General features: G+C 38.7%; 1 protein-coding gene, 1 non-coding gene and 2 pseudogenes across 2 annotated transcripts; 2 read left to right on the forward strand and 2 right to left on the reverse strand.

The window, feature by feature from the left end:
- Positions 1-12,837: 12,837 nt before the first annotated feature.
- Positions 12,838-40,603, reverse strand: LOC148915056 (TMV resistance protein N-like; annotated as a pseudogene).
- Positions 22,213-26,640, reverse strand: LOC103336949 (uncharacterized). Its single transcript, XM_089042635.1, has 5 exons — positions 26,632-26,640; positions 25,276-26,427; positions 25,011-25,203; positions 23,336-23,471; positions 22,213-22,723 (listed from the first exon to the last, which is right to left on the reverse strand). The coding sequence occupies exons 1-5, from the start codon at positions 26,638-26,640 to the stop codon at positions 22,213-22,215; spliced, it is 2,001 nt and encodes a 666-aa protein (XP_088898761.1).
- Positions 27,011-27,119, forward strand: LOC148915057 (small nucleolar RNA R71). The gene has a single exon (XR_016123042.1). It is a non-coding gene; the product is annotated as a small nucleolar RNA R71 (small nucleolar RNA).
- Positions 40,604-43,953: 3,350 nt separating the features above from the next.
- Positions 43,954-48,463, forward strand: LOC148915058 (uncharacterized; annotated as a pseudogene).
- The last annotated feature ends 23,626 nt before the right edge of the window (positions 48,464-72,089 follow it).

Here is a 72,089-nt window from a genome sequence, read left to right on the forward strand (position 1 = left end):
ATCGACGTCTGAAATGTGAAAAACAAATAAAAAGGGAAAGTTATGAGAATATACCTCTTCGTCATGCTTTTCTTCATCTTGTTTTTCTTCTTTCTTCTCTTCATCATTTTTGTCTTCCTTTTTGCCTTCATCTTTTTTCTCTTTTTTTTCTTCCTTCTTCCCTTCATCTTTTTCTTCTCCCTTCTTCTCTTCAACTTTTTTTTCTTCTTTCTTCTCTTCATCTTGATTTTCTAAAGCCCCAGATTTCTGTTTTAAGTAATAAAGAAATATATATATATAAGACAGATTGTACAGAAAGTAAAAAAATTAAATCAAAACGTCGTGGTAAGGCATAACATAAGACGGTATGTAAGAATTATGGACGTCTTAAAATTATTAAACGATGGTAAATAATAAACGTCGTGGTAATTGTCTATTACGTCGGTAAGGACTAAAACCGTCGTCTAAAAACCACAAAGTACGACGTCTAATGGCGTGTAAAACAAGTAAACTAAATACGACGTGGTATTTAAATAAAAACGACGGTTTATTTATAAAATCGTCGTGGTATAGTTTTAAAACGACGGGTTTCTTCATAATAACGACGTCTAATGTTTTAAAAAACAGAGAATTCAAAGTTCAGATATGTTACCGCTTTCTTCCTGCTGTTCCCCATTTTTGGCAGATCATCCTCTAAATGTAGGGATCTCACATCAGCCCCAGAACAGCTTGCTTTATCAGACATTGGATTTTTGGGACTTTGCTCTAGACCTTGGTTTTGACAGGGGCTAGTTTTCGGTTTAAGCATGCTTGGATCAAAATTGGGGATGAGTTGGGAAAGCTGACTTAGTATATGTTCCCTCTCAGCCTCTACCAATTGTTTGGTTCTAGCCTCCATCCTTAAAGCCTCTTCCCTTGATCTAGCTTCCATCTTCTTAGTCTCTTCTTGAAGGACAATTCTTACACTTTCCTTCAATTGATCGGCAAACTTTACCCTCTGTTGTCTAGGTAAATTGAAGAATTGCCTAGGGGAAATCCCAGCACCTACCCCTCTTACTCTCCCTGGATGCTCGGGACCCAAAGCCAAGGTCAACACATCATTACTCGCCAGATTACACTAAGATGCCTTCAGCCACTTGTTTTTGCAATTCATCCTAAAACAAAGACATATAAAAAAGTCAGCACAAGAAAACACACGACGGTTATTTATAAACAAACGACGCATTATATAATTTCACACGACGAAACAACATAGAAATCGACGTTATAATACATTTATAACGACCTTACTTAAATAACGACGTGGTTAGTTGTTTCAAACGACGAAATAAATAAACCACCGACGTCTTATGCTATAATTACAGAAAACAGAGTTGTGATTCCAGATTTAGATCTTTCACGACGTTTTTGAAAACATTTCGACGTAGTAATATAATTCAAACGACGAAAAAATTAACCACCGACGTCTTATGCTATAATTACAGAAAACAGAGTTATGATTCCAGATTTAGATCTTTCACGATATTTTTGAAAACATTTCGACGTAGTAATATAATTCAAACGACGAAAAAATTAACCACCGACGTCTTATGCTATAATTACAGAAAACAGAGTTGTGATTCCAGATTTAGATCTTTCACGACGCTTTTTAAAACATTTCGACGTAGTAAATTCATTCACACGACGGAAAAATATAACATAAGACGTAATAAGAATTATACACAGTTTAATAAAAATTTAAAACAGAGTGTGTAGGCTTACAATTAATTTTGCTTTCTCTGCCACCTTTGGATCCGGGATGTTACCATGTTTGTCCTGTCTAGCTTTCTTCCATAAGGTAGATCGATCAGTTTCTACCCTAGGCATGGTTTCCTCCAATTGATCATCCTTTTCGAGACAATCGATGATTGTACTCAAGTTTCTCCCTAATCTGTGAATGTTGAGAATGCACAGACTCAAATTCTTTGGATAACCTTGAAGCTACAAAGGCATCCCATTCTGCTTTCTCTATGAATTTATATACTTCAGGGGGTTGGCTTAATTTCTCCATCTCCTTGATGTATGGAAGGATATAATGCCTCGCAGTGTAGACTTGAAATCCTTCCATTTCTTGGCAGCAGAAGATAACACCGAGGTCTTGCCCCCTTGACCTACCACAAAAGCCATGTCAACGGCTTCCCAAATCTGCTCCTTTATATCCTTGGGGATTTCAGCCCATTTCTTGTCCACAAGTGGGACTCGGAGCGTGCCAACACACCAATGTAGGACTCATCTCAGCATGTGCAGGCCACATCCTTTCCCCCTTTATTGTACTCAACAACTGGCTTGATTTTCTGAAATTTTCTCTTCACAACACGAGGCATTGTGCTCATACCTCGACCTGACTTTGAATCCTCAGAAATTGTTGTCGTGCTGGTTGGTTCTGTCTCAGCAGATGAAACAAACTTCATCTTCTTCAAGGGCTTGTCTTGAGGAGTTACCATTCCAAGCTCCTTACCTCCATTTTTTTTGGAGCCAGAGTCCTTACTTTGGTCTTGAGAAACCATGGTTACAGAAAAAACAAACCTGCAAGTGAAAATATTTCAGGAAAAAAATTAGAACACAAACGACGGTTATTTATAAAATACGACGTATGATAAGATTTTACACGACGTAATAACATAACATCAGACGTAATAAATGTTTAAAACGAGAGTATTCAAACAATGACGAAACAATATTAAAGAAGACGTAATAAGAACTTATTACGGCGATATTTACACGACGTCGTGATATTCAAATTCACACGACGTAAATATTAATATAACGTCGTGTTATGGATATTCACACGACGTAAATAATAAGCTACCGTCGTATTTATAAGAAACCAAAACCTTTTTCTTTCTCTGTGAATGTTTGATTGCAGGTTTAATTTCTCTGAAACATGGTTTTTGTTTTTCCTAATTTGATAAAATACAAAGAAAAAGAAAGAAAGGTTTGGCATCTTTTATAGACGACGGTATCTTAGTATAACGTCGTGGTATGAACATTCACACGGCGTCTATATAAGATACCAAACCCTATTTTCTTTGTCTTTGTATTTTATCAAATTAGAAAAAACGAAAACCATGGTTCAGAGAAATCAAACCTGCAATTAAACAAGCAAATAAAAAATTGACCGTCATTTTAAGACGACGCTAGGACGACTGACGAACCGTCATGGTCTACATATTTAACCACGTAAATAAGAAGCTACCGTCGTCTTATTTAGTTGAATTAGTTGTGTTCAAAGTTGGAAACTTTCCCTCTCTGTCTGTGTATTTTATCAAACTTGGAAAGAATAAAAATGATTTTCGCCAGAAAAAAGGTAAAAAGATTTTGAAAACAAAAACCGTATGAGCATGCAAAATAGCAACAAAATAGTGAGAAATGAAAGCTTACCTTTATGCGTGCAATGAAAGCTTTCTCTCGAGTTTGGTGTTTAAGTTCACAGACGAGAGGAAGATGATGAGATACTCGTGATTCTTCAGAGATTGAAATTTTTTCTCGGTTTGAAAGCATGTGTAAGTCGTAGACGAAAAGTTGTATATGTATACAAACCGTTTCTTAGTAATAAGACGGCGGTTTACATAGAACGACGACGTATTAATAGACAAACTACGACGATAATTTGAACTTAGGACGTGGTAAATAAATACGACAGTAGTGTTGTAAATACCACCGTAGTAAACTCCTAAATAAAAGTCGATAAATCAATATCTCGCGTCATGGTAGAATTATTTACACGACGGTTTTTTGTAATGTGACGACGTTTATTTTTATAATATACGTCGTTTTGTTGTAATATACCGACGTGGAATTTTGTAAATAGACGGCGGTTTTTGTAAGGACCGCCGTTGGTTTTAAAAATTTATTGTATAAATTTGTCGCTTTCTTTCAGTTTCAGTTTTCATTTAGGTTTCCAAGTTCTTCCTCTCTCAAAGACACTCTCTCTCACATCTCGAAGACAATAATTTGGATGTCTTTCTCAAAGAGAAATGGAGCTTACTCTCCAACAAATCTATGTCCACAAGAGGAAGCTTGTCAATCCTGATAGGAGACTTAGTGCTTCTGAATACTCCTTGCTTTCCATCAAAAGAGATGCAAGCCTGACCTCCCCTCGCTGTCGAAGGAAAGTTCGCTTCTCAGTGGAAACTCAAGATCGATGTCACCTCTGCTCGATTTTCTTGGCTAAGAAGATCCGTCAGGTTTGTGATAGAAGAAGATGGGTTATCGGCATTAGTGAAGAAGATGGGTTATCCGTAGAGCTTCTGAAGAAGAAGATGGGTTTTCAAGAATGCGATAAAGAATAGAAATGGCTTCAGAAAGAGAACGGTTAAAGAAATTGAAACAACGACGGTTTTATGTTCTACCGACGTCTTTTTGTAAACTAAGACGACGTAATAATTTTATTCGCGACGTGTATTCGTTTTAAAAACGTCTTATGTGTAATATAACCGACGTGGATTGTATTTTTATAATTATAAATAGAATTTATTTTCCCTTGTTCTTTGAGTTTATTTTTCAAAAACAGTGCCTTATAAATAGAGTTTTTTTTCCCGAGGAAATTAAAGTTATAGAATTTGTAAAGTTTCTTTTCTGGAGGACTGATTTAAATCAAATACCAACATAAAAAACAACGACTGTTTGTTGTTATACTTTCGTCTTTTTTAACTAAAACGACGCAATATTTTTTTGCGACGTGGATTCGTTTTCAAACGTCGTTATGTGTGATATAACCGACGTGGTTTGTATTTTTATAATTATAAATAGAAATTTTTTTTCCCTTGTTCTTTCAGTTTATTTTTCAAAAACAGTGCCTTATAAATAGAGTTTTTTTTCCCGAGGAAATTAAAATTCTAGAATTTGTAAAGTTTCTTTTCTGGAGGACTGATTTAAATCAAATATCAATATAAAAAACAACGATGTTTGTTGTTATACCGTCGTCTTTTTTAACTAAAACGACGCAATATTTTTTTGCGACGTGGATTCATTTTTCAAACATCGTTATGTGTGATATAACCGACGTGGATTGTATTTTTATAATTATAAATAGAATTTTTTTTCCCGAGGAAATTAATGTTCTAGAATTTGTAAAGTTTCTTTTCTGGAGGACTGATTTAAATCAAATACCAATATAAGAAAACAACGACTGTTTGTTGTTATACCATCGTCTTTTTAAACTAAAGTGACGCAATATTTTTTTCGCGACGTGGATTCGTTTTTCAAACGTCGTTATGTGTAATATAACCGACGTGGATTTTATTTTTATAATTATAAATATAATTTTTTTTCCCTTTTTCTTTCAGTTTATTTTTCAAAAACAGTGCCTTATAAAGAGAGTTTTTTTTCCCGAGGAAATTAATGTTCTAGAATTTGTAAAGTTTCTTTTCTGGGTGACTGATTTAAATTAAATACGAATATAAAAACAATGACTGTTTTTTGTTATACCGTCGTCTTTTCTTGTCGTCTTAAGTAAGACTAAAACGACGTAATGTATTGTTAACCGACGTAAATTATTTTTGTTAAACGTCGTTATGTGTAATATAACCGACGTGGATTTGGTTTTTTAATTATAAATAGGGTTTTTTTTCACGGGTTCTTTCAGTTTTAGTATTCGATTAGGGTTTCAACTTCTTCTTGCCCTTTTCTCTGTCTCACCTCATCTCTTGGGAGGCAATTGCTTGAATGTTGGTTTGTGTGTATGTTTGTGTATCTGATTCACAAACATACACACATCACCAATTTTCAAAAAATTGTCTCTCTGATTGCAAATCTGTGGCTGCCGTCGTGAAGTTTTAGGAGGCAATTGTTTGGATGTTGATGTGTGTGTGCGTTTGTGTAGATACACAAATGCACACACATCATCCACTTCCAAAAATTGTCTCTCTAATTGCAAACTGAGTCTGCCGTCATCAAATTTCAGAATCACTTGATGTTAATGTGTATGTGCGTTTGTGTATCTCAAAGACACAAATACACATACATCATTAACCTCTAAAGTATTGTCTTTCTGGTAAGGTTATGATGAGCAACAGAGTTCCATCTTGTAAGATTTCCTAACCCTGATTATGTCGGCGGTTTTCTATATAAACCGTCGTGGTTATTTCAATTCTTGTCATTAAGTAGATCTACCGACGTAGGATAACAAAATCCAAGAAATAAATTGTTAAAAAAAATTCTTATTCAGACGGCGGTTTAAATATAATGTATGACGTATAAAGTGGATAAATACGACGTTAAATTGTATAATACGTCGTTAAATGAAAACCCCAACTTGGTGAGATTTAAAGATATCGTCGTAGAAATACGAGAAAGACGTCGTTATATTTATCTTTGCCGTAGTTGTACATTAATTTAATACGGCGATATTTTGTATTTTACCGCCGTGGATTTATTTGTAATTATACGGCGCCTTATACGAAAACTTGGTCGTGTTAATGCAGGTAAAACGGCGGCTTTTTGAAATCGTCGTCTTTACTTTCTACGTCGGTCGGTTCATAACTTCCGCCGTTATTTGTTGGCTATGATTTTTCACTTGAAAATCCTATTTCAATAAGACGTCGGTTTTTTAATTAAGTACGTCGTGTTTTAGGAACAGCCATTTGAATCTCCATTTTTTAGTTGTCTAAGGTGTTATTACACGGTGGTTTTATAAAACCGTCGTTTTTAAAAACGACGGCGTTTTCACTTAGACCGCCGTGTTTTTCGGTCGCCTTTTTCACTTTTTGTAGTAGTGAACCAAATTAAAATCCGAGCATACTGTCATGCTCGGGACGATATGAGGATCATTTTAGGACCAAATGGGCCACCCAACTCTGGCCCATGCACAGCCACAAGCGCCAACAGTCGTGGTGTCTTCGAAAATTCAGCGATTTGAAAATCACCAAACTACCGGTCAAGACCTATACCTACATGATCAGAACAACGAGTGGAGCAACTTTTGTTCTTGGACCATGACCAAAAACTAGCCAAAACAACGAGTGGAGTAACTTTTGACTCCCACCAATACCTTGCATTCTTGGAAAGGAAGAATGCAGTCAAAACTACTATGTGTTCCTGCAGAATGTCCATTACATCCATGATCCTTTCCATCTTCTCAATCCACTCTTTTGCTATAGCTGGGTCACCGTCACCATTAAAATCCACTGCCCCAATTCTTCCGGCCTGCTCCTCATATGTCAAAGATAGGTCTTTGGTATGCCCGCCTGAGACAAAGCCCGGGTCAACAACTCTAAGGTCCGCTGAAAGTTAGGTCAACTGGTTGGGTGGGCATCACGATTGCCCCCGCCGGATCTCTCATAAATGGTTGCTCGGCAGTGTTCTTGTGTCGGATCTAGAATAGGATAGTTCTCCGGTCGGGAGGGGCATCCTGTCCACTAAGTCGGGACGACTAACGAGTCTCCCTGCGAGTACCACCACGTTTAGGGCCTATGATTCTGTTATAAGAAACACGAATTCATCATTACAGCAATGCACAAAATGGATATTTCCCAAAAAATTTAACCTATTAAAACACAATCATAATCATCCAAACAACAACATGTACAAGATAACAACATGTAATTTATATAATAGGTCTCCGGCCTTCAAATAATTCAAAACAAAACAAGCAGCAGTACTCTTAAGTTAAATACTGAAATTAAACAATGCAAATAAGGAACTGAAACAAATTTATGCATGCCCATCGTAATTAAGAACATTAGTTTGGTGGTCCTAGAAGACCATCCACTTCCAACACTCCTTGAAGAGACGGTGGTGGTCTTTCAGCCCAACAAATTTGCGCCACCACTCTCATGCCAATACTAGCCGTTGCGTGAGCCGCTTTGTAATTTGATTGATGGATTCCTAATAAGACTGATTTAATTGACCTTATATGAAAAGGGTTATCAATAGTACCACTTCCATTCACTATCTCCTACTTGTTTGTGTAAGAGGGGAATTCTGAATCCACCTCGAAATCTGACATTGCTCCGGGTCCGCGGCTAAATCTTGGGTCAAGCTCTTTCAAGTCTTCTGGTACACGACCGCACACTGCTGCTTCACTATTACTCCATGGCCAACTCGGCGTGAATTGAAAATGTAATCTGACCAAATATACCTTGCCACCACTCTGTGCCGAAGGCAATTTAACTGATCGATGATACCCTTCCGCAAATGAGGAAAGTGATGAGGAAAAAAGAGTACCCAAAGGTGATCACACACAGCTTGGCCCAACTCTGCATTGAGAATCACAAATGGACGCCTACGTGCCGTCATCTCCTTTCCATTGATGTCCACTTTGCAAGTAATAATATGTGTATAATTATAATAAAAACCAGGATACTTAAAAGCATGGTCGCAATTAGGTGATCGTTCCTGGATTGCAAAAGCAATGCACACTGCGTATCCCATCTAATGTTCAGTAAACCAACCTAGGCGTAGCTCTACACTTAATGGATACTCCACACTTTGAGGATTGAACCACTCTTCCTCATTGTATATATATTCAGCAGATTTATGATTAAAGCACTCAGAAATTTCATTTCCAGGAACAACAAGTTGAAATACATCTCGAGTAGTAGACTTCCTGCATCATAAAAAAAAAGGTCAAAACACTTAAGAAGCCAACATATTATTGTGTGTATGAAATACAGAGCGAGAAAGAGTTGTTCCAGTAATGTAAATACCAAACTCCTGAAATCGTGCGTCTCCGCAAATTTGAAGCAGTTGATACATTGTATCCATAACAAGAACTTGCGTTTTCGTGGAACCTCGGCAAATCTTTGTAATGAAAAGTCAAACAATATGGGTAAAATCTTTTTCAGATGTATTTCATTCTCCGAAAGGAGGTATTTATAATACAAGGTTACAAACCCTAGTAGGGTTATACTAGGAAATAAGAAAAGTCCTAATTACATAATATCTATACAAAAAGGAAACAAATAAAATCCTAATAGAATAAGAAAGAAATATCCTAATAAGACTAGGATATCTCGCCAACACTCTCCCTCAAGTTGGAGCAAAGATGTCACGCATGCCCAACTTGTCAAGCGAGTTGTGGAGATACTAGTAGAAACACCTTCGAAGGACATCTGCTAACGATACTCAGAACGATGAATGGGAAGGAAACAATCTCCGCATCCAACTTTTCTTTAATGAAATTTCGATCAAACCTCCACATGCTCTGTACGATTATGTTGTACAGGGTTATGAGCAATTGCAATCGCAGCCTTATTATCGCAATATAAATCCATAGGTTTCTTAGGCCCAAAGCCAAGATCTCTCAATAATCTCCTTAACCACAGTAACTCACATACACCATGGGCCATTCCACGATACTTGGCCTCAGCATTAGATCGAGACACCACCTTTTGTTTCTTGCTTCTCCAAGTAACAAGATTACCACCAACAAACGTAAAATACCTGACGAGAACGTCTATCGAGTGAACCTGCCCAATCAAGCATCGGTGTATTCTTCCACATCTGTATGACCATACTTGGAAAACATTAACCCTTTGCCAGGAGTTACTTTGAGATATCTCAAAATACGCGTCACAGCTACCATATGATCTTCACTAGGTGCGTGCATAAACTGACTCACCACACTTACTGCATACGCAATGTCAGGACGTGTATGAGCTAAATAAATTAATTTCCCCACAAGCCGTTGATAGCACTCCTTATCAGTAAGAATTTGATCAGGATATAACCCCAACTTGTGATTCTGTTCACTAGGAGTATCAATTGGTTTACAATCCAACATTCCAGTTTCTGCAAGTAAATCCAAAACATACTTCCTTTGGGACAAGAAAATACCATGCTTAGATCTGGCCACTTCAATCCCGAGAAAGTACTTCAAGTCACCTAATGATTTCATCTCAAATTCAGGGCGCGGATATTTCTGGAGACTCTGTATTTATGTCTGATCATCTCCATTACAATCATATCATCAACATAAATTATTAAAGCTGTCAATTTACCTTTCCGACGCTTCAGAAACAAAGTATGATCCGAATTACTTTGTACATACCTAGACTTCCTCATAGATGCAGCAAACCTCCCAAACCAAGCTCTTGGAGACTGCTTTAATCCATATAAGAATTTCTGTAGTTTGCACACCATACCCTCCTTAGAGGTTACAGGGATACCTGGCGGAGGGTCCATGTATATTTCTTCCTTAAGGTCACCATGAAGAAATGCATTTTTGACATTGAATTGTAATAAGGGCCAGTCGCGGTTAGCACCAAGGACAATAGTACACGACAGTATTGAGCTTTGCCACTGGAGCAAAGGTCTCTAAATAATCCACTCCATAGGTCTGAGTATAACCCTTTGCTACCAATCTAGCCTTATAACGGTCAATGGAACCATCAGCTTTATGCTTCAAAGTAAACACCCATCTGCATCCAACGCTTTCTTCCCTCGTGGCAAAGGAACTAAATCCCATGTTTTATTCTTGTTCAAGGCATCCATTTCAACATTCATGGCATCCATCCATTTGGGTTAGATAAAGCATCCTGCAACTTAGTTGCCACACATGCACTAGATAATTGACACAAATATGATGCATATGACTTAGACAAACGATGAGTTGACACAAAATGGCTAATGGGATACTTAGACTTGGCATGTATATAAGGAGAATATTGCACTTTAGGTTTCCCATGAGTGGTTCGTGGGGGTAACTGATAAGTTGACACAGGTAGATCATTAGAAATTACCTCACTTGATTCACTATCATGAGTATATTGGGGCAATGGCAGGGCAGAGGGGGTATTACATCGAACTCATCCATACAAGAATCACTGTCATTATTTTCAGATATAGGCAGCTGGTCACTTGCTTGATGACACCGAGAGCACTCGCTTCATCTCGGATATGGCGTGATCGAGTTCCAAAGGGCGATCGAGTAGTTTCTTCATAGGGACCACAAGTTTCATCTTCATATATGGGTGATCGGTCACTTGCTTCAGTGTGACAGGTCGTTTCCTTCCCAAGAGCAGCATCTTCAAATACATCATTATCTAATCCAACACTCTCCAATTCACTCCCCCTCTCCCCCTGAATTGGAGAGGAGGGAGATACATAATAGGACACTTCTTCATAGAAAGTCACGTCCAAAATAACATGCATCTTCTGGGTAGATGGATGATAGCACTTATAACCTTTCTAAGTAGACGAGTAACCAATAAAAACACATCGCAGAGCACAAGGATCAAGTTTACTCCGTTGATGAGAGTAAACATGAACATAGGCAACACACCCAAAGACTTTAGGAAATTTGGGACGAGGGGGAAACATGGTCACCAAACACATCATGTGGAGTCTTGAAATCAAGAACCCAATTAGGTGTACGATTAATCAAATAGGCGGCAGATAAAAGCGGCATGCCCCAAAGATGATGGGAGCGGACATGTCCAACATTAGGCGAGCAACTTCAAATGGCGGCGATTCTTGCGTTGGACACACCGTTCTGCTGAGAGTAAATGAGGTTGTCGTTTGGTGAATAATACCTTGAGCAAGAAAGAAAGATGCCAAAGTGTTATTCACATATTCGCCTCCGTTATCGATTCGAAATACTTTGACTGAGCATGGCGAGTAGACACCATAGTAGAACTCTGGAAGGATGGAAGCAACATCATGTTTATTTTTTAGCAAGAAAACCCAAGTAAGTCGGGTACAATCATCAATAAATGTGACGAACCAACGAAATCCGTTGAAATGCAAGCGGACCACACATCAGAATACACTAAATCAAAAGGCTTTGCAGCTTCTGTCACTCAAAGGAAACACAGTGCGATGACTCTTGGCCAAAATACATGTCTCACACTTAAAACTTGACTCATCACAAGAGCGGAATAAAGATGGAAACAGACGCTTAAGGTAGCTAAATGACGGGTGTCCCAAACGACGATGCCATAACCAAATTTGTTGTTTGTCTTTGACACTGCAACTTTGAGCAGATGTGCGACACGATCACGAGTGCAAGGCAATGTCAAATAATATAACCCCCCCTATCCGTTTACCAAGCCCAATCGTCTTGTGAGTCTTAAGATCCTGAAAAAGCAATGCGTAGGATAGAAAGTAGCAGAAGCATTAAGTGTATCAAGTAATCGACCAACATATAACAAGTTACAATGGATATTGGGAACTAGTAACACACGAGACAAGGACACAGTATGAGTGAGAGAGATTGTGCCTTCACCAGTAATTGGAGAGGGCAAGCCATTAGCACTAGTTATGTATGGGTCACGGGTGTTACTAGACAACTCATCAAAAAATTTAGCATCATAAGTCATATGATCAGAAGCACCAGTGTCAATTATCCAAGTATTGGAGCCAGATTACTGGAATAGAATCGAGACACACAAATTTGTAGAGCGCAAAGCAACAGCACCAACAATGGGTTATCACCCGTGATTGCAGCAGATATTCAACAGATTACGAGAGTATACGGCGAGAACACAGAGGCACAAATCGGCAGATGCACGAAGACATGCATGAACACAGAGTACACGGAACACAAAAAGGCACAAATCACGGATGCGAAGACAGAATGAACCACGAACACGGTAGATGCACGAACACTACAACACGACACGCAAACCGGGAGGGCACACACGGCACATGTAGAGAAAAAAAAAATGGGGATAGAACACAGGTGGGCACAACACACAGGTCACCAGAAAAGTAGGCTCTGATGCCAAGTCAAACAATATGGGTAGAATATTTTTCAGATGTATTTCATTCTTGAAAGGAGGTATTTATAATACAAGGTTACAAACCCTAGTAGGGTTATACTAGGAAATAAGAAAAGTCTAATTACATAATATCTATACAAAAAGGAAATAAATAAAATCATAATAGAATAAGAAAGAAATATCCTAATAAGACTAGGATATCTCGCCAACATGAAATACAGTTTTGAACAACTGCTACTACTCTTTGTGGAATCTCTGGCAATTCTTGAAGCCTCTCGCAATACTCCAAGTTAAGAAATTGAAGTCTAGAAAGCAAAGGGATGATGTTGGGTAGACTAACAAACTGGTTTCTACTGAGATATAGGTAGATTAATGAGGACAAGCAGCTAAGGTCATTAGGGACTTCCAAGAGATTGCAATCACTTAAGAGTTAGTTTTTTTAAGGAAACCAAACTGGATAGAGAAGGCAGCAACAAAGGCGTGGGAACGCGATTTCTTATTAGAAATCGCTGAAAAAGGGAGAGAACTAGCTGAACAAGGGAGAGCAAAACCCAAAATTTAGGTGATGGTCCTTTACATCTACGAAAGTTTAATACTGTGAGGCTTTTCAACCGAACAATGGAGGAAGGCAGTTCTCTTATGACAGTTCCACTCACCTCGAGCTCCTCCAAACACCCTGCATTGCCCAACTCATTTGGCAACTTGTCGAGCTTTGAGCAGCCAGAAAGATTAAGAACTTTGACATATTTTAAGCCATACGCACATCTTGGAAGATGCACAAGACTTTTGCAATCCTTCAAGTTTATCTGAGTAATTCTTTCAAGCATTCCAAGGGATGGGTCAACCTTATCCAATCGTATACAACCTTGTAGAATTAGATACTCGAGATTTGGAATGCCTCTAAAGTCCGGGGTGTTGATGAGATTCAAAGAGTGGCTGAGCTTAATGATTTTCAAATTGTATAAAAGTTGTCAAAAGAACACAGCAAAAAAATTAGCTTCAAATTCTATGAAAGGCCGTCAAGTAAGAACACATAAAAAATAAAAAATAAAGCGTCGATGTGTAAAGGTAATAGAAGATAAAGCAGCAATAACATACCTTAACACCTGTCCAAAAAGATTCAATGTGACTATGGCACATGTTAAGTTCTAGTAGGTTCTCTGGATTGAAATGTGAGAGGAAATATTTTGAAGGATACCCAACCCATTCAAGACTTCGTAAATTATCGGAGAGATATTCAATATCATTAGAGAGGTTCACATTAGCAAGATTCAGAAGTCTCAGTTTCTTCATCCTTGAAAAGCATTTAGCATCCGCGTGCACCAGCGATTTGTCCGGTAATACTTTCTCTATCTGTTCCTATCAAACATGCACGGATAAAGAATAGTGAAGCTCATATTGTTAATTCCTTAAAGCCATAACATGTTTAACACTAACTGAGTCGACATGGTGCTGGCGCAGATTGGATGATCTTTGGAGCAGATTGGCGGTGCAAGGTATAGAAGTTCTTCTCCCGAGAATCCGATCCTTATAGCTATAACTCTGATGGGTGAATTTCTGTTTAGCTGTGTTGTGTTATTCGGATCTAGGAGGGAGCCTTCTATTTATATGCATCTCTCTAAGTGTCTTGCCCATCAAGAAACACTTAGAGATATCCTTCATGCTATAGGATTAATCCATTCCAATCCTTGTAGAACTAGGAACCCTTAAGCCTTCATTATCCTTATTGAACACTTTTCAGGCTTGCCTAATCGAGATAGGTTTTGAGTTCCTAATAAACAATAAGTCTTTGTAATCCTAAGTTGATTAGAAGATCACTTTAGTAGGTTTAATGTAATAAACCTTCTTACACATATAACTAACATATGAAAAGAACTGAACTCAGTCGTAAACTGAGTCCCCTTACTGTATTTTTGCTCAAGACATGCTTGGCCTCTTCATTGCGCCACAACCTGCTGCGATTTCCCGGCTTATCAAGACATTCTCCATTGACTATTGCACGACCCATCTCTTGGAGCAACTGATGCATCCATAAAGTGCCATATGAATTAGTTAACAGAGATTTCTCAATGAGGACATCTATTCCAATACCTGCACAAAAGCCACAACTGTCTAGGATTTCTATAACTCGATCCTCTTTATCCCCGTTAAAGAAACAGGCAATGTCTAGGAAAATTTTCTTCTCCCTGTCATCTAAATCATCGTAACTTATTTGAAGTGTCCCCAAAACTGTGTTACAAAGATCTCTTAGTTTAACCAACGCACTGTTCCAAGCACTTACATGTCTTCCACGCGAAAAACTCCCTAAAACTTTAAGAGCTAGTGGAAGACCATCGGCATAACTCACAACACAGCTAGACAAATCAATATAGTTTTTTTCAGGGTGGTCTTTTCCAAAGGCTTTCCAACTAAAAAGCTTAAGAGCGTCATCATGATTTAGACGTTTGACTTGAAATCTTCTCTTCACTCCATGTTCAATTAACAAATGCTCATTTCTAGTTGCAATAAGAACTCTACTCCCAGAACCAAACCACTCTTGCTTTCCAGCCAAATAATCTAAATGGTCTGAGTCGGTCACATCATCGAGAATGAGAAGAACCTTTTTGTGACGAAGTAATCTTCTAATCATTGTGGATCCTTCATGAACATCAAATATGTCAATCGTTTTCATCGATATCCTTGAAAGAATTTCTCTTTGTTGGGATATTAGACCCACCTTTTTGAACATTATCCTTGACATTCTCAAGAAATATGCTGAATTCAAATTCAGGAGAGATTCTCTCGCGAACAACTCTGGCAATATTTGTTTTACCAATCCCACCCATACCCCATATCCCTATAAAGCGAACATCATCGACCCCTGCACCTAACAATAAATCAATTGAGTTCATACTTGAGTCTAGTCCAACTGAGTTCTCCACAGCAGTAAACGATGTAGGACGTAATCTTTTCCATATCGCATCGATTATATCTTTGATGAGCAAGGTTTCGTACCTATAACATATTAACATCAATATCAGTCATGTTAATTGTGTGGACATAAAGAATCAACATGCAGATGTGTTTTCTCTAGATTTTATACAAATACTCTTGATCACTGAAAAGAAAGGTTGTCAGACCATATACAAAAGGGTTTTTATCACAAATGGTTCATGAGGTTTGCCAAATTATCACTTTTAATCCTTTGTGTTTTTTTTTTTGTTGACATTATTTGTTCTTTATGTTTCAGATCACACATCAATTTGGTGCTGCCATTAAGTTTCGTGAAAATTTCTGTTAAATTGATGACGTGATATGTATATGGTGCTCCCATATTCAATGAGATAATGTTGTGTGAATCTAAATAAAAAATATTTAAAATAATAATAATTTCATATTTAAATATTAAATATTTTTTAAGTTGCAGAGCCCCTCGTCTCTCTCTCCCTCTCTCTCTCTCTCTCTCCACCCTCTGCCCCTTCTCTCTCCCCAGCTGTGTCTCTCTCTCCACCAAAATCCATCTCAATAAATAAAAAGCCCACATTCCCCCCTCATTCTCGCCTGAAGTAGTTTGTAATCCAACAAAACACTCCCATTCCCCATCCTCCTCTGTGTCTCTCTGTCTGCCTGAAACCATTGAAACAATCGCAACCCAAATGAGATTTAAATACAAAAAATTAAAACCCATCGAAAAACTTTATCTTTTCTTGGAAATTTTGACACTGCTAGAAGAACTCCACAGAGGAAAAAAGGAGAGGGAATGTGGGGTTGGGCGTAGGTTGCGGGTGGAGATGGGGGCGATCAGGTTGTGGGCAAGATAAAAACAGAGTTACACGGGAGCACAGCCTCCCTGGGAACCAATTTTAAATGTGAAACTACTTAAAAATAATAATTTTATATATTTAGATTCACGTGGCATTATCTTATTGGATATGTGGGCACCATATACATATCACATCATCAATTTAATAGTGAGGGAGAGAGGGGGAAACCAATTTTAAATGTGAAACTATTTAAAAATAATAATTTTATATATTTAGATTCACGTGGCATTTTCTTATTGAATATGTGGACACCATATACATACAACATCATCAATTTAATAGTGATTTTGACGGAACCTAACGGTAATGACCAAATTGATGTGTAAGGTATAACATAAAGAACCAATAATATCAGAAAAACACATAAAAAATCAAAAGTTATATTTTGCAAACTTCAATGACCATTTGTACTAAAAACTCTATATAAAAATAATCTTGGCTTAAGGTCGATAAGGCAGCAGGTATATTATTCATTGCATGTGCCCAAATCCAATTATGCAACAGCAAGTAGGCCTAACATTGGCCAAAATAAGAGCGGAAAAGAAAATCACCAAACTAGTCATACTGATTTGCATGTGATCAATTTTAGTTTTAAAAAAATCTTGTTTAAAAAGTTGTTTGGTTAATAATTTCAATTTTATGTGAAACTTAGAAATTGGAAAAAAAATAAAAAATTCAGTCAAATGGTGAATTAGATATCAAAGAATTAATGTGCAAGTTACAAAGAGTTCATAGTATTTTTGGCTGAAATTTTTGAAGTTAGGATTTTTTTTTTTCCTTAATTTTTTATTGGAGGTCCTCAAGCTTGGATGTCCTAAGCTGAATACAAGAGTCGATGGGTCGGATCCAATTCAGGAAGTCCCAAATATCAAGTATTAGTAATTGGAGTGCAATGCATATGTAAAATTGGTGAATAAAAATGAGGAAAAAAAATTGAAAATAAAAACTAAAAACTAAAAACACTTTTGAGTTATTAAAAAAAAAAAAAGGGTACATAATTCTGAAAACTAGATTCACTTTATTGAAACAGAAAATGAAATCTGTTTCAAACATATTTTCAGTTTTCAAAACTGAAAATTAAAGGGAGTTTCACTAAAACACCCAAAATGGGGGTTGAAATTATAAAAAAACCAAAGCACTATTGAAACATATAAACACACCCAAAACTCATCATTACACACACTCAAAACCCATTTATAAACACACCCAAAAAGTTGACTTTGTGGTTGATTTTGGGTGTGTTTCTATGTTTAAATAGTGCTTGAGTTTTTTTATAAATACATGTCTAGGATTGGGTTTATTTATAAATTTGTATAAAATGGGTATCACGCAACCCTTTATAGCTAATGAATCTGGCATTAAAAAAACATCCCAAATCCTAACCCTTCACTAATTTCACCCCTTGGCTGCAAACCCTAAACTTAATTTAAGGGAGCTGATTTCCCCACTACCTCTTTCTCCACTTACACTTCCTTTTGCTTTTTAATGATTTTTAATCAATTTTTTCTATTTTGTTCTTTCACTTTTCTATTCTACTCTTAGTTAACATAAAATAAAAAAGAAATCAGAGCAGCTTCTTCTTTCGATACCCCCTCTTCTTCTCCTTCATCGTGTCTTCCCCACTTCTCATACCCAGAGCTAATCAATCATTCTCCTACCCAAAGCAAATACTCTTAATTATTGGTGAAAGGTTAGCTATGGATGAAGAACAAAAATTAGAGTATGAGTTGCAGAGGATTTTAGACATGGTGGGTAGCAGTGATTTGAGTGGAATGACAGAATTTAGTAATCCTTCAAATTCTCAAGATATTATGCATGGTACGTTCTATTTCTTACTTAATCTAACTTTATCGATTATTAGTAGTGAATTAGCATATTGGTTTTATGTATGTGTGTGTATCTTTATGTTTAACCTTTTCATAAGGGATTTGTTAACCTTGTGGGGAGATGGCATTGATGGTTTACATCTGTGTCCAAAAGGAAGCTTTTTGAACTCTAGAAGATGTTTCTGTATTAAAAAGAAATTCACTTTGCTGAGTATTACCTATTATCTTATTCATAGGTTCAGTTTTACGAAATACTTGGTGCTCTGATGAATTGCAATTCAATTTTGAGGTTTTTTTGGTATGCTCTGTCTTTCTTTTGCCCTCTTATCTTCTCATGTGCACACATAGACAAGTTTAAATTAGTGCCACTGCTATCTCTTTATTTTTTCCCTTGGGTAAAGGTCATGGTGACTGCTGGTGCGACTTCTTGAGGCACCTACCAACCGCCGATGAAATGTCTCATAGCAAGTACCTCTTCTGTTATATATATATATATATATATTCATTCTTAACTAATATGTGATAGGCAGTGAAGCATAAACATTCTTCATAGCTGTAGCCAATGTGTAGTTTATGTTTTATATAAATTGGATGGTTTGTGATATAGGCAGTGAAGCATCGATTGATAAATGCGAAAAAATGCTCTCTTTGACAAACAAAAATTTTCAAAGTCGGGAAGACCTCATTGAAGTTGCTCGTAAGATTGCCTTTGTGCAAGGGTATGCACTAGTTATTAGAAGATCTAATATGTTGTCCTTGGTTGTGATAGAGGCGGTAATTATAAAAGCAGTAAAGTTCCACTAGAGGAAAGAAAAAAGAAATTAGCATCTCGCCTCATAAACTGTTCATTTGAAATTTGGGGCAAAAGGAAAAGGAAACTTCAAGGATTTTGGAAGTTGGAGATTAAAAGTTTGTTGCATAATCATGAACCTTCAACCGACATGTCTGGACATCCCTATTGCCGCCGATTTTCAAATGAGGAAATTATGCAGATTAAAGAAATGTGTATGGCTGGTATACTGTTGCGTCTACCCAAGTGCAAGTAGTCACACGTAGTAATAATCTTGGAAGTCCAAGTATCGTATCCTCAAGGAGCAGGTAGGCAAATATCTGCACACAAAGAAATAATTAAACGTACCACAATAAAAGTGACAAGCAAAATGGAAAAGTAATTTGATTTGATTGTTGTGGAAAATTGAGTTTAAAAATGTAATATCAATAATGGAAATGCTGAGGCATCAAGGTTCAATTCTTTAAACAAAATATGTTTCATGCTCTTTAATCCAAATTATAACTCGACTAAAATCATCATTGAGAACTTTAACCGGAAGATAAAGAAATTAAAACCAATTTAATTTTTCAATGTAATCTTTTATTAATGATTGTTCAGAAAATGGAGTTGCTTAATATCTACTCTTTTAATTTAAAAGCATGCCAAGTCAGTTCTTAACAATGAGAAAAATATAATTGAACTCATGAAAAGATAATAGCACTTAACATCAATCAAAATAAAAGGATATGAAAATATTGAACAACAAAAATAAAAGAATTTAGCAATTCATACCGTATATTGGATTAAAGAACAATTCACAAACTTACTCAAAGAACATTCCCTTTAGCCTTAGCTAGAGTTCTAGCAACTCATTACAAAAGAAAACATAAACTAAATGGATAAAGAAATCTGTCGAGGGGTGTCCTTGCCAAATAAGTTGATGGGTGATTTATAGTAGTCAATGAGGTGAGTGGGAAGTTAATACATTCATGGTAGGTGATGAAGGGTCTAATTGAGTGATTAATTGGATTAAACATGTGTTGATGGTGAAGAGTTAGTGGAAAAGAAATAACGGTGAGGTAAGTGGGCGTTAAATGGCTGACATAAAATAGGCTCTTTAGCTTCAACGGTTTTGTCTTCTCTTCTCCCTCTTTACTTCTCTTTATAATCACAATAATCCCACAATCAATTCTTCAATTAAATCTGCCAGCAATTCTCTTCACACCTAGCTTGAACTTGGACAAATGTATGTCTTCATCTTTTGGCTTTCCAACTTCCTACGGAAGATAAATTCACCTAATAAGTTCACCAAATTAATATAGAAAATTCATAAATCCAGTTGGTGAGAATAAAATGTAACAACAAGTGAAATTATATTCATTAAGCCAAAATTATATCATAAAGTCTCCAAAATAATAGTAAAAAGATGTAATTTGAGACTCTCATCACAACCCCCAACCAGCTTATTGCTAGTCCCTAGCTATTCAAGTGACTAAAAGAAACTCAAATTTAAGTAAAAATGACAACAACAAAAAATAATAATAAAAAACAAAAAACAAAAACAAAAAAAAAAAACAAATAAAACAGCTAAACCACTTTCGCGGGATACGATTGCATTTAGCGTATGCAACAAGCCTTTAAACCCTTAGGTTACCCCTAAAGGACGAGTTGTAGTCTCGTGAGGGTTTCAAGGGATGATACCCACAAACATCAAGTATGAGGCTAGCACAATTATTCAGAAACATGAAATAAAATAAAATTTGGAAAATAATTTCAACATCTGTCACCAACAAAAAGGACAAAGCACAAAGTCCAAATTTTCAATTCATGAACAACGTTAAAAGAGAGAACACTTATTTAACATTTCAAGTTAATCCCACCTCGAAGTCCCAAATCATTTATAATTAGCTAGCAAAATTTTCACATGTTTCCTTTGGTGTAAAGTGAACCAACACAATTGAGTGGCATTAGCTAAATTCCAATCACACCACCCTTTTGATCTCAAGAGTTGTTGAACTCCCTTGCGAGAAACAAACCAAGGTTTTTATTTTTATTTTTATTTATTTTTAATATACTATTTTTTCTTTATGTGGGCTGTGCAATGCTTAGCTCCATTAAGCTTTCTAATTAACCCATATAGCGAGTGTTAGGCTAGCGACTCTCAAACCAAAAAGGCTTTAAGGCACTAGGTGTAGAGACACCCCTAAGAGCTTACTAACTCGAGTTAAAAAGGCTACGAAACTAAACTAGCCACACAAAATTATTCACACCCAGAACTTCACCGTTTGACGCAAACACTCACTGCTGATTAGGCAAGAGGCCCGGTTACTAAGTAGAAGCTTGAGTAGAACACTATTATTTCATTAACCCTTTTTTTTTTTTTTTTTTATAAATTTAAATAAAAACCAAGATGAGTCAAAAGCAAGGTCGTCCAAGTTTACCAAAGACAAAAGATTAAGCACAATTGGTTTTTAACTTTATACCCCACAAAAGGTGTTAGTGTGCTTGTGTAAATTGTCAAAGTATAACTCATGAATCATCCACTAACTAGAAATAAATGAAAAAGACACAGAAGTGGGATAATTATCATATAATTCATATGTTCTCAATCTTAAAATCATTCATGAATATCAAATAAATCTAAGTGCAATGTAATCTTGTCATAGACAAACTGTGAAAAACAAACAACATAGTGCACTAACCTCATAAACATATATATTTTTTTCTTCACACTTTTCAGTTTTTTTTTAATATTTTCTTTTTTTACAATTTAAATAAATGACGAAAATAAACAAAAACAAAATACAAAAACAAAACCAAACCAAAAAACAAAAACAAAAACAAAAATGAAAGGAAAACTAACATGTTGCAACAAGAAAATAATACAATAAACACATCTTCTCCACCCCCAACCAAAGATTGACATTGTCCTCAATGTTTAAACATATAAGCATAATAAAAAGAAGAGGGTAGCATTACCTGAGAATTGACATCCAAAGTGAAAGCCTGCAACGTGTTAGTGTAAAAACAAAACAAAAAAACAGAAATGTCGATTTTTTTTTTTTTTTATAGCAAGTGAACAAAAATTTCTAAACTAATTATATACAACAGATGGACTAAGGGAAGTCCAATCAATCCTGGTAAACAGGTTCGTTCAAAGAAACTGTCTCATCTTCTGGAACACATCTCCCCAAGTAAGGTTTAAGTCGTTGGCCATTAACCTTAAAAATATTTCCATTCTTGGGATCCTCAACTTCAACAGTCCCATATGGGAAAACTTTTTTAACAATGAAAGGCCCTGTCCATTTAGTTCTTAATTTTCCAGGAAACAAATGAAGTCTAGAATTATACAAAAGAACAAGTTGAGAAGGCTCAAAATTTTTCCTCAAAATATTTTTATCATGAAAAACTTTAGTACGTTCTTTGTAAATTCGTGAGTTCTCATATGCATCATTCCTGATTTCCTCAAGTTCATTCAATTGGAGTTTTCTCAAGGTACCTGCATCTCCAAGACTAAAGTTAAACAATTTGATAGCCCAATATGCTTTATGTTCTAATTCAACAGGTAAATGACAAGGTTTACCATAAACTAGCCTATATGGAGACATACCAAGAGGTGATTTGTATGCAGTACGGTATGCCCACAAGGCATCAGTTAGTCTCAATGACCAATCCTTCCGGGTTGGATTCACCGTCTTTTCCAAAATTTGCTTGATTTCCCTGTTTGCAAGTTCTGCTTGGCCATTTGTCTGTGGATGGTATGGAGTGGAAATCTTATGGGTTATCCCATATTTTTTCATCAAAGCTTCAAATGGTCGGTTGCAAAAATGTGATCCTCCATCACTGATGATCGCTCTAGGAATACCAAACCTGGACAATACATTTTCTTTCAAAAATTTCAAAACAGTTTTATGATCATTCTTCCGACATGGTATGGCCTCAATCCATTTTGAAACATAATCCACAGCAACAAGGATATATAAGTAACCAAAAGATGGAGGAAAAGGACCCATAAAATCAATGCCCCAACAGTCAAAAATTTCAATAATTAAAATTGGGTTAAGAGGCATCATATTACGTCGAGTAATTTTTCCCAACTTTTGACAACTTGGACAAGTTTTGCAAAATTCATACACATCTTTAAAAAGTCTAGGCCAATAAAAACCACATTGAAGAATTTTGGCCGAAGTCTTTTTGGAAGAAAAGTGACCTCCACAAGCCTCAGAATGACAAAAAGATATGACACTAAATATTTCATCATCAGGAACACATCTACGGATTACCTGGTCGGGACAATATTTGAAGAGATACGGGTCATCCCAAAAGAATTTTCTCACCTCAACCATAAATTTCTTTTTATCTTGTGAGGTCCAATGAGGTGGAATAAGACCTGTAGCAAGAAAATTCACAATGTTAGCAAACCATGGTAATGTAGAAACACTAAACAATTGTTCATCAGGAAATGAATCTTTTATAGGCAAATATTCATAAGGCTCCTCAAAAGATATCCTAGAAAGATGGTCTGCAACAACATTCTCCACTCCTTTCTTGTCCTTGATTGTAAGATCAAATTCTTGGAGAAGCAAAATCCATCTAATCAATCGTGATTTGGCTTCCTTCTTTGTCAATAAATACTTCAAGGCCGAATGATCTGTAAAAACAACAATTTGTGAGCCCAAAATATATGACCTAAACTTTTCCAAGGCAAAAACTACAGCAAGCAATTCTTTTTCAGTTGTAGTGTAATTTTTCTGTGCACTATTCAAAGTTCTGCTTGCGTAGCAGATGACAACAGGCTTCTTGTCTTTTCTTTGGCCTAGCACTGCACCAATAGCACCATCACTAGCATCACACATTATTTCAAACGGCATGGACCAATCTGGGGGCTGCATTACAGGAGTTGATGTTAGCATTTTAATCAATTTCTCAAATGCTTCTTGACATGCATAATTCCAATCAAATTTAGCATCTTTCTCCAAGAGATTATTCAATGGCCTTGCAATTGCACTAAAATTTTGTATGAATCTCCGATAAAAACCTGCATGTCCTAAAAAAGATCTAATATCTTTAACAGTTTTAGGAATAGGCAGATTAGCAATTAAATCAATTTTTGACTTATCTACTTCAATTCCTTTGTGAGAAACAATGTGTCCAAGTACTATGCCAGATGTGACCATGAATTGGCATTTCTCCCAGTTAAGCACCAAATTTTTCTCCTTACACCTGATAAGAACATTCTCCAAGTTAGATAAACAATCAGAAAATGAATCACCAAACACAGTAATATCATCCATGAAAACTTCTAAATATTTTTCTACCATGTCACTAAATATGCTTATCATGCAACGTTGGAATGTAGCTGGTGCATTGCAAAGACCAAAAGGCATTTTTCTAAAAGCGAAAGTTCCAAATGGGCAAGTAAAAGTTGTTTTTTCTTGATCTTCTAATGAAATCTCAATTTGATAATATCCTGAATAACCATCTAAAAAACAATAATACATATGCCCTGCAACTCTTTCCAAAATTTGGTCAAGAAATGGTAAAGGAAAATGATCCTTTCTTGTGACTGAGTTCAATTTACGATAATCAATACACATTCTCCATCCAGTAGTGACCCTAGTTGGTACCATTTCTCCATTATCATTTTCAACTACTGTGACTCCTGATTTTTTTGGAACAACCTGTGTAGGACTTACCCATTTGCTATCAGAAATTGGATATATGATACCTGCATCCCAAAGTTTAAGTACTTCTTTTTGCACAACTTCTTTCATTGTTGGGTTAAGTCTACGTTGAGCCTGCCTAACTGGTTTAGCATCTTCTTCAAGAAAAATTTTGTGTGTGCAAACCAAAGGACTAATACCTTTAATATCAGATAAAGTCCATCCAATAGCAGTCCTATGATCTTTCAAAACTTTAAGTAACATACCTTCATGCAAAAGCTCTAGTTTAGAAGATATTACCACAGGATAGGTCTCATCTTCTCCCAGAAAAGCATATTTAAGTCCAGCAGGAAGAGGCTTCAATTCACACTTTGGGGCTTCTTCTCTTGATGATTTTGTCTCATCACTCACAGTTGGCAGCTCCTCATATTTTGGTATCCAACCATTATGTTCTTGTACCTGCGCAGAATCCAACAAAGAACAAAGATATTGTACTTCAAAATCTTGTGCAAAATTACAATCCCCATTTACTAAACAAATTTGCAATGGATCAGAAGGAAAAGAAGAATTAAAGCAATTTTGAACAATCGTCTCGATCATGTAAACTTCTTTGTCATCTTCATTGTTTGCTGGCTGCTTGCATATGTTGAATATGTTGAGCTCCAATGTCATGTTCCCAAATGATAGTTGCATAAGTCCATTCCTGCAATTTATATGAGCATTAGATGTAGCAAGAAATGGTCTTCCAAGAATAACAGGAATTTGAGAATTAGAATACACAACTGGTTCAGTATCCAAAACTATAAAATCAACTGGAAAATAAAATTTGTCTACCTGAACCAGCACATCTTCCACCATACCTCTTGGGATTTTGACTGAACGGTCAGCCAATTGCAATGTTATTGAGGTGGGTTTTAATTCACCAAGACCCAATTGCTTATAAACCGAGTAAGGCAACAAATTAACACTAGCACCCAAATCCAATAAAGCTTGTTCAATGATAAAATTTCCAATAATACAAGAAATTGTGGGACAACCTGGATCTTTGTACTTGGGTGGAGTATTAGTTTGAAGAATTGCACTTACATTTTCAGTTAAAAATGCGGTCTTATCAACATTGTGCTTTCTTTTGATAGTGCATAAATCCTTTAAAAATTTTGAATATGAAGGAATTTGTTTTATAGCATCCAAAAGAGGTATATTGATTTTCACTTGTTTAAAAACCTCCAAAATTTCAGGATTTTGATTTTTCTTTCCAACCTTAAGTGCTTGTGGGAATGGAGCAGGAAAAGGGCACTTAACAATTTCAGAATCATTATTTTCTTTTTCATTATTTTTGGATTTTTCTGAATTCTTTTTATTTTCAACTGTTACTAAATCATCTTTCCCAATTATTTTTCCACTACGAAGAGTAGTGACAGCCTTCACATATTCATGCTTATTTTCATTCAAAGAAGAAGAAGAAGAAGAAGGGGTATTTACCTCTAACTGTGCATGTGGATTAGGTTGGACTTGAGAAGGAAATTTACCCTTTTCCTGAATTGACAGTGAAGAAGTGAGTTTGGAAAGAGTGCTCTTAATCTCACCAATGTCTTGTGCATTCTTTTGATTTGTGGCAGTTTGGCTTTGTATGAATTGCTTCATAACATCTTCCAAATTTGATGACGATGATTGCCCTTCCACCTGTGGAGAATAATAAAAAGAATTAGATTTTTGTTGAGGCACATTATTATTAGTATTATTTCTCCAACTGAAATTTGGGTGGTTTCTCCATCCTGGATTATAAGTTTCAGAAAAAGTGGATGGTTTTTTAAATTGATTCACAAAGTTTGCTTGATCATGCAACATTTCTCTGAAAGCTGGAAGTGTTGGACACTCTTTTGTTACATGTCCCATGACCCCGCAAACTTCACAAATCTCAAAAATTTCTTGACTTGCAATTGAATTAACTTTTTGAGGCAATTTTGATTTTAGAGTTTCAACTTCCCTAGCCATTGTTGCCAATTGAGCTTTGAGACTATCTTCCTCCTTAAGGTGATAAATACCGCCGCTAGAAGGATTAATGGAAGACTTTGCCTTTTGGGAATTAGGCTCAAATGTGTTGGGAGTGCTCCAAATCTGAGATTTCTCTGCAATTTCATCAAGAAAATCAAAAGCATCTTCAGGATCTTTATACATAAAATTTCCATTGCACATCATCTCAATAAATTGTCGATCTTTAGGTGTTAAACCATCATAAAAATGACTTACCACCCTCCATCTTTCAAAACCATGGTGAGGACATAACATTAACAAATCTTTAAATCTTTCCCAAGCTTGAGGTAAAGACTCAGTATCTTTTTGAGAAAATGTGGTCATCTGTCTTTTCAAAGAATTTGTCTTTTGAATTGGGAAAAATTTCTTGAAAAATTCAGTTTGCATTTCAAGCCATGTTCCAATTGTTCTTGGCCTTAGAGAATAAAGCCAAGTTTTCGCTTTATCTTTCAGTGAAAATGGAAAAAGTTTTAGCAAAACTGTATCAAGCCTACACCCTTGTGTTGGAAAAGTTCCACAAACTTCCTCAAACTCACGCACATGTGAATATGGATTTTCAGATTCCATTCCATGAAAAGTTGGTAAAAGTTGTATCATGCCCGGTTTAAAATCAAAAGTTTGACCATTCAACGGAAAAATGATGCAAGATGGCACACTTGTACGAGCAGGATGCAAATAATCATGTAATGTCCTAACAAGTGGATTCTCATCATTATGAACACTATGATTCTCATCATTATGAACACTATGATTCTCATCATTATGAACACTATGATTATCTTCATCATTTTGGGGGCCTTCCAATGCATTATTATTATTATTATTCTCAGCCATTTGTGATGAAATTTGGTCAAATTGAGGTTTCTTTGCAAATCTACCAAACCGATCACGATATCTCATAAACAAAATAAAGAAGTAACAAATAAATAAATAAAATCTAAACTAATTTTTTTAAATTTTTTAATATTAAAAAAAAACTAAGACAAAAACAAACAAAAATAAAAACAGAAATGAAAAATTGAGTTTGATAAGCCTTACCGAATTAGCTTTGGAAACTAAAACCGCAAACCTTAACAATGAATTTCCTTGTGCTACTTTTCGCTTCACTGCTCCCCGGCAACGGCGCCAAAAACTTGTTGCGTCTACCCAAGTGCAAGTAGTCACACGTAGTAATAATCTTGGAAGTCCAAGTATCGTATCCTCAAGGAGCAGGTAGGCAAATATCTGCACACAAAGAAATAATTAAACGTACCACAATAAAAGTGACAAGCAAAATGGAAAAGTAATTTGATTTGATTGTTGTGGAAAATTGAGTTTAAAAATGTAATATCAATAATGGAAATGCTGAGGCATCAAGGTTCAATTCTTTAAACAAAATATGTTTCATGCTCTTTAATCCAAATTATAACTCGACTAAAATCATCATTGAGAACTTTAACCGGAAGATAAAGAAATTAAAACCAATTTAATTTTTCAATGTAATCTTTTATTAATGATTGTTCAGAAAATGGAGTTGCTTAATATCTACTCTTTTAATTTAAAAGCATGCCAAGTCAGTTCTTAACAATGAGAAAAATATAATTGAACTCATGAAAAGATAATAGCACTTAACATCAATCAAAATAAAAGGATATGAAAATATTGAACAACAAAAATAAAAGAATTTAGCAATTCATACCGTATATTGGATTAAAGAACAATTCACAAACTTACTCAAAGAACATTCCCTTTAGCCTTAGCTAGAGTTCTAGCAACTCATTACAAAAGAAAACATAAACTAAATGGATAAAGAAATCTGTCGTAGGGGTGTCCTTGCCAAATAAGTTGATGGGTGATTTATAGTAGTCAATGAGGTGAGTGGGAAGTTAATACATTCATGGTAGGTGATGAAGGGTCTAATTGAGTGATTAATTGGATTAAACATGTGTTGATGGTGAAGAGTTAGTGGAAAAGAAATAACGGTGAGGTAAGTGGGCGTTAAATGGCTGACATAAAATAGGCTCTTTAGCTTCAACGGTTTTGTCTTCTCTTCTCCCTCTTTACTTCTCTTTATAATCACAATAATCCCACAATCAATTCTTCAATTAAATCTGCCAGCAATTCTCTTCACACCTAGCTTGAACTTGGACAAATGTATGTCTTCATCTTTTGGCTTTCCAACTTCCTACGGAAGATAAATTCACCTAATAAGTTCACCAAATTAATATAGAAAATTCATAAATCCAGTTGGTGAGAATAAAATGTAACAACAAGTGAAATTATATTCATTAAGCCAAAATTATATCATAAAGTCTCCAAAATAATAGTAAAAAGATGTAATTTGAGGAATATGAAGAGGAGCAATGGATTATGAACCATCTACTGAGACGACTGTAATGCGCTCCTCGAATGTAAGAACTGGGAGAATGGACGGAGGAATATGATGGAGAATGATGGATTATGACGGGGAGTTGGATGCGAAACCGAGGCCTTTGGTGCGGAATTGAAGGACTTGTTACGTGCTGACCTAGGCATCCATATGGTGTTCATTCGCCAGAAAAGTTATGGGCGGTAGAGGGACAAGAGCACTCGACGGAGACGTATTTTCCCAAGAAAGTTTTGAATGCAAAGTTGGCGGCGGAAGAAATGCCGTAACAAGCAAATGACAGATCCCAGGATGAAGGAACAACCCACAAGTTGGCTACAGTCAGCTTTGCTTCTCCAAACCAACCAAAGAAATGGCAAACCACCTCGACCCTTGTTTATAACAGCAAACTTTGGGGGTGTTCCTATATCCCCAAAACTATGGTAGATGGAGGTGCAGCCATCAACCTTCGCCTCACAGAATCTTTGAGCAAAATGGGCAGAACAGAAAAGGATTTAATTCCAACCCACCTGACCGTCACCAATTTCGCAGGAGGCATCACCAAAACCCTTGGGATCCTAGATGTGGATGTTTTGGTAGGAAGCAAGAAGCTGAAGGTTGCATTCTTTGTGGTAGATACTACCTCTACCACTTACAATGCATTGCTTGGCAGAGACTGGATTCATCAGAGTCTATGTGTTCCTTCCACTCTTCATCAACAGTTAGCTTTATGGAATGAAGAAGGCTACATGGAGATAATAGAGGCCCATCCACGGCCATTTCTACCTTCTGCATGTGTTGTGAGGCAAGGTATTATCATGATGACCTTCGTCCTTTCACCTTCTTTAGAGTCAACCAGAACGGCCGCCCCCATGGTGTCACGGCCCAGAGGCTCATTGAAGAAGGTCTAACCAATTCCTTGGAGGATTGGAATAGACCTTTTGTTCTAAATTTCCAAAGCACTAATGTTTAGTCCCAATCAATAAGAAAAGGATCGAGCTGCAACAATCCGGTCCATTACAAAAAGATTGTTGATATACTGGGAGGAAAGAAAGTTTTTTGCGCAGAATCCAGCCATCAATATGGCAGAATTCACTCATGAAAGCACGGAAAGCCAGGAGGAAGAGGAACTACAGGAGGAAGTGCTAGATTTTGCACCAGCCGTCACTGGATGACTCTCTGCGAGGTAGAAGATCGCTTTGAAATAAACTTAGGGACAGGGGAGGATCCAAGGCCTCGCCTTTATCGCGCACTATTGAAAGAACCACTTAAGAATGAACTCGTTGCACTTCTACAAGAGTTCAAAGATTGTTTTGCTTGGCATTATCATGAGATGCCAGGATTAGACAGGGAATTGGTAGAACACAAGCTGCCAATCAAAGAGGGATACCTTCCAGTCAAGCAGGCCAGAAGAAGGATGTCCATGGACACAGAACTAAAAGTCAAAGAAGAAATAGAAAGGCTGCTCAAGGCAGGATTCATCAGGCCTGCCATCTATGCTGATTGGCTAGCTAATATTGTACCAGTTCTAAAAAGGAAAACTGGGGCAGTCAGAATCTGCGTGGATTACAAAACCTGAATGAAGCCTCTCCCAAGGATGAGTACCCTATGTCAATGGCAGACATGCTAGTAGATGGAGCTGCCCACAACCAGATGCTATCTTTTATGGATGGCAATGCAGGTTACAATCAGATCATGATGGCAGAAGAAGACATCCACAAGACAGCCTTCATGTGTCCAGGGCATATAGGTGCTTTTGAATACACTGTAATGCCTTTTGGCTTGAGAAATGCAGGGGCTACCTATCAAAGGGCAATGAATTCTGTTTTCCACGATATGATTGGACATTCCTGGAAGTTTATATTGATGATGTTGTGATTAAATCACCGGAGGAGGGAAACCACATGACAAATCTAAGAAGAGCATTCCTAAGAATGAGGCAACATAAACTGAAAATGAACCCAAAGAAGTGCGTTTTTGGAGTTCAAGCGGGAAATTTCCTAGGATTCTTGGTCCACCAAAGAGGCATAGAGATCGACAAAAACAAAGCAAAATCCATCATAGAAGCTTTGCCGCCTAGGAACAAGAAGGAATTACAAAGTCTCTTAGGAAAAATTAATTTTTTAAGGAGATTTATATCCAATTCTGCAGGAAAGATCCAGCCTTTCTCTTCTTTGTTAAGATTGAAACAAGAACAAACCTTTAAGTGGGAAGAACAGCACCAACAAGCTTTTGAGGAAATCAAGCATTACCTCTCAAATCCACCAGTTCTGTCCCCACCAAAGAGAGGCAGACCACTCAAGCTCTATATATCTGCATCAGAAGTATCCATTGGAAGTTTATTGGTTCAGGATAACAAGGAAGGAAAGGAACAGGCGGTTTACTACCTAAGCAGAACTCTAACAGAAGTGGAAAGAAAATATTCTGCAATTGAAAGACTTTGCCTAGCCTTGTACTTCACTGCTGTAAAGCTCAGACATTACATGCTGCCATACACCATCTATATCATTGCCAAAACAGATCTGATCAAATACATGCTAACAAGACCAATGCTAAGAGGCAGAATTGGAAAATGGACCTTGGCCTTGACAGAATTTGCCTTGGTATGTTCCTCGAAAGCCGTCAAAGGACAAGCTGTGGCAGACTTCCTAGCAGATCATCCCGGAGAGGAGATTGAAAATATGGACTCTTTAGACATAGCAAATGCAGATCTATTAACCAGAGCTCACACCTGCCTCAACAATCCTATCTACTCAGTTCATCTCGCACCTTGGAAGTTATACTTTGATGGATCAAAAACTAATATAACTTCAGGGGCAGGAATTGTCTTGGAAGAACCACTTGGAATCAGACACTGCTACTCTTTCCAATTGGATTTCCAATGCACCAACAACAGGGCAGAATATGAGGCCTTAATCATTGGCTTGGAAATACTGGTAGAACTAGGAATCCAATATGTGGAAATTCTGCAGGAGATTCCATGCTGGTTTTAAAACAAATTGCTGGGGAATACAAGTGCCTAAGCCCTTCTTTGGCTGTCTACTTGGTGGCAGCTAGGAATCTTCTGACAGAATTCAGAGAAGCCACTTGGGAACATATCCCAAGGGAAGAAAATTTTGCAGCCAATGAATTGGCCCGGTGGCAACAGCATCAGATAGGAAAGAAAAGCCTACCATCATGTTCTGGCCAGGGGGATGGAGATAGATGTCAACTCTGCCACAATCACTGAAGATGATTGGAGAAATCCTATCATGACCTATCTACGATATCCAACTTTGCCCTCTGAGAAGAGAGTCAGAATCATGGCTTTAAACTACCTTATGTGGAATGAAGATTTGGTCCGAAAGAGTAAGGATGAGGTGCTTTTAAGGTGCCTCGGAAAGAAAGAATATATGAAGGTTATGGGGGAAACCCATGAAGGAATCTGTGGAGCGCATAAAGGTGGGAGAAAAATGTCTGGTTAATCGGAGATATGGCTACTCGGCCAACCATGATGAAAGATTGCATTAACTATTCCAAGGGGTGTGAATCTTGTCAAAGACACGGCCCAGTCCAGCAGGCTCCATCAGTTCCCATGAATCCAGTGGTAAAACCATGGCCCTTTAGAGGATGGGCAATGGATCTCATTGGTAAGATCTATCCACCAGTAGAGCAAAGACTGCTTTCTCATTGGTGCCATAGACTATTTCACTAAGTGGGTAGAAGCCAAGGCTGTTAAATCCACTACATCTCAAGAGATCATCATTTTCATAGAAGAACAGATTATACAAAGATTTGGCATCCCAGAATCAATCACAACTGATAGAGGATCCTCCTTCATATCCGGAGAAATGCTGGACATGGCAGAGGCATTCAAAATCAGACTGCTCCAATCCACTCCTTATTATGCCCAAGCCAATGGACAGGCGGAATCAAGCAACAAAGTGATCATCAACATTATCAGGAAAATGCTTGAGAAGAATCCGAAACAATGGCATGAGAAGTGTCAGAAACTCTGTGGGCATATAGAACTTCAAAGAGGAGCAATCGGCATGACTCCTATGCATTAACCTACGGTCATGATGCAATTCTGCCTATGGAGATAGCTGTTCAGTCCCTCAGAATAGCTCACCAACATGACTTAGTAGGAGAAAACTACTCCCAGTGCCATGCTGCTGGAATTTGAAGGATTGGATGCAAGCAGAATTGACACTCTCAACAAACTCCTAGCAGGAAAACAGGCTGTATCAAGGGCCTATAACAAGAGAGTCAGGAACAAGAGTTTTGAAGAAGGGGAGATAGTCTGGAAAGCGATTACGCCCTTGGAACCCATATGGCTGGTTATGGAAAATGGTCGCCTACATGGGAAGGCCTTTTCATAATCAATCAGATCCTCGGAATGGGGGCATACAGGTTGCAGGATAGGGATGGAGAAATTCATACGGCCCCAATCAATGGCAAATGGTTAAAAAAGTTTTATCCAACCATGTGGGATTCGCAGGCTGTACAAACAGACCCTGGGATAGACACAAGATTACACTAAAAATCTTTTGATTCCTTTCAAAATTACCTTTGTTTTAGATTTATTTTGAGTTTGTCCCTTTGTTGTACTTCTACTTCTGTTTTCCGTTCATTCCATCAATAGAAATAAAAAAACTAGAAGTTACAACAAAATAAACTTTATTTAAAATAAATAAGCCGTAGGGCCTTCCCCATGGCAAGCTGTTCAAAAAAGCAAAAGATAACGAAATCAAAATCCTAATTTTCTGAGAGTCTCTTGCAGATTAGTCTTCTTGATAGAAAGTTCCTTTTGGAGCAGCACACCCTGATGAATTGAAGCCTCTGCAATCTCCGGGCTGGCCTAGAAGCTGCAACCATGCTCTGTGCAAGGAAGGTGGCTTTGGTCTTGGAGCTCAATCCATCCTCAGTCTGTGCTGCACTTCCTGCGTTCCGCCAAATTGCCTTTGAAGCTCCGCAACTGTTTCTCCAAATTATCCACAGTAGCTTTGGCTTCTTTGTACCCCGCAACCATCTGGTCCACTCGCTCGCTTTGCAAAGTCAGCCAAGTTGGCTTCATGAGTGGCCTTGCAGAACTCAGAGGTTTTGAAGGTGGGCCTCAAATCTTCATAACGGTCGTGAAGGTTAAGCACATCCCTTGCCAAGCCAAGGCTCATCTCAAGTATGGGTTTTGGGGCCATGTTCTGTCTGCAGCAGATCCAGATCCTTCATCAGCTGGTCAAAGGCCTCTCTGTCCTCATCCACTCCAATTGCGCAGATCTTGATCTCTCCATTGCTTCTTCCACTGCCTGGACTTTATCTTACCAACATGAGAGCTGAGCTTTTCCAACTTATCCAGGTGGGCATCTAGGTCCATGGCTTCAAATTCCGCCACCCGGATCGCAAAGAGGCCGTGGCAGATGAACCTGCAAGGGAATGTATAGGCATCTGTCGAAGGAAGCATAAGTCAAAACAAGGCAGAAACAGAAAAGAAGAAAACAAAAAGTACAAAAGCACTCACAGCAACAATTGGAGGCTGCGAGGGGATGGTCCTCACTGCCAAGATCCCAGCAGTTTTTGATGTTTCTGCCTATAAAGATTTGAGGGTCAAAGAGAGATAGAGGAACAGGACAGAACCACATAAGACAGGAAAAGACAGAGTAAGGGCAGAACTCACCATGAAGCCAGGAACGGCAGCAGCCACTTCTACTATGGTTTCAGGAGGCAGGAACCACTTGTTCTGACTGTTCCCGAGTGCTCTAATCCGAATTGCTCCCGATCCTCACTGTTGGAGCGGCAGTGGAATGTTCTGCCTCGGATCATCAAAGGGCCACCTCTGAGTTAGTTAGCCCCGCCTCTATATCTTCCTGCCGCTTCCGAGCCAAGGCAATGCTCTCCGCTATCACCTCAGCAGGAACTTCCTCCTATGGATGCACAGAAGTCGAACAGGAGAAATAAGAGTGCAGCAGAAACAAATACTGCCAAGTATATAAAACTCACATCTTCTTCCACTGTTTTGGCCTTCTCTTGAGGCTCCTCTCCTACCTCTTCTAGTTCTTCCAGCTCCCTTTCTTGCTCCACACTTCAAAGCCTCTCTCAGATCATCATCCGTGCCAGTAAGTGGTGGTAGGAACTGCCCTAGTTCCCTCCGGGGCCACATATTCTTCTACAATCTTCTTTCTAAGTCTTTTTGACTTAGTAAGAGGAGGAGAAGGACTTCCAACTGCAACAGACAGAAAATAAGTTTGACAGAACAAGATTATGAAGAACTCAAAAAGGAAACTGTCAAAGAATACCTGGAGTCATAGATGGGCAGTTTCTTTTCTTTTTCTTTAACAGGAGAAGTGGCCTCAACAGGAGTCTGTTCTACCTGATCTTCCTCCTCTTCTTCTTCTTCCTCTTCTCCATTCTCGGAGGGCAGCTCCAGATCCCCAGCAGCAATAACAGAATTAACTATGCAGAAGACAAAAGTCAAAGGTCGATCCAGTAGAAGAGTAGTAGGAGAAACTGAACAAACATCACAAACTTACCAAACACCTCTCCACTTTGGGCTGGTTGGCTGCCTATATTCTTTGTCAAAGAGGGATCTGAGTACAGACAGAAAAGATTAGCATCATCACTAAAAACAGAATGGCCAACAACAGACAGAATTGAGAGATTACCTTCTATGACTTGCATGTTGATGTCTTTGATGGTCTGCACCATGAATTTGTGAGTCTCTTCGTCTGTATGGACATTCCAATTGTCCCAGCCCTTAAAAAGGACCTGAAGTGCCGTCTGGAAGCGGCAGATCACGGAATCTGGCTTTCCACCAAGCATCAAACTCCGCAGAACTGCAGGAGTTCAATTCCCATGAAGGATAAAGGGCATCTGCACTATTGTTGATCTTATTCACCGCACACCTGGCATCTTTGTGGACCTCCAAGTCATCTGCGTCCCTCCAAGAAGACCCCGACATGCCTTCGATGACTTGAGGGTATGAGTGAGGCAGCCAAGCTGCCTTGCACAGAAGTTGGGATGGTAGACTTCCGCCCCTAAATGATAATTTGGAGGCTTTCCTCCTCCGTGAGGCAGATCTCTGGGTAAGGTCACACTCAGGAACTTCTTCCTAAAACAGGCAGATTCTTCTTCGGCTCCTTCTCAAACAGACGATGTCCGAGTTGAAACCAAGGATAGGTTCTCCGATCACCACTTGCCACCGCACCTCTTGGTACAATGCCCAAGATCATCGTGTACTCATCGATTGATCGCTGGGGACTTCGCGACAACAATGGTTGAGCCGTAACCTGATCCTCGTGCGTAACTATATATGTAAACCTTAACTCAGGAAAATAGACACGCGCGATCTGAATCATCCAAGGCACCAGGAGCGATGATTTAGCGGATACTCCAGGTGGCGGTATGCGGTTCTTGAATAGATGGGCGAATCAGAGGCCCAAGTCCAACATCGTATGATTATGCGAGCTTCGCGATGTCTATACTCAAGCAGAATCAGAAGAACGATTAGGTAACAAACTGTTTCAGCCAATACAGAGAAACAACATATGTTGCTGATCTTTGTCCTTCTCAACACTAAATTTTCGAGATAATTGGAGAAGGAGCAATTCAGTGCTGATCGTGGCGAAATATTGAATGGCTTAGCTAGCTTCGCTAGTCCTTCTTCCTGTGATAATCACCAACAGATCAACAGGTCTTCCATGAGGCCTAAAGCCAAAAATCTGAGCCATATCCAGCAGAGTTGGAGCCATGGGGCCTATACGAAAATCAAAAGTGTTCTGGCGAATTCGAAACACAGAGCGCAAGCGTGTTCTCATCCTGTTCATAGATTGCCCGGATAGGAGTATGGCGTCATAAATTCTAGCCCGCTTCAGTGAGCCCGCTCCATATCGTAATCCCCAAAATCCAGATTTAAGAAGCAAGTCATTCAAAACGAGATTTCTCTCGTTACAAATTTGGTTCAGCAAAAAACCAAAACAGGCAGGGTTTGAGTCTCCTCCAAGTATGGAAAACCTCAACAAAATTCACAGCAGTCTCTAGCCCACAAGCCCTCAAAATACACTCCCGCCTGCAGATTGAGAAAACTGCAGTTCGCCCACTCAAAAGCTTCACAAAAGCATGAGGTACATCAAAGCTCTGCCAAAATCAGCCTTTGGTATCGATTTACAAGTTGAAGCCTAGCAGTCAAGGTTGTCAACGGTCCATCCGGGCATCTTCAAATCACCTGCACAGAACCTTCTATCTCAACAAATAAAGTCCCGGCTGTCCCTTCATCTTTCTCTAGCATAAGTATTCACTGTTATATTTTTGTAAAAGGCAGTTCCGCCTAAAAAACAATTTAAATCCCATCAAACCATTCTGGCCAAGGCAACCTCTTTATACTGAGATAAATTGTTAAAGTCCTCACCAGTCTGAGGCAGGAAAAAGAACTTACTTGGGAGATATTCCTCACCCAAATTCACAATCGTTTGTTTGCAGAAATCAGTAACTTGGGACTCAAGTTATCCATTCCAAACTAAGTCTGCTAGAAATTTTGCGGGCAATGGCACGCTCGCACACCAAAGAAAGCTGACTTGTTGACCAGTTTATGGTTCTCAAGGCAGTGGGGAACTTTGCCCTTCCATCATAGGAGTAAACACAAGAACGGGTGAACAGAACAGAAGGATTATTTATCTTTGTTGTAGTTAATAGATAATAAATTTTTTCAACTAACATGTTTACAGGTAGAAGAACCAAAGAATGTTACAAACCAAACTATCATTAGGAGCTTAGATATGTAGAGAGCAAGGTACTTCTTATGCATAATAGTCTCAGATTTTTATTCTTTCATAATTTTCAAAGTAATTGTACATGTCTTCTTATTATGTGGAATTGTATCTCATCAAATTTTACAGTAGTAAATAGTATTATGAGAAATCAATTAGTTTGTTAATTAATTAGTCTTCTTTCTTGTAGGCATTTTGAAGTGGTTGGATGGATTCATCCTTGTTTCACATGTCCTTTTTTAACAAAAGGAAGAAGTGTTGTATGGAATGATACAGTTTGGTTAATGGAGCTAAATTATCTTTTTTGTGGTTATAGCTTTTCTCTGCTCTTGTATGGAATGATTTAGTTTGGTTAATGGAGCTAAATTTTTGGCAACCACGATGGTTTTGTCTGTACTTTTTGGTTGTTGCTCTTGTTGCTATCTTTGTTTAGCCATATTTTCTGGCTTTCAATGAAGTTTCAGCTATTGACCAAAAGAAGAACATGCCAATGGAGCTGAATTTTTTTATTTCTTTTATTTCCCATGTTATTTGAACAGCCCAATGAAGCATCTAAGTAAATATTTATATTTTGTTCTTGAATGGATCACTATTTTCTAGTTCAAGAATGGGAGATGCCAGATGCAAATGGATCACTAAAGAAATATTTTGCCTATTCACAAAAAAATAAAAAATAAAAATAAAAAAATCCCTATGGTTGCAAGGTTTATTCGTGGGCATGTGTTTTTGTAATAGGTGGGCCATATAATTTTGCCTTGACAAATATATAGTGTAATTATTTCTTACTTGATGAAAGGAAAAAAAAAACAAGTTGGAAAATTAAGTGCAAAGAAAAATAAATAATATAAAACTGAAGTAAAAGAAATAAGATAGGGTAAGGGTCGAATAGGAAAGAGAAAGAACAAAAAAGAAAAAAATTGATTAAAAATCATTAAAAAGAAAAAGGGAGTGTAAGTGGAGAAAATGGGAGAGGGGAAATCAGCTTCCTAATTTAATCTTGATCTTCCACTTAATTTAATTGATATCTCAACCATTTGTCTAATTAAACTCTGTGTGTATTTGAAGAACATTAAACAATTGTCCTCGAATTTAAATTTTTGCGATAAATTTATAGTAATGCTATTTGGACAATTTTTTTTTGTTTTGCCAATGTTATGAAGAGAGAGAGGGGAAACTTACACATGTAGGAACCGGCTTAATGCTATTTGGACATTTTTTATTGTTATACCAAAGTTAGGAAGGGGAAAGGGGTAAACTCACACACATGTGGTGGCTTGAACCCATAACCATTTGGAAGCACACCAAAGGCTTTGGCCAATCCAACTAACACCTCATTGGCATCTTATTTAGACACTCTAAATATTTTGACCACATTATGTGGCATCTAATGGTTTTGTGCCATGTCAATTAAAATTGACACATGTCTTAATATCTTTTAATTATGAAAAAAATAATTACTAACATTTTGTTTCTTTCTTCTAATAATAATTTCATAAAAAAAGAGTTAATTATAGTTATACTCATAGACACGGTGTCAAGTCTTTTAGAAAGGTGGAGTAACTAATGTGTATTTTTTGTTGTCTAAGACATTTTTAATAATTAATATGTATTTGTAATCTTCATGTGTTTTATATTTTTAGTTTTAATTACTAAAAAAAATTTTAAAAAAAGAAAAAAAAATGGAAAGGCAGAGGTTGAGGTAACTACCACTTCGTAAGTGGGTTTTGAATTTTGAATTTTGTTTTAATTTCTTTTGAATGTTTTACCACTATTCTATGCTTCTGCCTTTATATATACTAAGCCCCTTTGTGTATGTTTTGAATTTTTTTATTTATTTTAGAATTAAAAATAATAATAGGTAGTTGTGTTCTATAAAAATAGAACTCATTATTTGATTTGGTTTATAATTTTAAAATTTTTAAAATAGGATCCATATTATCCTTATTTTATTAATAATTTCAATTTTTAATGAATTAGCGAAAAACATTTTTTGATATTTTGAATGTTTCATCATTATCTGCCTTTTGCTTTATATATAGATATAGATATAGATAAATCATCATATAAAAACACAGTTACTCTTTTTAAACTTTTTAAGAAACTTTCCTCGGGAAAATAATAAAAGTGATTGTATACAGTCCTTAGCCTTCCACCCAGAGAAATCTGCCACTTTCGCCAACGCATCTCTCCACTCTTGCACCTTCATTTTGTCATCCGAACTAAATCTTTCTTCCAGTTGTGCAAAGGCTTTCTTAGAACACCCTGTCTGTTTTCATACATGAGATGGATCAACATAATAGAAAATTGGTAGCACTGCTGCTCTTGCTTGCATGAATTTAAGAATGTGTAGAAGTTCATCCAAGCACCATGTTGAGGATGCATAATTTTGTGAGAGGACAATAAGCGCAAACCTTGATCCTTCAATTGAAGCAATCAGTTCTCGAGAAATAGCTTTTCCCTTCGAAATTTTAGGCTCATCCCTAAAAGTTATGATTCCTTGAGCTCTCAGTGTTTCATATAAGTGGTCTCTAAAGCCCTTCTGAGTGTCATCACCTCTAAAACTAAGAAAAACATCATATTTCCATTGAGGTGTTGTAGATGAAGAATATGTAGATATTCTTTGTGTGTACATATCACCACTTGAACGAACTTAATTACTTAGCTGTGGCAATTTCATGAAGATTGTGATCAAATCCACTACGAGTAATCCCAAAAGTTTTTATCATTCAACAAGTCCTTTTTTGGACTGCATAAAATATTAGAAATATTAAAATTAATGCACACTTGTATCTTGAATAATATAGAAAAATATAGAATAATGGAGAATGAGCAAACTGACTTAGCAAAGTCCGTGAATCCAAAATATCATGACATCAAAATATGCTTTAGTTGAAGCCATTTATAAGATTGGAATTCTAATCAATGACATCAAAATTAATAAGATGAAATACCTTTATTACCCTTTTAACATAAAATTGGAATTCTAATCCATTTATCTGGAGTTGAAGCCATAGCAGAGCTCATTTCATGAGCTCTAGTCTCTCATCTTTATCTTCAGTTTTTGTTCTTCTATTTCTTGTTTTGTAATCATCTTTCTGTCTGGACTTTTCGGATTGTGCAGATGTCTGTGTATCCTCTCCATTGTTGGCTCTAACACCTTTTCAAGGTACCAAGCCTCAACTTGCTAAATTGTATCACCTCGAACTCGATCTTGATCCGTCCAAGTTCGTTCTCCTATACTATCTTCTTCATCTTTCTTTTTTTTTTTTTTTTTTTTTGCTTGTAGATTGGTGGACGAATGTATGAGATTGAGATTATGGTGAAATTGTACAATGATATCAAAGGAACCTCGATCTCGATCTCGACAAGTCGTCTCAGCAAAAACAACAGCCAATGACCTCGCTGGTTATTCCATAGTATTGCACAACGACAACGACTCGTCGTCTTCAGTTGTGGAGGAAGACAGGGCTAAGATACAATCTCACCAACCAAGATCTACCTACTACTTCCACCAATCGACGTCTACCTACTACTGTACATTGAATCTAGACATGTGGGCTAAGAGGTCTAGCATGATCAATCCAACGGGCTGGGCCTTGAACATGTGGGCCGTGACATTCTCCCCCACCCAATCTGGTGACGTCCTCATCGCCGACTTCTCATTCAAATGCTTCGATGATGTTCTTGTACCACCACAAGGACTCTTCTTTCTCCCAATTACCCTCGAACTCTGGCAGGCCCTTCCATTTGACAAAGTACTCACAGTACCTTGGTACACCTTTCCATTGCACTTCTCGCTTGGCCATGATGCACTCGATCTCCTTGTCAAATGTAGTCACCATCAAAGATGGAGCTCGTTGAGACTCTTCACAACTTGGCTCCTTAGGGTCGGCATAGTAGGGCTTGAGATTGCTCACATGCAACACCGAATGAATCTTTAATTGTTGCGATAGTTCTACATGGTAAGCAGCTATTCCCATGGTTCAGAGGATAGGAAATGGGCCCTCATATCTCTTCAGCAACGCCTTGTGTAACTTTCTAGTGGACTTGTGTTGAGAAGGGTTGAGCTTCATAAAGACCAGATCACCTGGTTGGAACACAACATCTCGCCTATAGACAATTTTTGACAGAATTTCACAGAGCTAGTTCGGACACCTCCGGCCACAATTTTCTTCAAATTTGGTATGCTTTTCTATCCTTTCAATGTGTTTTAGCTGCTGGTTATGGTATTTAGGAGAAGTTTCTGAGTTTTTGTGGGTAAACAAGCGATAAAATTTTTGGCTGGTTTCAGCCTCTGATTCCGGCCACTTCAGTTGATTTTTTGGGGTAGGTCCGAGAGCAATGTTGCTCCACTCCATGTGATGATCATGTAGGTATAAGTCTTGACCGGTGGTTTGGAGATTCTCTAATCGCCAAAATTGCTTTGGACACCCACACGATGCCGGCGCGCGGGCCATTTTTGGGCCTGTCCTTGAGTCCTAAAATCATCCTCATGTCATCCCGAGCACGAAAATATGCTCGGATATAAATTTGGATATCGTTTGATCGTTGATCAGATATCGCATATTAGGCGATATCCAGGTTTGATAGGTTTGGACAGTTGGATCATTTTGGTTTTCAAATATGTTGATCTAGGCACTTCTAGAATCTTATAAAATTCGACGGATCGTAAATCGGAGTCCCGGATACCCTGAAATAGCGAATCCTAATGCAAGATAAATTGTAGTCGTCCGATCGTGCTATCGTGATCAATCAGACCATTCGATTTGGACCAAACTTGCAAGTCAGGTTCAAAAGAGTGCCTTGAACCTATAGGGACTCCTGATTTGTGATCGAGGTCGTGGCCCCGCGGCCCGCTTGACTAAGTTTAGGCGGTTTGACCCCTTGATTGACCGTGTGTATAGATAGTTATTTATAAATAGCTAATGTACCCAGTAGCTGAAAATGATGAATCATTGCCCTTGGTTCTTATCAGATTGTGGCATATATATTTTAAGTATAGTTGAGAATCAATTTATCAAATTGTTGATATAAAGGTCGGGAAATGAATTGTGAAATAAAAGGAAAGTATTGATATAAGTTTGGGATATGGTTTTTCAAACCCACCACGAGGGTACCCTCTAATTGCTTTGAAACAGTGTCATTTATAAATAATGCCCTGTGTGTTTTGTGGACCCACAATCGTGCGGAGCAAGGAATGCGGCTCAGTTGACCAACGGTCCTCGAGGCCTCGCGAGGATTGCGGCTAGGATAGAAGTGGTATCTCCGAGGCCAGCGAGGATTGCGACTCGAGTAGACTTGAAGTCTCCGAGGCCTATGAGGATGGAATTGACGGATCAGGAATGAGGGTACACCTAGGTGGAGAGAATTTCAGTTTTCAGATGTTCTTAAACTAAAATAGAGGGAGTTCAGTGTATGGCATATTTATATTCGGTATATGACTGATACAAGTATTGGGCAGTTACAAAGTATTGCTTTAGAGTTGTGAATATGATTGAGTATAACACACACATGAGAATTCAGTTTGATGTGCAAAACACATGGCAATATGATGAATGAATAAGATATTCAATTACATTATTAAAGGGAAAGAACTACGTGTGGCCTGATCCCTCAGTAAGGGTATGTAGTGTCACGGCCCGCATGCTCAAGGACCAGCCCTTTGGATTGATCATGCTAGACCTCTTAGCCCACATGTCTAGATTCAATGTACAGTAGTAGTAGGTAGACGTCAGTTGGTGGAAGTAGTAGATAGATCTCGGTTGGTGACATTGTATCTTAGCCACCTACTGTGGGGGTAGGTGGGATAAGAACAGTATATAAAGAGGATGTCACATATTGTATCCTCACCTCACAACTTGTAAAGCATTTGAGTAGCAATACAAGCATATATTCTCCCAAACTCTCTTAAGCGTTCTTATTGTTCTTGCTCTTGTGATTGTTCTTGCTTGGTTCAATCTTGTGTTGTATGAAGGAGGATGACTTAGCTTGTTCGAGAGGCGATTAAGTCTAAGGTCGCACGGAAGGAAGACTACGAAAATTCATCCCGTGATAGTTGGTACCAGAGCAAAAGCTCGAATCATTTGAAGAAGCATGTCGAAGAAAGGATCCGATGTGGAGACAGATCTATCCAAGGTCAATATGGATTGTGGGGCCAAATCAAAGAGGCAACGATCTAGAGATGTTGTAGCCATGATGGAGAAGCGGCTTTCTAAGATGGAGAATGCGATGGTCGAGTTTGATTAGCTTCTCGAGAAGGACGTGTTTACGAAGACGGGCTTCGAAGTGAGTGGATGAGCTTGTGGCAAATTCCAGGAGCCTCAACTCCGCACAAGGCAACATCAAGCCAGATGTCCAAACCAACCTGGATCACTTCTTAGCGGAGCTTACTTCGCTTCATGATGAGGTGAAGGATGTGAAGAGAGATTGGGCCTTGTGCAAAGAAGCTGTCTTGAACAAGACCCGGACTCCAACCGAACCCAAGGTGTTAGATTCTTTCAAGCCCAAATCCTACAATAGGAAGACGGAGGCGAAGGAGCTGGACATGTTTTTGTAGAATATTGAAAGGTATTTCAAGTAACTGAAGCTCGAGGATGATGAGCCCAAGATCAATACAGCAACGTTGTTTCTCACCGACAATGCTCTCATGTGGTGGCGTCGTCGATCCATGGAGATCGAACAAGGTGCGTTTACACTTGAGACTTGGGATGAATTTAAGAAGGATATTATGTTGCATTTCTATCCAAAGAATGCTAAGTATGAGGCAAATGAGAAGCTGAGATGGCTGAAGCAAACGGGGAGCGTGAAGGACTATGTTGCCACGTTCACCAACCTGTTATTCGAGGTGCCTAGCATGACAGATGATGACAAGCTTGTGTACTTCATGAGTGGCCTACAGAATTGGGCCAAGCTGGAGTTACAAAGGAGACATATCCAAACCTTGTCAGAGGCAATTGCTGCAGTTGAGTCTTTTGTTGAGTTCAAGAGGAGTGATCAAGGCAACTCCAAAGGAAAGAAAGGTGGCAGTGGATCCGGTGGGGGAGACAACAGGCCAAAAAAGGGTAGCAAGTCAGGAGACAAGTCTGACGGTCACAACTCATCCATGAAGAAGAATGACAAAGGTGACAAGGGGAAAGACAAGTCGAAGCTAGCTTGTTACTTATGCGATGGAGCGCACATGATGCGGGATTGTCCACAAAAGAAAACCTTGAATGCTATGAACCAGGATAAGGAAGAGAAGGCCAAGAGGGAAGCGAGAATGGGGGCCATTCACCGCTTCAATGCCGTACAGGCCAAAGTCGCTCAACCACAGGTTCAAGCCAAAGGGGTCATGTTCATCGACGCCATGGTGAATGGCAAGACAACTCGTTGCCTGGTGGATACAGGTGCCTCACACAACTTTATGTCCGTGCAGGAAGCAAAGAGACTTGGGTGCCGAGTCTCAAAGGAAGCAGACAGTATGAAGACAGTGAATTCAACCGCCAAAACCAATTGATGGAGTAGCTCGTGGTGTGGAGCTACACATTGCTGCTTTGAAGGGAGTAGCTGACTTCTCCGTGATCCCGATGGATGACTACGATGTCGTGCTAGGAATGGAGTTCATGGACAAGGTAAAGGCATTTCCCATTCCATTTTACAATACTATGTGCACTGCACAGGATGGAGTAATGCCATGCATGGTGCCGGTGGTAAGGCAACAAGGCGAGTCGAAGCTCTTGTCAGCCATGCAACTTTCTAAGTCTTGGAAGAATGGCGAACCGATGTTCCTTGCAACTATGAAGATGGACACAGTTGAGAAAGAAGTCCAACTAGTCCCAAAAGCTGTGGAGCCAATCCTTAAGGAGTTTGCAGATGTCATGCCCAAGAAGCTGCCCAAAACCTTACCACCTAGGAAAGAGGTGGATCATGCCATTGAGTTGGAACGGGTGCCAAACCCCCTGCCAAAGCGCCATACACGATGACACCTCCTGAGTTGGAGGAATTGAGGAGGCAGTTGAAGCAGTTGTTGGACACTAGGTACATCCAACTGTCTAAGGCCCTTTATGATGCCCCATGATGCCCCAGTTCTTTTCCAAAAGAAGAGGGAGGGAACACTGAGGTTGTGCATCAACTACAAGGCGCTAAATAAGGTGAACAAGTATCCAATCCCTTTGATTGCAGATTTGTTTGATCAGTTGGGAGGAGCTAGGTACTTCACCAAGTTAGACCTGCGCTTGGGATACTATCAAGTGAGGATCGTACCAGGAGACGAACCAAAGACTGCATGTGTGACGAGATATGGGTCTTATGAGTTCCTTGTCATGCCGTTCGGCCTAACCAACGCCCCTGCAACCTTTTGCACTCTTATGAACAAGGTATTCCATCCTTTCTTGGACAAGTTTGTTGTGGTTTACATCGATGATATTGTGGTGTATAACAATTTCCTAGAGGAGCATCTTATGCACTTGCTGAAGGTCTTCCAAGTTTTGAGGGAGAACAAGCTATATGTGAAGAAGGAGAACCGCTCGTTTGTCCAAGAAGAGGTAGAGTTCCTTGGTCACAAGATACGGGGAGGACAATTGCTCATGGAGGAGGGCAAGGTGCAAGCCATTCAAGAGTGGGAGCTATTCAACTACTATCGCAGGTTCATCAAGGGATATTCAGCCATTGTCGCCCCCTTGACGGATTTGTTGAAGAAGAACAAGACGTGAGAGTGGACGCCCTGATGCCAGCATGCCTTCGCTAAGTTGAAGAGGGCACTTATGGAGGAACCAATGTCGAGACTTCCTGATCTCAGCAAACCTTTTGAGGTACACACAGATGCATCAAATTTTGCTATTGGTAGTGTATTCATGCAAGATGGACACCTATTGGCTTTCGAGTCGGAAGCTCAATGACACGGAGTGGAGGTATACCGTTCAAGAGAAGGAGATGACATCGTAGTGCCGCTTATGGACTTGGAGGCACTACCGCTGGTTCTCGCTCATGGTCAAGGCCGACAATATTGCCACAAGCTACTTTCAGTCCCAGAAGTTGTCACCCAAGCAGGCTAAGTGGCAAGACTTCTTGGCGGAGTTCGACTACAAACTGGAGTACAAGCAAGGGAAGATGAATGTCGCAATGCCCTAGCAGGAAGGCCACACTAGCATTGTACAACCCTAGAGTTCTCTCATGTAGAGGATACGAGAGCTTGTTGCATGATCCCAAGCCGAAAGTCCGAGAGCTCACAAATATGGGAAGACAATAAGATTTTGACTTGATGATGGTGTTTTCTACACAACAGGGAAGAGGATCTATGTTCCAAGGTGGGACAATCTGAGGCGAGAGCTACTGAAGGAGTGTCACGACTCGAAGTGGGCGGGACATCCAGGCACTCATCGAATGTTAGCCTTGATCTATTGGCCACAGACACGGGAAGATGTAGACTCATTCGTGCGGACTTGCCTTATATGCCAACAAGACAAGATATTACAGAAGCAGCCGAGTGGGTTGCTAAAGCCACTTTATGTTCCAACTAGACCATGGGAGAGTTTGTCCATGGACTTCATTATGAGTCTACCCAAGTCAGAAGGGTGTGGCTCAATTTTGGTGATGGTCAACAGGTTCACCAAGTATGCTACCTTCATCCCGCATCAGCAGATTACAATGCAGAGGAAGCTACACGCTTGTTTCTAAAGCATGTGGTGAAGTATTGGGGGATCCCCAAGAGTATTATTAGTGACCGTGACACTTGCTTCACTTGGAAACTTTGGATGGAGCTCTTCAAGATACTTGGCTCACGCTTGAACTTCTCTACCAGTTTTCACCCACAGACAGATGGCTAGACAGAACGGGTGAATGCATTATTGGAGTTATACTTGAGGCATTATGTGAGTGCCAACCAACGAGATTGGGCAAAGTTGTTAGGTGTTGCTCGGTTCTCGTACAACTTGCACTGTATCGAAGTCGTGGGTCAAGTCCTTTGAGTTGGCAACGGACAACAACCTATGACACCGAACACAAGGTGGTGTCAGGGCTACACGAGTAGCCCAACTGCGTACAAGACGACCAAGGAGTGGTAGGTGAATAATGAGCTAGCTCGGGCTCAATTGGAGAACACAACTCGGAAGATGAAGAAATGGACAAACTAGCACAGGCGAGATGTTGTGTTCCAACCAAGTGATCTGGTCTTTGTGAAGTTCAACCCCTCTCAACACAAGTCCACTAGAAAGTTACACAAGGCGTTGCTGAGGAGATATGAGGGTCCATTTCCTATCATCCGAACAGGGGAAGAGTCGCCTACCGTGTGGAACTACCACCCTGATTGAAGATCCATCCGGTGTTCCATGTGAGCAACCTCAAGCGCTACCATGCCGACCCCGAGGAGCCAAGTCATGGAGAGTCTCAATGAGCTCCACCTTTGATGGTGACTTCATTTGATAGGGAGGTTGAATACATCATGGCCAAGCGAGAGGTGCGACGCAAGGGTGTACCGAGATACTTTGAGTACTTTGTCAAATGGAAGGGTCTGCCAGAGTCCGAAGGCAATTGGGAGAAAGAAGGGTCCTTGTGGAAGTACAAGGACATCATCAAAGGATTCGAACAAGAAGGATCTACCGCGGCGAAGAGGACGTCATCGGATTAGGTGCGGGAGAATGTCAATGCCCGCATGTTTAAGGCCCAGCCCGTTGGATTGATCATGCTAGACCTTTTAGCCCACATGTCCAGATTCAATGTACAAAAGTAGCTAGACGTCGGTTGGTGGAAGCAGTAGGTAGATCTCGGTTAGTGACATTGTATCTTAGCCACTTACTGTGGGGGTAGGTGGGATAAGAACAATATATAAGGAGGATGTCACATTGTGTATCCTCACCTCACAACTTGTAAAGCATTTGAGTAGCAATACAAGCAAATATTCTCCCAAACTCTCTTAAGCGTTCTTATTATTCTTGCTTGGTTCGATCTTGTGTTGTAGGTAGGAGGCTGACTTAGCTTGTTTGAGAGGCGATCAAGTCTAAGGCCGCACAGAAGGAAGACTCCGAAAAGTCATCCTGTGTGGATGGAATTGACGTATTAATGGAATTGACTGGATCGGAATAGGGTACGCCTAGGTGGAGAGAATTTCAGTTTGATGTTCTTAAACTAAAATAGAGGAAGTTCAGTGTATGGCATATTTATATTCGGTATATGACTTATACGAGTATTGGGAAGTTACAAAGTATTGCTTTATTGTTGTGAATATGATTGAGTATAACACACACATGAGAATTTAGTTTGATTTGCAAAACACATGGCAATATGATGAATGAATAAGATATTCAATTACATTATTAAAGGGAAAGAACTATGTGTGGCCTGATCCCTCAGTAAGGGTACGTAGGCAGCCTAATGTTACAAGGTGTAGCCACGAGTTGGAGTGTTTGAGATTGCTAATGTACTATTGATGTTCTGAAAGTTGAGATGAATTTTATTAGCAGAATTATTTATTTGATTTGTTGAGGCCTAAGGCCAGAATGATATGATGCTTGATTGCTTGGATATAATTTAATGCATGCTGAACGATTGGGATATATAAAGGTTTGTTGACAGGTGGAAATTTTTGGGAAACGAGTAAATTACATGGGAGACTCTAGCAAATTTTCGATAGAAGTCTAGCTGATATAAAAATTGGTTTCTAGTTAGAAGTGCAATTTGGTCATTTGTGCTCAGCATTCGCCAGGTGTCGGACACGCATAGGGTTCGGCTCGAATTCCAAAGTGGAATTTGGGTCGGGTCTTTTCACTAAACCCCTTCCTTTTCCTTAGCATTTGCTTGGTTGTCGCCTGGTTTGTTGTTGCTGTTCATCTCCTACAACCCATCCTCATATCTAAGCTTTTGCTTTGGAGGAGTGGGCTTTGTAGTTTAATGGTCAATTTAGACTAATCTGTGGATCATTTGAGCTTGATGCGTGGTGGTGGCTTGCTTCCTCGAATCCACTCTTCAGATCTCCTTTGTCGGTTCTCATGGACCTTCCTCTATTGGCGGCGACTACAAAATAGGTTGCAGCGGCATCTGCTTAGTTCTTGGGTGTGATTTTATGGTTTTTTGTTGTGTTGGGCCTAAATTATGGTTATTATGGTTGGTTGTGCTTTTGTTTTATTGTTTTGTTTGTTGTATTGGGCTTGTGATAAGTCCATATTGTACATATATTTTATGCCTCCTTTGCTTATTTATTTCTTGATTTTCTTGGATTAAATTGTTGGGTTTAATGTATTTTGTGAGAATTGTGTACTTGGTCCCTAATTAGAGGAATTGGACGAAAAGTTGTCAAATTGGACTCAAAAACCATTAAGATGTACGACAAGGATTAATTGGAGACAAAGAAGTGGTTTCTTAGAAGGCAATCAACCGGTCAAAGCTTAAAAGAGGAAGTTTGGTCAAATCCTTGTGGAATTTGGAGAAGCAATCAAAGAGATATTGGGAAACCTATTTTTGGTAGTATTTGATTGTAACTAGGTTAAGGATTTGTGTATTATAAATAGCATAGGGCTGGCCTCATAGAGGGGATCCATACTTTTCAAATACCCAATTCTTGCAAAGAGAAGTCCTGCTGCCGCCGCCACCTTGGAGCTTTTTGGGAGTTTTCGAGTTCATCTTCATGTCTACCATCAACCACTCTGTGATTCTCAATAAGTTTATCATGTTCTAATTTCCTTTTTGCTAGGGCTACTGATGTAGCCTAGCCATGAATACCTTATTTATGTGTTTATGTTAATTTGATATTATTTTACATGTTAAGTATCTTTTACCATTCTTAATGCTTTGAGTGCTTGATCACCACTTAATTGATTTGATGCTTGAGTTGACGATAGGAATATCCAACTTAGGATTTTGCTTCTAGTAATTGGTACCACAAGTTACTTGAGTGAACTAGAAGGTTAATCAAGGCTTGTGTGGTTTCCATAAATTGCCATAGAACTTAATGGGTTTCCACTTCTTAGTTCTTCATCTAGGCATAGAGTGGGACGGTTGTAGGAATACTTTTGGTATAGACATGCATGTCATATTGAATAATTAAGGGAAATTTACCATTAACATGGATAATAATTAGGATTAACTGGCTACAGAAATAGGGTAGAATTGGCTATGGTAAAATCGGAACCCTAGTGCTCATACCATCAGTGTTTGCCGAATTTTATTATTGTTTATGTTAGTTCATTCTTGTTAGTTACTTACGTAATTCAAATCAAAGCCTCACCATTCGAACATCCAAATAAAGTTTAGGATTAATCATAATCAATACTCAGTTAATTAGTCTTAGTCTCTGCGGAACGATACTCACTTACCACTACACTATTTTGCTACGATTTTGTGTCCTACAATTTCATTAACAGCTTGTTTGTAACTTTCTAAAGATAATAAAATCTTCATTCCTTCGAACGAAAAAACAAAATTATATATAGGGATGACAATTAAGAATGTTTATAAAACAAAACCCTAACAATCTAGGCATAGCAGGAGAGATGAAAAATGGCTCACTTGACATGCATATATGTAAAAATAAGGCCACAGAGATTACCTGATTTTACGTAGCAGAGGTTAGACCGGTCGAAGGATGACTTCTGAGAAAACGGGGTTGAACAGCCCCTAGTTATCTACCTTATCCCCAGATTCAGCGAGGCTCCTAATTTTTAGAGGTTTTATTTTTATGCTTTTTCTGTGCTCCTAATTGTCTGTTTTCTTAGTGGGAAAGTGGGGAAAATGGGTCTAGCGGCCATATATATTGGATTCCTTTCAATCATGGAAAAAAAAATCTCATGTCAATGTCGCGTTTTTGGTCCAAGTCCAAGTCTCTGACAATTACTTTTGTTGCTTTGTCAAAACATTCACACCTAGCATGTATTTTGGGGATTCTTTCTCCAATCTTTCTCAAATAATTGTATATAACCAAAATCAGTGTATTTTTTAACAATAAAAAAATACATATTAACACACTATACAATATGGTTATTTGTTTTAAGTCTTGGTGACGGAGTCATTTACTTATTAAATTACTAATTAATTGGTTACAAATACAGAGAGAGATAAATCAGAAGAAAAAAAAGGAGAAGAAAAAAGAAAAATATGCTCCAAACTTTTCAACTAACCAACCCAATAACATATCAGACTTCTTAGTTGCACAAGAAAAGTCTGTAGCATATTTTGTCCTAAATTTACTTTTCTTCTTGTTCTCATTGTTTGTCGAAGACTTCTTAATACTAACCAACCAAAACAGCAGGACTTTTATAGTAACTTTCACTTCACGAAGTAGGTGAAGAATGAAGGGCTGGGCCTTGGGAAACGTTCTCATGCAAGACAAGGCCCTCGCCGATAACGGGTTGATAGAATTATCTATTGCATTAGCCATCCATCCAAAGTGTAAATTAATATTAGTAAGAAACTTTATTAGGTCGAGCTACTACAAAATATAGAAACATAGCTAGGTTATGCTAAAACAAAACATAGGACCAAGAGACTCGTAAGTCAAGTTATTAAGAGCAGATAGATACCTCTTCACTTAAGATATGTATTCAAATTTCTCTTTTCCTAATATTACTTGCATTAAAAAAAAAGGGCTTATTTACTATTGTAACATCCCACATCGACCAACGGAGAGGGAGTGATGTGTCTTATATGTACATGTCCATCTCCATCTAACACAAGGCCTTTTGGAAGGTCACTAGCTTCGGAGTCACGGGTTGTGTTCGTGTTTGACATTTTCAACCCATTTTCTTTTATAGTCGTGTCGTGTCAACCCGCTTTTCTTAAGCGGGTTGACCGAAAATGACACAAACAGTGAAAAAATGACACGAATGCCAGGTCTACTCATTATTTGTTTGTTATGTTCTCTTTTTTGTTTATTCCTATCAAGATGAATTACTTTCCCAATTAACTTTAGATTTACCGTACAAGATTACTCACTAGTAGGATTATGTTTACCATCTCGGTTTTTTTGGGTGGTCGCAATAGGTTTCGAAGCTTTTTGTTTTGGGAAATAGCATTTAATGCCACTTCTTTCCCAACTTTATCTAAAAATACCACCTTTACCCACACATTTTGCAAATATAACCTATAAATACATACTTATTGCCTACTTATCGGCCACTTAACACTTTTGGTCAGTTTTTGTTTTCTCTCCCAGCTCTCTCGTGGCTCTTTCTCTCAACTGTATTTGATAGTTCTCTCTTCCTCTCTCAACGCTCTCTCTCTCACTCTCTCTCTCTAACTACGCCTCTTCTCACAAAGAAGAAAATCAAGAACAACCTACAAAACCCACAACTTTGCCCTCAAAACCCATTTCTTCCTCTTCCTCTCTGTTTTCTTCTCTACCCAAATTCAAACCCCAACTTTGTCTCTCTTCAAATTCCTTTTGCAACCTAAACAAACCCAAACAAAACCATCTTTTGTGAATATGACAGCATGTCTTGGCATTAGGTGGCCATTGTTTGAGCATTTTGGTCCAATTTTGGGGGATTTTGAAATCAGCGTTTACATGCCCTCTTGAAGAACAGCTTCTCCAGAAAAGGAATTGTTGGGAATATGTAAGTTTTGTGTTAAATTTAATTTGATTACTGAAATTGGAATTGTGATTGATTTTGTCTGTATTTTGTGTAGAAAGTGAAGTATTGGGATTTGATTTTGTTTGTCTAAAACAACAAATGTGTTTGTTCTTCGTCGATTGATTCTTACATTGGTATTGGGATTTTCTATGAACTTGTTATGATTATATCATAGTGAGGTAGCATTGTTGATTTGCTATTGCAATTGTGTTGTGGTTGTATTGTAGTCATATTGCTTTTATATTGCTATGGTATTGCTGTTATATATATTTATATATATATATTGGTGTTATATTGACATGTTACTGTAATACAGTTCTAATAGTTGGAATGGTCTGAAAAGACTCGAGATTAAATATATGATTAAATTCTTATATTGGTCAACCGGGTCCCCCATAGGGTCCACAACCTCCGATTAATAATCCTAAAGTTCCTATCGGTTCGTAAAAATCCAATTAACCTATCCTATGAGTTTCGTCAAGACCCGACAGTCCAAATATATCAAACCCGAATTATGCCTAATAGGTAAAAATTGGTTTTATACTCAAACGATAACAAAAAGTTAATCCAAGCATACCACCATGCTCCAGATGACCTAGGGATAATTTTAGGCTAAAAATACGCAGGTGGCCCTTGCCACACTTCGCCGCCGATGGGTGAGTGCGTTGAGTAATTTCCAGTGACTGGAAAATCTCAAAATCTCCTGCCAATACCAATGCTAATTTGTTAAGCACCTTAATTGGAGTGTTTTTAACTCTTGGACCCTGGCCAAACCATCGGAGCATATGGGTGTTTAAAACAAACTTCCAGATCACGAAATCAATCGAAACTACCTACATAAACGGATAGAGCACTTCGAGAGGATGAAAAACCATACCTCACTAGTCGGAATTGGAGGTCGGAGTCACCGGAAAATGGAGGAGGAAAACCTGCGAAACTTCTCATCGTTCAACCATCAATCCTCTAGCTTTCGAAGAGGGGAAATGGGTGGAATAGAAAGAGGGCGTCGATCCGAAACTCTTGGTACTAATTTCGTGGCCTGAGATGGTCGGACAACGACCAACTACTGACGAGAAGTTGGAAGTTATTGTAGCAATCACTGGTACTTTAGCTCTCTGGTTACTATAGCACTTAAATGAAGAGAAGATAGAAAATAACGTGGAAGAATATGATATGGTATTTGAAAAAATCTTCCTTCGAAATATTTACTGGTTGTGCCACTGCATACTTCTTATCGTAACTTCTTCGTTAAAACTACGATTTGAGCCCACTATGTGTCTACAAACTCGTATTAACGCGCTCTATGCAACAGTGCTATTCAATTCTCCAAAAAGTCAATTTAAAACTCATTAAAAATACTCTCGGGGTAAAATTGTGTTTTACTTGAATAATTTAAGAATTGAATATTAATTTAGGAACAGGATATTACAATGAAAATGAATGGCATAGAAAGAGGACGTCGAGCTGAAACTTTTGGTACCAATTTCGTGGTCTAAGATGGCCGGACGACCGATGGGAAGATGGAAGTTACTGTAGCAATTAATGGGATGTAGTCTCGGTTACTGTAGCACTCAAATGAAGAGAAGAGAAAAATAACGTGGAAGAGTATGATATGGTATTTAAAAAACTCTGACTTCGAAATATTTACGGTTGTGCCACTGCACTTCCGTTGATCATAACTTCTTCGTTAAAACTCCGATTTGAGCCCACTGTGTGTCTACAAACTCGTATCAACGTGCTCTATGCAACAGTGCTGTTCAATTCTCCAAAAAGTCAATTTTAAACTCATTAAAAATACTCTCAGGATAAAATTATGTTTTACTTGAATAATTTAAGAATTGAATATTAATTTAGGAACAGGATATTACAATGAAAATGGGTGGAATAGAAAGAGGACGTCGAGCTGAAACTTTTGGTACCAATTTCGTGGTCTAAGATGGCCGTGTTAAAAGTTATTTAGTTCAGTTTAATTAGTTTTTAAATTAAATAATGCTGACATGGCCATGTAGAGACCAAGTCAAGCTAGAGTCCTAGAATGTAGAAGTTGTGGTTTTAATGTAGAACAGATGGCAGATTTTATCGCGGTTGGGCAAGAAAAGGGACGTGGTGGGAATTTGCAGAATTGTCGTCCGAGCTCCGATTAGGGAGCAAAATACCATTTCAGAAAGGGAACGATGCCACGAGTCAAACTCACAGCTTTGCTGTGATGTACGATGGATTTTGGCATTCTGGAGTCGTTTGGCCTTTCAAAACTGCATTCAAAGTTCGAAGTTAATTCCAAATAAATTCTGTTTTTCCGTTTCGGAGTTACATAGTTAATTACCAAAATAAATTCTATTTTTTTTTTAGTTTCGAGTTACGTAGTTAAGTCTCTGAATTAATTCAGTTTTTCAGTTTTAATTCTAATAACTCCCTAGCAGTTACAAGGGTTGAGTGTTGTGTATTTAGACGGGTTCGTCTAACGTTTTTTGGCAGTTCAGATTTTAATCAAATTAATCAAAGAGAGTTTCTCTTAACTTTTGGTGGATTCCAGTTTCCTTGTTACTCAAGGTTTTCTTTTGAAACCTTATTTGCTTGTGCTGCGTCAAGTGGTATCAGAGCGGGTCTCTCCCGTCTTGGTATTCTTGTCTTACCATGGGTGATCGTGAAGCTGATGTCCCAGCCCCAATTACTCGAGCGGATCTGGACGCTCAAAACCAACGGATCGACAACCTAACCACCCAATTTGGGGAGATGCGAGAATTGTTGTTGCAAGCTCTTGGTGGCAACCATAGGCGAGGAGGCGGGAGTAACGAAAGAAGAGAAGGCAGGGATGATAATCGAAGAGAAGGTAGAGATGGCGAGAGAAGAGATAATAGGAGGCAACTTATTCAGGATAGTGAGTCAGAGTCAGAAGAAGAACTTGAAGAACCACCACCACTAGCTAATAATCCTCGTAATCGTAATCGTAATTACGAGAATTTTGGCGACTATCGGATTAAAGCAGAAATTCCTAACTTTTAGGGAAATCTGAAGATTGAAGACTTCTTGGATTGGCTTGTAGAAGTGGAGAGGTTTTTCGATATTATGGAGGTTCCTGAGCATAAGATGGTGAAGATGGTAGCTTTCCGTCTTAAAGTTACAGCGGCTGTTTGGTGGGATCAATTGCAAAATTTACGGCAGAGGCAAGGAAAGCGTGGGTTCGAACATGGCGGAAGATGAAGTCGCTTATGATGGAGCGATTCTTGCCTGATTATGGCGATTCTCTACCGTATGTACCTAGGCTGTGCGCAAGGCACCCGTTCAGTTTCTGAATATACCGAAGAATTCATGCGTTTGGCAGAGCGAAACCATTTGACCGAGGCCCGACAACCAAAAGGTCGCGAGGTACAACAATGGGCTGAAGATTTCCATCCAGGAAAAAATTGGTATGCAGAATATATGGACTTTGCAGGAGGTGATTAACATGGCATTGAAGGCTAAATTGTTGGAGAAGAGAAGCGCCAGCAACTTCGCAGGAACATGACGGAAGCCTCTGAATATCTGCTGGTGCTTCTAGTAGCTCGGAGATAAGGGAAAGCACAAAGAGAATCTTGGAGGATCGACAAAACCAGCAGCTGACAGTTGGCCAAAACAAAAATTTCAACGAAGGTAGCGGCGAAATTACAACCGAGGCAGCCGAAACCAGATCCCGAATCGTATGCTATGCCGCAGCGGACATATGTTACCGTTGCAAAAACCAGGGCATCGTTCTAATGTTTGTCCAGAGGCGGAAGCAGGCCAACTTTATCGAAGATGCCGATGAAGATGAGGAAAGCGATGAAGTCGGGAAAGATGATTATGCAGGGGCTGAATTTGCAGTTGAGGAAGGAATGGAGAAGATTACCTTGGTTTTGCAGAGAGTTCTTTTGGCACCAAAGGAGGAAGGGCAGCATCATAGTATTTTTCGTTCCCTCTGCTCAATCAAAAACAAGGTGTGTGATGTGATCGTCGACAATGGAAGTTGCGAGAATTTCGTGTCAAAGAAATTGGTGGAGTATTTGCAGCTATCTACGGAGCCTCATGTCAGCCCTTACTCACTAGGTTGGGTTAAAAAAGGCCCTTCGGTTCGTGTAGCTGAGACTTGCCGAGTGCCACTGTCAATTGGTAAGCGTTACAGAGATGAAATATTATGTGATGTTATTGACATGGATGCATGCCATATTTTGTTAGGGCGACCTTGGCAATTTGATGTGGATGCAACTTTCAAGGGACGAGATAATGTAATTCTGTTCTCTTGCAAAGCAATCTGTTGAGCCCAAGACGAGGAGTTCTAGTTTCCTAACCCTAATTCGCAGCGAGCAGGAGTTGAACAAGGTTGTCAAAGAAGCGGAGTATTTTTGTCCCCTAGTGTTGAAGGGGTTGTTGAAAATTGGCGGAGGAGAAGGTGACATTCCACAAGATGTGCAGCAGATTTTGAATCAATTTCAGGAACTACTTTATGAAAATCTGCCAAACGAGCTGCCTCCTATGGGACATCTGACTAGAATTGACTTGGTGCCTGGAGCTAGCCTTCCGAATCTGCCCCATTATCGGATGAGCCCCAAGGAGAATGACATCCTGAGAGAACAGATTGAAGAATTACTGCGGAAAGGATTTATCAGGGAGAGTTTGAGTCCCTGCGCAGTTCCTGTTTTGCTGGTTCCAAAGAAAGACAAAACTTGGCGAATGTGTGTTGATAGCGGGCAATCAACAAGATAACGATCAAGTACAGGTTTCCCATTCCACGGTTAGAAGATATGCTGGATGTTCTTGGCGGCTCGAGTGTTTTCAAGATAGATTTGCGAAGTGGATACCACGGATTCGGATCGACACGGAGCGAATGGAAAACAGCGTTCAAGAGCAGGACGGATTATTTGAATGGTTGGTGATGCCATTCGGATTGTCAAATGCACCTAGCACTTTCATGCGACTCATGAATCAGGTTCTTCGACCATTTATTGGTTCTTTTGTCGTTATTTATTTACGATGACATTTTAATTTACTGATACCACAAAAGAAGAACATCTTGTGCATTTGAGACAAGTTTTAGATGTGTTGAGAGAAAATAAGCTGTATGTGAACCTTAAAATGTACTTTCTGCACAAATAAGCTCATTCTTAGGTTTTGTTGTTGGTGAGAATGGTATCGAGGTAGATGGAGAAGATCAAGGCAATCCTTGGTACTGCGCTCAAAGGCGATTTCACGAGTTGAAGCTTCCATGGCTTGCCACCTTTTCTGAAGATTTGTGAAGCATTTTAGCACCGTTGCTGCACCTATCACAGAATGTTTGAAGAAGGGCAGTTCAGGTGGGAGAGGAGCAGAGAAAGCTTTGCGAAATAAAAGAAAAGCTTTGCACGCACGGTTCTAGCTCTTCAAACTTTGAAAAGTTTTCGAAGTTGAATGTGATGCCAGGGTGTGGGAAGTTTGTGCTCTCACAAGACAAGCGGCCAATTGCGTTCTTTTCTGAAAAGTTGAGCGATGCACGTCAAAAGTGGAGTACTTATGACCAAGAGTTCTATGCGGTTGTTCGAGCTTTGAAGCAATGGGAGCACTATCTTATCCAGAAGGAATTTGTTTTGTTTACAGATCATCAAGCGTTGAAGTATATTAACAGCCAGAAAAATATTGATAAAATGCATGCTAGATGGATGACTTTTTTGCAGAAATTTTCGTTCGTTATCAAGCATACTTCCGGCAAGACCAAGCGTGTGGCGATCTGTTTGGTAGGAGAGCTTCATTATTAGTCACGCTGACTCAAGAAGTTGTGGGGTTTGAATGTCGAAGGAATTATATGCAGGTGACGATGATTTCCGGGAAATTTGGATTAAGTGCACTAATCAAGAGCCAATGGCAGATTACTTTCTCAAGAAGGTTATTTGTTCAAAGGCAACCAGTTGTGTATTCCAGTTTCTTCTTTAAGGGAGAAGCTCATTCGGGACTTGCATGATGGAGGGTTGAGTGGCCACCTAGGCCGTGACAAAACAATTGCATTGATGGAGGAGAGATTTTACTGGCCACAGCTCAAACGTGATGTTGGAACTATTGTGCGCAAGTGCTACATTTGTCAAACTTCGAAGGGGCAGGTACAAAACACTGGATTATATATGCCATTACCAGTTCCTAACGATATTTGGCAGGATCTTGCTATGGATTTTGTCCTCGGATTGCCCCGAACACAAAGGGGAGTGGACTCTGTATTTGTGGTGGTTGATCGGTTCTCAAAAATGGCGCATTTCATAGCCTGCAAAAAGAACTGCCGATGCATCAAATATAGCCAAACTGTTTTTCAGGGAGGTTGTTAAACGCTTGCATGGGGTTCCTACATCCATTACATCTGATCGTGACACCAAGTTCTTGAGTCATTTTTGGATCACTTTGTGGAGACTGTTTGGGACTACTTTGAATCGTAGCAGCACTGCCCATCCCCAAACTGATGGCGGTGAGGTTACAAACGGACATTGGGCAATATGGTGCGAAGCGTCTGTGGAGAGAAGCCGAAACAATGGGATTATGCATTACCGCAGGTGGAGTTTGCATACAACAGTGCAGTCCATAGCGCTACTGGGAAGTCTCCATTTTCCATTGTTTATACTGCTATACCTAACCATGTTGTAGATTTGGTGAAACTGCCTAGAGGCCAGCAAACCAGTATGGCAGCGAAAAATTTGGCTGAGGAAGTGGTAGCCGTTCGAGATGAGGTCAAGCAGAAACTTGAGCAAACAAATGCTAAGTACAAAGCTGCTGCGGATAGGCATCGACGTGTTAAAGTGTTTCAAGAAGGCGATTCTGTGATGATATTTCTGAGGAAGGAGAGGTTTCCAGTTGGCACTTAAGCAAGCTTAAACCAAAGAAATATGGTCCTTACAAAGTGCTTAAACGGATCAATGATAATGCCTATGTTATTGAGTTACCGGATTCCATGGGAATTTCCAATATTTTTAATGTTGCAGATTTATATGAGTTCCGTGAAGATGAGGTTCTTTATCCAGATCATAACTCGAGGGTCGAGTTCTTCAGAGGTGGAGAGGACTGATGTAGAACAGATGGCAGATTTTATCGCGGTTGAGCAAGAAAAGGGACGTGGTGGGAATTTGCAGAATTGTCGTCCGAGCTCCGATTAGGGAGCAAAATACCATTTCGGAAAGGGAACGATGCCACGAGTCAAACTCACAGCTTTGCTGTGATGTACGATGGATTTTGGCATTCTGGAGTCGTTTGGCCTTTCAAAACTGTATTCAAAGTTCGAAGTTAATTCCAAATAAATTCTGTTTTTCCGTTTCGGAGTTACATAGTTAATTCCCAAAATAAATTCTGTTTTTTCAGTTTCGGAGTTACGTAGTTAAGTCTCCGAATTAATTCTGTTTTTCAGTTTTAATTGTAATAACTCCCTTAGCAGTTACAGGGGTTGAGAGTTGTATATTTAGACGAGTTCGTCAAATTAATCAAAGAGAGTTTCTCTTAACTTCTGGTGGATTCAGTTTCCTTGTTACTCAAGGTTTTCGTTTGAAACCTTATTTGCTTGTGCTGCGTCAGGTTTAGTCTATTAACCACGTTCAAATTTGCTTCCATTGCTTAAGGTAGTTGAACTCCACAAAATCTGCACATGTTGTGTGTTAGTGGTTATTGTGGCGATTGTTATTTTATAAGCTTTGTTTTTCAGATATATATAAGAGAGGAAAATTGCAGTATTTTTATGCTGTGAAATACGTTTGCTCAAAGAATCGTTTAAGTTAATTTCTATTTCTCAACATCTGGTATCAGAGCCCCTTCTGGGCCTGAACAAACTTGAAAAAGGTGAAAGATTGTGTCTTGCAGCAGCAAGAAACAATGGCAACAGACAAAGCTACTGAGAGTTTTGTTCAACCAGCGATTCCACGTTTTGATGGTCTACGACCATTGGAGCATGCTGATGGAAAATTTTCTCAAGTCAAAGGAGTATTGGAATCTTGTGGAATCAGGAATTGACGCCCCAGCAGAGGGAGTTGTGTTGACTGAACAACAACAACAGAGGGTTGCTGAACTGAAGTTGAAGGACTTGAAGGTGAAAAACTACCTTTTTCAGGCACTTGATCGATCTATCTTGGAGACTATACTTGAGAAGGAGACCTCCAAACAAATATGGGATTCTTTGAAGAAGAAATATGCAGGGTCAGAGAGGGTGAAGCGTGCACTGCTTCAAACTCTAACAACGGACTTTGAAACTCTACAAATGAAATCAGGAGAGTCCATCACTGATTTCTTTGCTAGAACTTTGGGAATAGCAAGCAAGATGAGATCCAATGGTGGCACCATGGAAGAAGTCAAAGTTGTGGAGAAAATTATGAGATCGTTGACTCCAAAATTTGACTACATTGTCTGTTCAATTGAAGAGGCAAAGAACGTTGCTGAGTTACGTGTTGATGAACTACAAAGCTCTTTGTTAGTGCATGAACAAAGACTTAATCGCACCACTGCCAGTGAAGAACAAACAGCTCTGAAAGCTTCCATTTTTTCTGAGCCCTCAAGTTCTCGAGGAGGAAGAGGTCGTGGAAGAGGTGGACGTTGTAGAGGAAGAGCTGGTCGAGGTCATCGAAGTGGTGGACGGTCTGGACATAGAGATGACAGCAAGTCATCTCATGGTTTCAAAAGAGATGATGACTCTGAAGAGAAAGGAACGTACCACTTTGATAAGTCAAAAGTGGAGTGCTATAGATGTGGAAATTTTGGGCACTACAAGAATGAGTGCTACACAAAGCTACCAAAAGAAAAAGGAGAAAAGTCAAACTTTGTGGAGAAAAAGAAGGAGGAAGAGACACTTTTGATGGCTTTTCATGCACTGACAGAGACTGATCAAGAGACATGGTATGTGGACACAGGCTGCAGCAATCACATGAGTGGATGTAAGTCTTCCTTTATTAATTTGGATGAAAGATTTCACACGGTAGTGAGTTTTGGTGACAAATCAACAGTGAAAGTGATGGGTAAGGGAGATATTCAAATCAAAACTAAAAATGACTTTATTGAAACTATCTCAAATGTTTTTTATATTCCTGATTTGAAGACAAATTTGCTGAGTGCTGGTCAGTTGCAAGATAAAGGCTATAGGATTACAATATATAAAGGAGAGTGTGAAGTGTACGACCCAAAAAGAGGCTCCATTGCTGTTGTAAAAATGTCTTCCAACAGATTGTTTCCTTTGAAAATCAAGACTGTGCAGGCTTGCTTATTTGCCAAAGAAGATGACCCATGGAGATGGCACTATAGATATGGCCATTTGAATTTTAATGGCTTGAGAACACTTCACCAGAAAGGGATGGTCACTGGCTTACCTGAGATAACTCCTCCATCGAAGGTGTGTGAAGCATGCATCACTGGGAAGCACAAAAGAGACTCTTTTCCAAGTGGCAAGGCAGCAAGGGCTCAATCAATCCTGGAGATGGTTCACTCTGATCTATGTGGACCAATAAATCCCATCTCAAATGGTAACAAGAAATATTTCATCTCCTTTACTGATGATTTTAGTAGAAAGACATGGGTATATTTCTTGCAGGAAAAATCAGAAGCATTTGAAGCATTCAAAAGCTTTAAAACTCTAGTTGAAAATGAATCAGAAAATAAGATTAAAACACTAAGAACTGACCGTGGGGGAAAGTACTATTCAAAGGAGTTTGATGCATTTTGCAAAGAGAAAGGCATTAAGAGACAGCTGACCACTACCTATACACCACAACAAAATGGTGTAAGTGAGAGAAAAAATTGCACCATTCTCAACATGGTTCAAAGTTTGCTAGTCAAAGGAAGAATTCCCAAGAAGTTTTGGCCTGAAGCTGTGCTATGGTCAGTTCATATCTTAAACAGAAGTCCCACATTTTCTGTTAAGAATATGACTCCTCAAGAAGCTTGGAGTGGATTGAAGCCTGCGGTTGATCACTTTAGGGTGTTTGGGTGCATAGCATATGCACACATCCCTGATGAGAAAAGAAAGAAGTTGGATGACAAAAGTGAAAAATGTGTTTTTCTTGGTGTAAGTGAAGTCTCGAAAGCATACAAACTGTACAATCCAGTTACAAAGAAGATAGTGGTAAGCAGGGATGTGATATTTGATGAAGACACTATGTGGAATTGGTCTGAGAACAGATCAGTTCAACAACAAATTCCAGTTTATGATGATTTAGACAATGAAGAGGTAGCAGCTCCTGAAACTCAAGCCCAGCAACCACCTCAACCTGAAGTTCAGTCATCTCAACAGTTTGAAGAAGAGAGATACAATCTAAGAGATGAGAACTCAAGGAAGAGGCCATCATGGATGATGGACTACGATGTAAGTTATTCAAGTTCTGATGATGAAAATGCTCACTTTGCATTACTTGTAGACAGTGATCCAATCACATATACTGAGGCTATTAAAGAGGAGAAATGGAGGGAAGCAATGGACAATGAAATCAAGTCCATTGAGAAAAATCAAACCTGGGAGTTAACTGATCTTCCAAATGGAAAGAAAACCATTGGTGTTAAATGGGTGTTTAGAACAAAGTTGAAAGAAAAAGGTGAAGTTGACAAGCACAAAGCTCGTTTGGTAGCTAAGGGCTACAAGCAGAAGCATGGCATTGATTACAAAGAGGTGTTTGCCCCAGTTGCGAGGCATGACACGATCAGGTTAGTGATCTCTCTTGCAGCCCAAAATTCCTGGCAAATTTTTCAGTTAGATGTGAAGTCAGCATTCCTGCATGGCAACCTACAAGATGAGGTGTACATTGATCAACCACCTGGTTATGAGAGAAAAGGAGAAGAAGAGAAGGTATTCAAACTGAAAAAAGCACTCTATGGATTGAAACAAGCACCCCGAGCTTGGTACAGTCGCATAGATGCTCATTTTGCTAAGCTTGGATTTCACAAATGTCCTTTTGAGCACACGCTTTATGTCAAGATTGAGGAAGAAGGTAAAATACTCATGGTATGCTTGTATGTTGATGACTTGATATTTACTGGAAGTGATGCTAAAATGTTTGATGAATTCAAGAAGTCTATGATGATGGAGTTTGAAATGAGTGATCTGGGATTAATGCACTATTTTCTTGGATTGGAAGTCATTCAAACTACTGCTGGTAATTTCATCTACCAGAAAAAATATGCACAGGACATTCTTATGAGTTTTGGATGGATGATGCAAGCCATTTGGAACTCCAGCTGAATATGGCGTAAAGCTATGCAAAGACAAAGGTGGAAAGGAGGTTGACAGTACTTTCTATAAACAGATAATTGGGAGTCTCATGTACTTAACATACACGAGGCCTGACATCATGTATGCAGTGAGTCTTGTGAGCCGATATATGGAAAAACCAACTGAAATGCATCTCAATGCAGCAAAGAGAATTCTCAGGTATGTAAAGGGGACAATTGATTATGGTGTGTTTTATAAAAGGGAAGATGGTTCTGGTTTTGTTGGGTACACAGACAGTGACTATGCAGGTGATATAGATGATCGTAAGAGCACTTCCGGTCACACATTTCTGCTCAACTCTGGTGCAGATTGTGGTCCTCAAAGAAGCAACAAATTGTGACACTTTCCTCAACAGAAGCTGAATATGTAGCAGCAGCTTGCAAGCTCCTGTCAAGCTATGTGGCTCATGAAAATATTTGAAGTGCTTGGTGATGCTCAAAAGGGACCAACAACCATCTACTGTGACAACATGTCAACTATAAAGCTATCAAGAAATCCAGTCATGCACGGGAGAAGTAAACACATTGATGTACGTTTTCATTTTCTGCGTGATCTGTGCAAGTGATGGGAAGATTGTACTTGAATATTGCAAGAGTGGGGAGCAGGTTGCAGACATCTTAACTAAGCCTTTGAAGCAACCTGTGTTTGAGAAGCTGAGAAGCATGATGGGAATGTGTTCATTTCGAAGCATTGAACAGGAAGATGATTATGTGATGGTGTAGAGATCCTAAACTATTTTTCGTAAAAATTAGTTTAAGGGAGGGTGTTAAAAGTTATTTAGTTCAGTTTAATTAGTTTTTAAATTAAATAATGCTGACATGGCCATGTAGAGACCAAGTCAAGCTAGAGTCCTAGAATGTAGAAGTTGTGGTTTAGTCTATTAACCACGTTCAAATTTGCTTCCATTGCTTAAGGTAGTTGAACTCCACAAAATTTGCACATGTTGTGTGTTAGTGGTTATTGTGGAGATTGTTATTTTATAAGCTTTGTTTTTCAGATATATATAAGAGAGGAAAACTGCAGTATTTTTATGCTGTGAAATACGTTTGCTCAAAGAATCGTTTAAGTTAATTTATGTTTCTCAACAGGCGGACGACCGACGGGAAGATGGAAGTTCTTGTAGCAATTAATGGGGCTCAGTAGCTCTCGAGTTACTGTAGCACTCAAATGAAGAGAGGAGAAAAATAACGTGGAAGACTCTGATATGGTATTTGAAAAAATCTGACTTCGAAATATTTACCGTTGTACCACTGCACTTCCGTTGATTGTAACTTCTTCGTTAAAACTCCAATTTGACCTTGTCTACGAACTCGTATAAACTCTCTCTATACAACAGGGTAGCTCAATTCCCCAAATTCTTTCCCGAACAAAAAGTCAATTTTAAACCCATTAAAATACTCTCGGAATAAAATTGTCTTTTACTTGAATAATTTGAGAATTGAATATTAATTTAGGAACGGGATATCACAATTTCCCTCCACTTTGAATAGATTTAGATGAGGCTATCATTTGCCCCGGTGACTTGGAATATACAAATATTTCCTTAGAATGTTTAGGGCCCGTCTAGTAGCGTTGAGAGTGTTTTACGAGAATATTTTGAGAGAATGAAAACAAAAACAAATTTGCATTTTGGGAATGAAAATCGTCTAGTAGATTAATTAGAAAATATCTTCATAAAACAAAAACAATGAAAATGTGTCTGTAGTATAATTTGAAAATAATAATATGTGACTTATTTTCAATTGTATTTTTGCTAATTTCAGTTTTTTTTAATAAAAAAAATCTGCTATTTTTCGAAGACAAAAATTTATAAACAATAAAAAAAATGTATAATTTAACAAATAAAAAATTCTAATGTTTTTTTTAAGACAAACTATCTTATCTCATTTCTTTTTTCTCTTTCTCTTTCTTCCTTTCCTTCCTTCCCAGGCCCGTGCCCTTCTTTTTTCTCTTTCTTTCTCTTTTCCTTTTTTCTTCTTCTATTCCTTCCCAGACTTTCTTTTTTCTTTCTTCCTTTTTCTCTGTTTTCTCTTCTCTTCTTCTTCCTCTATATGATTCTTTCTCTTCATCTTCCTCTCTTATTTTTTATTTTCTTCTTCCTCTCTCTGATTCTTCCTGTTCTTCTTCTCTCTTCATACCCATCCTCTCTCTGTTTTCATTTGTTAATGGTTGGTGGTGGTTCGATTGGGTGGTGATAGTGGTTCAACTGGGTTTGTGGCAGTTATGGTTCGATTGCTTTGGTGGTGATCGTGCTTTGGAGGTGCCGGTGCGGCAAACTAGACGATGGGTCTGGATCGGGGGAGATGGGTTTCCACAGTGGTGCTCCTCAGTTGATTTTTTTTTTTTTTGGGTCTGGTGCTTGATAAGTAAATCACGATCTCAGAGATTTTAGAAGAAGAAGAATAGCTATGGAGAATTTCAAAGACAAGAATCGATGTTGATTGGAGAAAGAGAGATGGAAAAAATGAATTATAGTATGGACTGAAAATGAAAACGTTGAAAACGAAAACAACATAATTTCGTTTTCAACTTTTGTTCATGAATTGGATTTGTTTTTGGAAAATATTTTTAGGGAAAACAAAAACGTTCCAACCGAACAGGTTTTTGCCAGAAAACAGAAAATGAAAACAGAAAACGGGCCGTGAAAACGATACCGAACGCGGCCTTACAGTTCCGTTTTCGGATTTCGTATTTATTACTACCAATGTATAACTACGGTGCTAATACTTTCCAAGACTGTTTTTCAGCCCACACCAAAGAATCTGCTAGAGCATTGATGGAGACTATAAAGATGACATTTCCGAGGACAGGATTGACTCTTGTGCTTCAATGGCTAGCGACAAAAATCATCTTGGTTTTGCAAGAGAGTGCCTTTCAAGTAAAGTCGGCACTCAATTACTATGATTATTATATCTTCAGTACTTCCTGGTTGTAATGTTACCTTCATGATAGACTCCGACCACTTCTCTTCGGATGGTCATGTCGAAGGTGTTGTTTTGACAGAAGCTAGCATTGCTGGGTCAAAATCTCGGACAACTGCAGCCTCATTGTTAAGGAATTGCTGGATCCAAGCTTTCAAGGAACTGGGAATAGATGTTCTCCACGACGAAATGTCAGAACATCAAGATTTGTCTGTGGATAAGTTAATTTGCTTAAGCAAGTTGGGAAATAAACCCATATTGGCCGCGGAGGCTTCATTTTCAGGCTTCCCTGAATACAGCAAATCAGATTCTCAAAGGAAGAGCTAGGGATCGTTTAGGAATTGTTGTAATTACTGGTTCCTTACATATAGTTTCATTAGTATTAGCTACCCTCCATGGTTAAACTTTTTCTTTCTTAAGAATCCATTCCTTGTTAACTTTTTGTATTTATCACCTTGTACAATAGGATTTGAGTTATGTATAGCTGACGGATATGCTAATTTCTTTTGGGCCAATGCAAAGGTTTCTAATGTTCTACCTCAGCTGAATTGAGCACACACTGCGTCTGCCTCCTCATCTGCTTAGCCTTCGTCTAGAAGATGCAGTTAGGGGAGAGCTTGAAAAGCTTTTCTTAGATGAGGTTTGTGGCCTGATATATATTTGTTCTTGATATAGTTTGAATTTTCCCCTTTGTTTCTTATTTAAAATGTTGTTACTTTTTTTTTGGGTGCATCACAATGTTTTTAGTTTGATTTACTGTGCTATTGTTCCAATGTAGGTAATCGCCAACTTGGTACTTCGCATTTCTGTCCATAGCATCCACAACATAAAGGTCGTATTTGGTAGGCTGGACTGGACCAGACTTTTTCAATTAAAATGAACTATAATCCTAGTTGTTGTTTGGTGGGCCTAAATGCATTGTGGGACTGGTTAGGCCTCATATTTCAATAGGATACCAATCCAGCGAATGAGGGTTTTGTAAACCCAAGTGGAACCATGGGTTTCGAAGCCTCAGCCTCAGCATTTCGTTGCTTAGAGAGCACCTCTTCTTTTCATCGTCTTTCTTCTCTTCTTCTATTCATCTTTGTCTCTGATGCTCCCACAGATTTCAAGCAATCTGACACTTCAATCTCTGTCGCTCTCTCTCATGGAAATAGGAACAAGAAAAAAGGAAGGAAAGGGTAGGTCTGAAGAGAAGGGAAAAGGAGATCTTGACCATAATTTCTTTTCTTCTCATTTTCTGGGTTTTGCCGAAACTCAGAATTGGGGGCCCTTGATAAGGGTTGTCAATCTCTTTTTTTTTTCTTGCTTCTATTTGTTCCTGGTCTTGATAAGAATCTCATATTTTCTCCCCTTTTGGCTTCAATTTTATTTATTTATTTTCTGTTGTTAATTTTGGTTAATGGGTTGATCGAATTGATCTTAATTGTTTCGGGTAAGTCAGATTATGTTGGTTAATTTTTTTGAATTTTGTTGCTTGATCGATGTAAGTCCCAATCTCTCTCTTTTTTTCTTTTTCTATTTTGAGACAGTCCCAATCTCTTTGAATATGTTGGACCTGTAAATATTTTTTTTCCTTTTCAAATATTGGTTATGTAATTTTATGCTTTTTGAATTTTAATTTATCTGATTTTTTTAGTCAAAAGTCAATTAAAAAATCGAAGTCTAATGAAGTCCAATCGGGTACATCTTATTGATCTACCAAACAACTCATAGGATATAAAGTCTAGTCCAATCCAAGCCGATCCATTTCAACACTCCAAGTTTTATCCTAACTAGTCCAATCCGACATACCAAACGGGGCCTCAAGATAGCTTTATCTTACCTAATGGTGGTCATCCAACTTTTAGGGTATATTTGTTTACCATATTTTAAATTTTATGACGATAAAGTGCTTTTGTTCATATTTTAATTGGAGTCAGCTTGGTTGCTTGCTTCAATCCGTTTTTTATTTATTTTAATTTTATTCGTATTCTTTCCAATTTTCAATTTTAAGATACCCCAATTTATTTCTGTGTATGAGAACTGCCAATCTAAATACCTAGTATCATTGATACAGATTATTAGGCCTTAAGCTTAATGGCTGATTGTTAAAATGTAGCCTAAGTTAAGGTTGTTAGCTTAAAATGGAGCTGCTGATTAGCGGATAATTTATTCCCTGGATCCTACATAAATTAATATACTCCACCTTCATTTGATGGGACAATATGTAATACACAATGATCTTGTTATCTATATTCAAATTTGGTTTGTTTTCGTTTTCTGAAACATGGTGTCAAAGCACCAAGCTCTTGAGATCTAACCCCATTGCCACCCTTACCTTAGAAGAAAGGAACAAAGAAAAAATATGGACAACTTATTCTCTCTCACTACTACTATGCCATAGGTTACGTTAAATCTTTTCGCTTGGATTTCATCTCAATTCTCGGCTTGGTTTACCTCTGTTTATACCAGAATCAACGGACTAATAAGGGCAAGACATGTGGACAAAAGAGAGCATCGGCAAGGTTAGGACGAATGCATCCCCTGACCATGTGGAGCACCCACAACGAATGTCTACAGTCCCACATCGAAATTTTACACAACATGCACACCTCTCAAGACTTATAAAAAGGGGCACAAGTCTCAAAATGGATGTAACTAGAACTTTCGGCATACTAAGCCATCACTCTGTCTAGATTATTACTAAATCCGTACTTACTCAAGCATCGAAAAGCCTTTGGCCGGTACCACACCAAGTGTCTTAGGTCTTACCGAGCGTTTTCTCATTTTGCAGAGCAACCACTCTATCGAGGCCCAGACATCACTAAGTTGAGCCAAAAGGTCCCGAAGCATTTTTTGCATCAACAGTTTGGCGCCGTTTGTGGAAACGACACTAATTGACCCACCGTCTCTATCACATGGGGACGCATCAGTACCTGTATTTCTACCATAAGAAGGATGATGTTGAAAAGCAAAATGGAGCTAGCCAGCGCTACCCCATGCACCTGCTGCAATTCATCCATAATGCAAACCACCGCGAGGTTGAGCTCTTGGTTCAAATCATCGCTCTTGGCGGGACATGGCTAGATTACAAGAACACAACAACCTTTTCGTCTAAAGTGGATGAAATGCGCAGCTGCTAAATTAGCAACACACACAATATCCAAACCATCAATCCTCTCGAGTCTACAGACTCCCGATCGAAGAATGGTAAAAATAAGGCAAAGCGGCGCCGTGCCTTCCAAACGCTGTAGTTTGGCTCCCAAGGATAAAGCCCACCTGCCAAGAAGGTTTATTCGGATTGTTCGCCATCGACTGATGGATCGTGAAGCAGAAATACATAGATCACCGATCAGAATTGAGGCATGTCTCAATGACTCACGAATGACGGTTTTGGGAAATAAATCCCCTATCCGAAGAGTGCAGGGTTTGGAATCAACCACATAATCAGATCATGAATACGTCCCTTCTACAAATCAAGAATCCTCCTACCGTTCGGCCACGCCAACATGGTATTCCGAGGTTAACCCGAAAATGTCACAAAGACATTCAGAAGATTATGGAGCCGGTGAGATTCCTAGCCGAGACCCCGTTATTCGGCTCCTCTTCCGAAGGTTTAGAAAATGAAGGATCGACATAACCCGCTCTCGGGAACCAGTAGGGAAACTTCAGTGGGACCATTCACCGAATGCATCAAGCACTCCGAAAGGACAGGATGTGCAACCATCGCTGATACCATTCTACACAGGTGTGGAAGACCACCTGACTCATCTTGTAATACCCTGAATAAATTCAAGGTGGATTTTCATATTTTAGTGAAAAATGATATTATGGTGGAGAATGATTATGGGTATTTTATTAAGTGATTTTGGATTGAGATTATTAAATTAAGTGTGTTTAGTTTCAAGTGGGACAAAAATGACCAAAATACCCCTATGTGTGAAAGATAACCAAAATACCCTTGTAGGAAAAGAAAATTGAAACGTGGAGGGCATCAAACCACCATCCTCCCATTCTTCTCCCCTTGCCTCAAGCTTTCAAATCCACCATTGAGTCACCTAGTCTAACGTGGCGAGTCACCTAGTCTAAAGTAGTGAGTAGGACTCACCTAGCCTAAGGTATCTTCCTTAATGAAGTTTTTTTAGAGCTAAGGGAGGTGAGTTGTTGACGGGAGGGAGAAGATAATGGGGGGAGAGAGAGAGAGAGAGAGAGAGAGAGAGAGAGAGAGAGGAAAAGACTTGGAAATAAGGGAGGTGGAGGTTATTACTATCACATCCATGAGAGAATTAAGAAAGAAATGTGAGAGGTAGAAAAGAAAATGGTTAAGTGTTGAAGCAATTGGAAGGATGAAAGGTGGGGTTCTTGTTCTAAGTTCATTTTTAATTCTTGAGTTTTTGTATAATTAATTGTTTGAGTAGATTTATAGTTGTATTTGAGTTGGAGAATGATTTATGAACCTTTAAGGCATAAGAAAATTAAATTAAAAAAAAGAATTTTGAAATCAAGATTTTTCGGTTTGGGTGTTCAAACTTTAGATCCAAATCTTGTTTTTGGGAAGCTTAGGCCAAGGATATGGTGTTGGAGTATGAT

This window comes from Prunus mume, linkage group LG8 (genome assembly GCF_029339155.1).
Source record: "Prunus mume cultivar Tortuosa linkage group LG8, ASM2933915v1, whole genome shotgun sequence".
Taxonomy (NCBI): Eukaryota; Viridiplantae; Streptophyta; class Magnoliopsida; order Rosales; family Rosaceae; genus Prunus; species Prunus mume.

What these genes read in the sequence shown, in the direction of transcription:
- LOC103336949 (XM_089042635.1), bottom strand. An exon ending in ACTAGAGCTTTTGCATGAAG is followed by an intron (nt 23,472 to 25,010) that starts GTATGTTACTTA and finishes TTCTTGCTACAG; the next exon opens with GTCTTATTCCACCTCATTGG. An exon ending in AGATGTGTTCCTGATGATGA is followed by an intron (nt 22,724 to 23,335) that starts AATATTTAGTGT and finishes TGATGCCTTGTG; the next exon opens with GGCATACCGTACTGCATACA.